The sequence below is a fragment of the Malus domestica genome, chromosome 14 (genome assembly GCF_042453785.1).
Source record: "Malus domestica chromosome 14, GDT2T_hap1".
NCBI lineage: Eukaryota > Viridiplantae > Streptophyta > Magnoliopsida > Rosales > Rosaceae > Malus > Malus domestica.
In genome coordinates, this window is record NC_091674.1 from 31,332,472 (window position 1) to 31,401,362 (window position 68,891).

The 68,891-nt window shown below is 37.1% G+C and overlaps 9 protein-coding genes and 1 long non-coding RNA gene across 13 annotated transcripts in view; 7 read left to right on the forward strand and 3 right to left on the reverse strand.

The window, feature by feature from the left end:
- Positions 1-729, reverse strand: part of LOC114821129 (NAC domain-containing protein 54-like) — a 2,855-nt gene extending 2,126 nt beyond the window's left edge. Inside the window, exons 1-2 of one of the 2 annotated variants that reach the window (XM_029093032.2) lie at positions 425-729; positions 1-229 (exon numbers count right to left, since the gene is read on the reverse strand). The exon at positions 1-229 is cut by the window's left edge and continues 79 nt beyond it. In XM_029093032.2, the coding sequence (XP_028948865.1) occupies positions 1-229; positions 425-581 (386 nt within the window). In that variant the 5' untranslated portion in view covers positions 582-729. The remainder of the gene's footprint in view (positions 230-424) is intronic. The other variant, XM_070812447.1, reaches the window with a different exon arrangement.
- A 1,344-nt stretch (positions 730-2,073) lies between these two features.
- LOC103455687 (pentatricopeptide repeat-containing protein At3g16610) lies at positions 2,074-6,326 on the forward strand. Its single transcript, XM_029093020.2, has one exon. The coding sequence runs from the start codon at positions 3,543-3,545 to the stop codon at positions 6,000-6,002; it is 2,460 nt and encodes an 819-aa protein (XP_028948853.1). The 5' UTR covers positions 2,074-3,542; the 3' UTR covers positions 6,003-6,326.
- Positions 6,327-8,792: 2,466 nt separating this feature from the next.
- On the forward strand, positions 8,793-16,098 carry LOC103455688 (protein argonaute 1). The gene is made up of 22 exons (XM_008395268.4): positions 8,793-9,013; positions 9,873-10,600; positions 10,680-10,888; positions 10,981-11,130; positions 11,220-11,353; positions 11,504-11,613; positions 11,960-12,066; positions 12,206-12,344; positions 12,419-12,535; positions 12,785-12,892; positions 12,967-13,038; positions 13,403-13,525; positions 13,629-13,794; positions 13,916-14,175; positions 14,280-14,422; positions 14,529-14,591; positions 14,683-14,746; positions 14,860-14,995; positions 15,085-15,158; positions 15,252-15,346; positions 15,455-15,486; positions 15,573-16,098. The coding sequence occupies exons 2-22, from the start codon at positions 9,881-9,883 to the stop codon at positions 15,779-15,781; spliced, it is 3,231 nt and encodes a 1,076-aa protein (XP_008393490.2). The 5' UTR covers positions 8,793-9,013; positions 9,873-9,880; the 3' UTR covers positions 15,782-16,098.
- On the reverse strand, positions 15,897-16,180 carry LOC139191555 (uncharacterized). Its single transcript, XR_011575607.1, has 2 exons — positions 16,045-16,180; positions 15,897-15,971 (listed from the first exon to the last, which is right to left on the reverse strand). It is a non-coding gene; the product is annotated as an uncharacterized lncRNA (long non-coding RNA).
- Positions 16,181-17,144: 964 nt separating this feature from the next.
- Positions 17,145-21,419, forward strand: LOC103455689 (sucrose synthase 6-like). The gene is made up of 13 exons (XM_008395269.4): positions 17,145-17,349; positions 17,463-17,747; positions 17,851-18,052; positions 18,163-18,281; positions 18,380-18,692; positions 18,807-18,980; positions 19,124-19,240; positions 19,342-19,508; positions 19,601-19,825; positions 19,919-20,485; positions 20,731-20,869; positions 20,945-21,096; positions 21,189-21,419. Exons 1-13 carry the CDS (start codon positions 17,246-17,248, stop codon positions 21,319-21,321), a joined length of 2,697 nt encoding a protein of 898 aa, XP_008393491.2. The 5' UTR covers positions 17,145-17,245; the 3' UTR covers positions 21,322-21,419.
- A 3,755-nt stretch (positions 21,420-25,174) lies between these two features.
- LOC103455690 (uncharacterized protein At4g15970-like) lies at positions 25,175-28,303 on the forward strand. The gene is made up of 5 exons (XM_008395270.4): positions 25,175-25,687; positions 26,516-26,881; positions 26,995-27,476; positions 27,846-27,951; positions 28,150-28,303. Exons 1-4 carry the CDS (start codon positions 25,379-25,381, stop codon positions 27,877-27,879), a joined length of 1,191 nt encoding a protein of 396 aa, XP_008393492.1. The 5' UTR covers positions 25,175-25,378; the 3' UTR covers positions 27,880-27,951; positions 28,150-28,303.
- Positions 28,304-28,731: 428 nt separating this feature from the next.
- Positions 28,732-31,145, forward strand: LOC103455691 (uncharacterized protein At4g15970-like). Of its 2 annotated transcripts, XM_008395272.4 has the most exons (6): positions 28,732-28,863; positions 29,018-29,256; positions 29,406-29,780; positions 29,885-30,369; positions 30,573-30,675; positions 30,793-31,145. In XM_008395272.4, exons 2-5 carry the CDS (start codon positions 29,065-29,067, stop codon positions 30,619-30,621), a joined length of 1,101 nt encoding a protein of 366 aa, XP_008393494.2. In that variant the 5' UTR covers positions 28,732-28,863; positions 29,018-29,064; the 3' UTR covers positions 30,622-30,675; positions 30,793-31,145. The 2 variants fall into 2 exon arrangements, with proteins under 2 accessions (XP_008393494.2, XP_070668244.1); XM_070812143.1 differs by lacking the exon at positions 28,732-28,863 and having other exon boundaries at positions 28,915-29,256.
- Positions 31,146-44,533: 13,388 nt separating this feature from the next.
- LOC103455693 (uncharacterized) lies at positions 44,534-46,584 on the forward strand. The gene is made up of 2 exons (XM_008395275.4): positions 44,534-45,090; positions 46,344-46,584. The coding sequence occupies exon 1, from the start codon at positions 44,653-44,655 to the stop codon at positions 45,028-45,030; it is 378 nt and encodes a 125-aa protein (XP_008393497.1). The 5' UTR covers positions 44,534-44,652; the 3' UTR covers positions 45,031-45,090; positions 46,344-46,584.
- A 44-nt stretch (positions 46,585-46,628) lies between these two features.
- Positions 46,629-49,766, reverse strand: LOC103455694 (rhodanese-like domain-containing protein 8, chloroplastic). Its single transcript, XM_008395276.4, has 7 exons — positions 49,228-49,766; positions 48,906-49,055; positions 48,670-48,832; positions 48,249-48,340; positions 47,784-47,887; positions 47,345-47,617; positions 46,629-47,221 (listed from the first exon to the last, which is right to left on the reverse strand). Exons 1-7 carry the CDS (start codon positions 49,657-49,659, stop codon positions 47,068-47,070), a joined length of 1,368 nt encoding a protein of 455 aa, XP_008393498.2. The 5' UTR covers positions 49,660-49,766; the 3' UTR covers positions 46,629-47,067.
- A 164-nt stretch (positions 49,767-49,930) lies between these two features.
- On the forward strand, positions 49,931-57,432 carry LOC103455692 (uncharacterized). 2 transcript variants are annotated; one of them, XM_008395273.4, is made up of 17 exons: positions 49,931-50,182; positions 50,281-50,412; positions 50,537-50,674; positions 50,869-50,919; positions 51,476-51,565; positions 51,649-51,795; positions 51,931-52,038; positions 52,679-52,735; positions 53,163-53,900; positions 54,159-54,326; positions 54,595-54,757; positions 55,088-55,233; positions 55,637-55,915; positions 56,015-56,149; positions 56,239-56,420; positions 57,073-57,184; positions 57,266-57,432. In XM_008395273.4, exons 1-16 carry the CDS (start codon positions 50,090-50,092, stop codon positions 57,137-57,139), a joined length of 2,694 nt encoding a protein of 897 aa, XP_008393495.2. In that variant the 5' UTR covers positions 49,931-50,089; the 3' UTR covers positions 57,140-57,184; positions 57,266-57,432. The 2 variants fall into 2 exon arrangements, with proteins under 2 accessions (XP_008393495.2, XP_008393496.2); XM_008395274.4 differs by lacking the exon at positions 52,679-52,735 and having other exon boundaries at positions 49,934-50,182.
- The last annotated feature ends 11,459 nt before the right edge of the window (positions 57,433-68,891 follow it).

Sequence of the window (68,891 nt, forward strand, 5' to 3'; positions counted from 1 at the left end):
TGCATGACCCAGTCAGTCCGAATGCCCTGAGGGGCTCGGCCTCTGTAGTAAACCAGCGTCTTCTTCATTCCGATTGCTCGATTCTGGCACGTCACTCTCCTGTCTTTCCCAGTCGACTTCCAATATCCTGCTCTCGTTGCTCTGTTTGTTCTGAATCCATTAGGGTATTTTCGATCCCGGGGTCCAAAGAAGTACCACTCGGGGTCTCTACTTGGCAAAAACGATTTTTCTGCATTGATGCACCAATCAAATATGTAACTGTATACAACTATACATTTAAATATAGATGACATAATTTGCATTATACATATGCTAAGATAACGCTCAAACGCTAATCAGTAAGTTAACTATCATGAATGGTATACTGCTTGAATAATAATGATGTTGATACAGTAAAAGTACTCAATGATGATCGATGAAGGACCTGCTAATTCCCAAGGCTCGCATTTGTAGAGATCAACTTCAGGAATGATGTCGAGCTCAATCTCTTGGCCGTTGATTTTCCTCTTGAGATAATAATTCACCAGCTCCTCGTCCGTTGGATGGAACCTAAAACCGGGAGGTAATCCCACTGGCGCCATATAATTGATATCAAAGCACGGCGCAAGCTAGTTAGTTTTGTTGTTACTGATTGTTTCCTTGGCGATCGATCGATCGATCGCCCTTCTCTCCTCCTAGCCAGCTAGCTAATGATTTATGGCATCATGATCATGTTATATATCTACACGTATAAAAAGGACTGAAAGTCCCTTGTATTAAGGTCTTTCCCCACTCCTCATCAGGACCTCACTTTTCCTTTTCCAGATTCTCAGACAAAACCTTCTTCCTATTGACACTTCTCGGCCTTACTGAATGTTTTTAAATTTTTCCTATCTTTCAATTTTGCTTATTTGTTTTTACCAAGGAAAATTTTTATTTGTAAGCAAAAATCATATAAATATGCGTGTGTTCGTACATATTACATACATTCTCATGTTAGGATTTATCATCAAAATACGTTGTTGTTAGACTGTGAATTTCAATCGCACATTCAACATTCATCACAATATAGTATAGCATGTGTCACTTGCTCTTGCAACACATCATATATTTTGTTAATTAATTTGGTAGCTTAATTTCACTTTTGTTTTTTCAAGGCTCAATCCCCTTATCCCTTTCTGGCTGAACGTTTCTTAATAAATTTACAGTTACAGTGTATCTTATCATATTTTGACAACGAGTTGAGTTACTAAATTATCTAAAGTTATACTGTACTACTGGACCAAAACTCAAAACAAGGCTGTCATCTTCGTTCACCTTTACAAACTATTTTATTGTCTTTCATTGTTTCTCTTCTACTTTTACCAGCTATTAGTCACTACAAAATCCACATCAAGCTTTAGATGTAGATCGTGTGATGTCAATAACGTGATGTCACGTACCGGGATGAAGCTGAAGAAGGGTCAGGGGCCATGGCCCCTCTCCCTCTCTCTCTCTTTTTGAAATGATAAAATTACACGTAAATTATAAAATATCTAGCCATTTATCTGAAACATATGAGTTTCTAAACAACACACATTCCTCTAGACTGTAATTGTTTCTTTATATCTTGTAGCCTTGAATTAATGTGCATGTTTTATGTATAGTTGATGGCTGGTCAAGTGCATGCTCTTTTGTTGCTGAAATTACATGCATATGTATATGGGGTTACTGGTTAGTAGTTACCTCTCTATATGGAAACATAAGGATTATTTGCATGGCTGGCTCCTCATTGAGATTTTGAGAATATATAGTAGGTCTTGTACTATCTATTTTCATCTACTAAAATAGCATCAGAATTTCATTATGAATGAAATCGAAATTACTATTTTTAAATTGATCACAACTATATCTTATGGAATCATATTAAATATTTGACCACATAGTTCGTACTTTACTACGAAACCAATCTTTCTTTAACAACAAAAAATCTTATTGACACACAATCTGTGCCAAAATTTATTTCATCATTCCTCATGCATGCTGAATCAAATAATCAATGACGCATCCTTAATCTTTCTCTCCCTCTCTTTTTTTGTGTGGAAAGTACTCTCTATCTCTCCTCTCTCTCTCTCTCTCTCTCTCTCTCTCTCTCTCTCTCTCTCTCTCTCTCAATTGGAATGCTGCTTCGTCCATGGCTTCTTCAATTGGAAAGCTTCTACTTCAATGGCTTTACATAGTTTCAATCAACATGATATTTGTACCATACAATTACATAGTTTCAATTTGCTTGGGCAACATTAAGTAGATTAAAGCTAACCCTCTCTACCTCGATTATCCTGAACTTGACGACTCAACTTATGGGGAATTCTTGAAGTTACTTCAGAAGTTGTTGGCGGGATCTAATCTTGTTGAATTTGAAATTCCAATACTCCGTGAAGAAATCACGGTGCAGGACTTCAAAGGCTACATCTTAGTTGACTTGTATGCCGAATATCAACAGAAGAACACGTTGGTGCTCAGTGTGATCAACTTCTACGTGGAAGACTATTGCAACAGAGAAATACTTTACAATTTTTCAGACATTGCAACGGAGAAATATTGCAATGAAATGAAAGTGAGCCCCCCTGCACATGGACTGGCGTGGTTGCCGAAAGGGCAGAGTAATTATTCTTCGCCCTTCAACGCAACTATCTGGTGTTATTCGGGATGGAATTTAATTTCTAACACCTAAGGCATCTAAAACCGATGGCCTTTAGAATGAATAGATTAACCGGCACTGTACCGGCAGATTTGTCAGCCCGCCTGATGATGGAGAACTTGTATATTCAAGGTAAAACCTGCACCGAACAAATACCAAATTGCAGTCATAGCATGCACAGTCTAAGATTTAATAGCCAAAGCCAATTGCACCCTTCTTCAGCAAAACGAATTCACAGGTAGAATTCCGGACCTCAAGCTTCACTTTTGGGATCAGATGAACTTGTCATTCAACTTACTGAACGACTCCCTTCCGAAATCATTGCAACAATATCCTCCTACACCGTTTATGTGAAATTTATTGTGGTGGCCGGCTTTGGATCCATGACCACGTGCTGGTAAACATAACTTCTCTTGGAAATCGCCATGGATTGCTCTAGGTGTTATTTTTGCTGCTACGGCGATTGTACTTCTTGGAGCTGAGCTCCGACGGAGCGTAGACGAGTAGGAAGTGGAGAAGAGGTACAAGGACGAGTAGGCTTTCCGACGGAGCGTAATGTCTTGATCAATTTGTGTGGGTAATTCGTAGCCATCTAGCATTATCCTTTAATAAAAAATATAATTATTGAGTGGCCTAAACTTAATAATAAATTACAAAATTAGACTTATATCAAAATTTAATGTATAAAATATTGTGAGAATTTAATGTATAAAATATTGAGTGTTTGATTATCTGTTAATTTTTATTTTTTAATTATATAATTTTTATTTACTTTTGGTTGAAACCTTATTTCTAAATTTGTGCAAAAGTCTGTTTAACTCGTGTTTACAGTTTGAGAGTCGTCGTGATTAGGCGAAAGTAGAGAGAACAAGGAGGGAGGGAGATGTTATGTTTTGGAAGGCGATCACTCTCTCGGAGTCGGAGTCAATGCTATCATACCACTCAGCAAGCCGTAGTGATATTAACCCACAACTTTTCGACAAACACCCTCACTCGTCTCGACTTTGATTACAAACACCTTCTCGAAGCCTGCATTCGATCAAAATCCCTCCCTCAAGGCAAGAAAATCCATCAGCTCCTCCTGAAAAACACTACCCACCTCAAAGACAGCTCCTTTTTGCTTGAAAAAGTAGCCCATTTGTACATAACCTGCAATCAACTCCAGCTTGCGTGCCGCGTGTTCGATAAAATTCCCCAACCAAGTGTTATTCTTTGGAACCTTTTGATAAGAGGATACGCTTGGAACGGACCCTTTGAAAAAGCCATCGACTTGTACTATGGCATGCTCAAATCCGGCGTCCAACCCACCAACTATACTTACCCTTTTGTTCTCAAGGCGTGCTCCGGTTTACAAGCACTAGAAGTTGGCCGAGAGATCCATGAGCATGCCAGAGGACTTGGGCTTCACTCTGATGTCTACGTTTGCACTGCTTTGATCGACCTGTACGCCAAATGTGGGGACTTGGTGGAGGCTCAGAGCGTGTTCCATGGCATGCTGTACAAAGACATTGTGGCGTGGAATGCAATGATTGCTGGGTTTTCACTGCACGGTCTTTATGATGACACTGTACAGTTGCTTGTTCAAATGCAGAGAGCGGGAACAAGCCCAAACTCTTCCACCATTGTTTCGGTTCTTCCCACAGTTGCACAAGCTAATGCATTGAGGCAGGGGAAGGCAATGCATGGTTACTCCCTAAGAAGGGGCTTTAGTGGTGAGGTGGTGCTTGGTACTGGGCTTTTGGATATGTATTCTAAAAGCCAGTGCATAGCTTATGCGAGGAGAATCTTTGATGCTATGAATTTCAAGAACGAGGTTTGTTGGAGTGCTATGATAGGTGCATATGTTATCTGTGACTCTATGACAGAGGCAATAACATTGTTTCATGAAATGGTTATACGGGAGGAAATAAATCCAACAGCAGTAACTCTCGGGAGCATTCTACGAGCTTGCGCAAAGCTAACTGATCTGAGTAGAGGGAGACGGGTTCATTGCTATGCAATTAAAGCTGGGTTTGATTTAGATAAAATGGTGGGTAACACAATGCTATCTGTGTATGCGAAGTGTGGGATTATAGATGATGCAGTCAGATTCTTTGATACAATGAACTCCAAAGATACAGTTTCTTATGGTGCTATCATCTCAGGCTATGTGCAGAATGGTTATGCAAAGGAAGCTTTACTTATGTTCCATAATATGCAATTGTCTGGGATCAATCCAGATGTGGCAACCATGAAGGGTGTTTTGCCGGCTTGTTCACATTTGGCCGCTCTACAGCACGGGGCCTGTGGACATGCTTATTCAATTGTTCATGGATTTTGTACAGACACCTCAATCTGTAATGCCTTAATAGACATGTACTCAAAGTGTGGGAAGATCAATATAGGAAGGAAAGTTTTTGATAAAATGGTTACGCGTGATATTATTTCATGGAACGCAATGATAGTTGGTTATGGGAATCATGGCCTTGGGATGGAAGCAATCTCACAGTTCCATCATATGCAGTCATCTGGCATTAAGCCCGATGATGTGACTTTCATTGGCCTCTTATCTGCTTGCAGCCATTCGGGGCTTGTAACTGAAGGCAAACACTGGTTTAGTAAAATGAGTCAGGAGTTCAACATAAACCCGAGGATGGAACATTACATATGCATGGTGGATATTCTCGCCCGGGCAGGACATTTGGATGAGGCACACAGTTTCATCCAAAGAATGCCATTTGAGGCTGATGTTCGTGTGTGGAGTGCACTGCTTGCTGCATGCAGAGTCCATAATAATATGGAACTCGGGGAAGAAGTATCCAAGAAAATTCAAGGGAAAGGACTTGAAGGTACTGGGAATTTGGTCCTTTTATCTAACTTATACAGTGCTGTTGGGAGGTGGGATGATGCAGCCGATGTCAGAATCAAGCAGAAGGACCAAGGCCTTAAGAAGAGCCCAGGATGCAGTTGGGTTGAGATCGATGGCGTTATCCATGGATTTGTCGGTGGAGATCAGTCCCATCCTCAGTCAGCTCAGATACATGAAAAACTAGAAGAACTACTAGTAGATATGAAACAGCTGGGATATCGTGTGGAAAATAGATTTGTTCTCCAAGATGTTGAGGAAGAGGAGAAAGAAAGAATCCTCCTTTACCACAGTGAGAAACTAGCCATTGCCTATGCAATTCTTTGTCTGAGCCCGGGCAAACCCATCTTAGTTACCAAGAATTTGCGGGTTTGTGGTGATTGCCATGCTGCCATAAAGTTCATCACTCTTGTTACAAAGAGAGAAATAACTGTAAGAGATGTGAGTCGGTTTCATCATTTCAAGGATGGAATTTGCAGTTGTGCAGACTTCTGGTGAAGCAGATGGATTCAGGGGTGCATTGTTCAACCTTCCCCTTGTCTCTTTGGCTATATAATTGCTGCATTTTTAGCAGGTTAGTTTCATTTACGATTAACGGAGCACTTCCATTACATTGACAAGTTCACAAGTTGTAGTTGTTGCAGATGTAGGCCATACTATAGTTTCTTTACATTGTATAATTAGGTTTTGCCTTCCTGGGAGATTAAACAAAAGGAAGAAAGTTAAAAGATTCCTCAAATCTTTTGTAATGTGAGTTTGGGTTTATAGAACGGATGCTTTTTCTTAAAATAATATGAGGAAGTCCTTTGTGAAGGTGCAAAAGCCCTCCGAATCCACTGGATGGAGTCTCTTTATCTTCTCTGACCTGTACTTCAAATGAGGGAGGTCTCCATTTGCTGGGACATTTCACATTTGCAGAAAAATCCATCATCTTAACATATAATAATAGTAATAATTAAGGTTTACCTTTGATAATGTAGAGAGAGAGAGACGCGCACCAGATAGCAAAGCCTCAAAGCTTCAGCTTAACTCCTAGAGTTGTTGAAGATCCGATTATTCCTTTCTTTTCATAGACCGAAAAAAGTAGCATCCAAACACAACTTCTTTACCCTAGGAACTAAGTAACTTCTTTTTCAATGAGAAGCCACCCAATCTAAGAATAAAGGCCTTAGAGGATTTAACCGAGGCACGTCACAAGCAACCAAAACGGAGCACCAAATCGTTATACTAATGGTGCGTTTACGTAATCGTAATGAAAATAGAAGGAATTGAATTGAGAAGGAGTTGGAATGAGAAGTCAGAATCAGATTTCTATTAAAGCTGTTTACTTAAATGTTTTGGAATCGGAATAGAAATGACACTAATTCCATAAAACTGTTTGCTAATTCAGCAAAATCAGAATATAAACCAGGATGATTACTAAAATGCCCTTGTTCCAAATCAAATATTTTATATACTTTTTTTAATAGAATTTGATATAATATATAATAGTAAGAAAAAAATGAAATTGCTTTTTTATTTCATAGACACACTAAAATGCTTTTGTTTATTTATTTTTATATAAATTTACATATTTACCTTAATATTTAAATTTTATCGCTCAAATTGTAGCTTCTTCTCTTCATCATATGCATGGAGTTGTAAATAATACGAATGAGGGCATAACTGGAAGAAAAAATGCATTCTTGATTCATTCACCCTCCTGAAATTCAAATACCTCATCTATCTAGGGAATCCCACTCCTTTAATTTCAAGAATTGCATTCCTTGTTTAGGGTGGGGTCCATCACACTATTATTGATTCCTAGTAATTAGTAACCGAAGTAATCCGTAATCAAAATTCAATTTCGTTTTTTTATTCTCGTTATCTTTACGTAAATGCGCTCTAAAAGACACTAAAAAAAAGATGAGCATGAGATTCAATCCAACTCCCAAGCGTAGATAGCTTGCCCTTCATAGCTAGCTATAAAATGAAGCTGCCTCTGCGAATACATTGACCGTGCCAAACCAAACTAGATGAAGCAGAGGCACTAGTAAAATTTCCAGATGCCATAGGCAACGGTTGCACTAAATCCTTCCTTGAAGACGAAAACTGAAAAGGCTTGGCTATTGACCCTTGGATTGGATTGGATAGGATAATAGAGCAGTGGTACTTTGGTAACTTAATAAGCAGCCTCACGGAAAAAATTACATGAAACGAATATTCATTCGACGCCATGTCACTATCCAGCAAGAAAAGAGATGTGTTTCTGTTACCCAAGCTGGCATTTGACGCCATGTCACCATCCAGGCAGCCATTCATGCATAACATTAATTTATTTCCCCATCCCTTTCAGGTAGATATCAACATGGATGGTACTATTCATATATTTATTTTTACCTCTTACATATTTTTATTAAACATTGTTTATTAATTTTCTTCAATTTATTCGATCCGATAGTCGGAAATTAAATAAAGTATATGAGAGGTAAAAATTAGTGTGTTGATAACACCACTCATCATTATTTGTCTATTTACTATTTCTCTTCGCATTCACAGTAACAACCTCATCTGATTTTATGGATTAACTTATTTTTAATACAACGATATATTTATATTAAAGATATGAGTGAATAAATTGATATCAAATTTATAACCAACAAAATTTATACCAAAATCAATTGGTAATAGGGTGGGTGACTGACTCCTTAAAGGCCTAAGCCCATATTCTTAGAGACCCTTTGCAATGTTTTTGAACTTTCTTACGTGGGACATTTCTTCACACTCGTATGCCCACTTGTGTGTGGTCGAGTCAAGCACATGGGCAAGTTAACTAGTGAATTGAGAAATTTTTTCACACCCTCATATGCCCGCTTTGTTTTAGGTTGGAACATCAACCCCTTGACATGCTTGAATAGATCTGAAAATGAGTAATTAGACTTTTGTTAACGTGTAAAAATGAGTATAGAGTGTTGACACGGCACAACCCATAAAGTAACGGATCTATTCGTTTTCAATATGATTAGATAAGCTCGAATTTGAGCACGTTGTTTTCATGCAACGTGTCGTGTACGACTCTCCTAGAAACTCTAAAAAGTAATCGTTACACTTTTTGTTTTTATTTTAATGCGATTAATACACTATTAAATATCACTTTACAATGAATTTTATTTAAATGAGTAATAGATGACTATTTTAAAGTATCAATAACAAATTTTATTTTCTTGATTTTAGAAAGAAATCTAGCCTTCACAACATAAAAAAGAAATTAATATTATTTGATGAAGAAGGGGTAGGAAGAAGGACTGAGTGGTCATTTCGAATGACCTACCGCTGCGTAGTATAAAAGCACATTGTGGGAAGCGTTGTTGGGTTGGGATTTTTTATTTATAAAATTATTTAGAATCTTCAACCGAGAGAGGGGGAGAGCGAGTACGCAGGCAAGCCCCTTTTCGCTTTCATCGTTCTCGCCCTCTGAAGCAACCGCTGCCGCGGCGTTGTACGACGGTCATTGGGACTCTGATTTCACGGTAACCACTCGAAACGACTCGTTTTAGGGTTTGGTACTCCCATTTGTACCCGTTGCTGTTTTTCTTCTCGCTCTCACTTTTCTATTTGCTAATTTGTGGTATGGATCTGCATATTTTGCTATAAAATTGGTGTTAGGCTCCAGTTTCTCTCACTAAGGTCTATTTACGTTTTAATTTATTTTTAATTTTTTCTGAAAGGCTTTATCGTCGCTTGAGTTTTTTGTTGCGTTTTTTTTTGGTAGATCGTTAGATCTCGTGCGTTTTTTGCAATGCCGGGAAGCATGTGTGGTTGTTTGGGATTCTAAGAAGGTGATCTTTTAGGTTTATAGTTGGTATAGTGATTTATTTAGTCTGGGTTTGTACTTTGGTGCCAGAGTTGTTGGGCGTGCTTGTATCAAAGTAATTGATGATAGCCATTTTATCTTCTGTTTTTATAATTTTTCTCGTATTTTTTTTTATTTAAAAAAAAAAACTGAATTTTACATGAAATTCCTGGTACATTTTACCAAATTCCAGGAACGCACATAGGATTTTCAAAATTATCGCACTGGAAAATTCTGGGTAACCTTCATTCGTTCTGATTGAAGTATTTTCTGTTATTTTAGTGTTTGCTTGTTATTTATTCGGGCCACTGTATATGATGTGGTTCTGGGTATGTATCTCTCAGCCTTTTGAAAACCCTTGGATATATGTTTGTATTCTGGAAAACCCTAGCTCATGAGTGGATTCTGTAGCTTGTTGGTGTACATTGTGCATTTACTTTTATTGTATATATTCTTTAATACATTGTTTTCAGTCTATGGCCTTTGATTTCTTTGCAAATGGTTCCTTTGATGTAATGCTGATTCTCTTTGTACAGACATCATCATGGTGAGGAAGAGGAGAACTGAACTCCCTAGTGGGGAAAGCTCTGAGTCTCATGAACCTGCTGGGGGTAGTGGTCGTGGTTCCCAGCGTGCTCCTGAAAGGACTCCGCCACAACAACAGGGTGGAGGAAACTACCAAGGTGGTCGTGGACCGGCCCCCCAGGGAGGTCGTGGAGGCTATGGAGGGGGTCGTGGTGGCCGTGGAGTGCCACAACAGCAGCAATATGGCGGGCCCCAAGAATACCAACAACAGCAGTATGGTGGGCCACAGGAATATCAAGGTAGAGGCAGGGGAGGACCGACTCAGCAAGGAGGTCGTGGAGGTTATGGAGGTGGCCGTGGTGACATTGGCCGTGGAGGACCACCTTCTCCTGGTGGTCCAGCCAGACCTCAATTCCCCGAGCTGCACCAAGCAACCCCAGTTCCTTACCAAGAGGCCACCCCCCAAGTTCCTTATCAAGGGGTCACCTCTCCGCCTGTATATGGTGGAAGTTCATCGTCATCCCAGCCACCTGAGCCTTCAGAAGTGGCGGAGCAGCTTGCTGACCTTACTGTCCGGCAAGAGAGTGCACCTAGCCAGGCTATTCAACCTGTGGCGCCCTCAAGTAAGTCAGTCAGGTTCCCTCTTCGCCCAGGGAAGGGTAGCACTGGCAGAAGGTGTACAGTCAAGGCAAACCATTTCTTTGCAGAATTACCTGACAAAGACCTCCACCAGTATGATGTAAGCTCTCTTGCCATCTGTGTCTATCTTTTGATATTGTACTACTATTGATAATGTATCTTTTCATTATATGTAATAGGTTACTATTACACCAGAGGTCACATCAAGGGGTGTGAATCGTGCTGTGATGGAGCAGCTGGTGAAACAGTACAGGGAATCCCATCTTGGAAAACGTCTACCAGCTTATGATGGACGAAAGAGCCTGTATACTGCCGGCCCACTTCCTTTCCTTTCAAAGGAGTTTAAAATCACTCTTATTGATGATGATGATGGATCAGGTGGACAAAGGTGCGTACTCACAGCTCTTTATTTTTAGTACATTTTTTTCTGTGCACTCTTATTTTGTATGTATTTGATCATGGCTTTCTTCTTGATGGCAGGAGAGAGAGGGAATTTAGGGTTGTCATAAAATTTGCAGCACGCGCTGACCTACACCATTTAGGTCTCTTTTTGCAAGGGAGGCAAGCTGATGCACCTCAAGAGGCACTTCAGGTTTTGGACATTGTTCTGCGCGAATTGCCTACTTCTAGGTAAACAGTGTTTCTTCCGCCTGGTGATGACATAATGACACATTTCTGTTTTATATGTTTGATAGCTAATTTCTCCTGTTCGGTTGTAGGTACTGTCCTGTGGGCCGTTCATTTTATTCCCCTGATTTGGGTAGAAGACAGTCACTTGGTGATGGTTTGGAAAGTTGGCGTGGTTTTTATCAGAGTATTCGTCCAACTCAGATGGGGCTGTCTCTGAATATTGGTACTTAATTTTATGCTATCCCTACATGCATCATTTCTGTGAATAACAGATTATCTACTCTTATCAATTTAATTGTTGTAATAGTGATGTATTACACTGCATGGTTATTCTGCTGACTGGTGCTTTGTTTACAAAACATGTGCTATCCAGACATGTCCTCTACTGCTTTTATTGAGCCATTGCCAGTTATTGAGTTCGTAACACAGCTACTGAATCGGGATGTTACACATAGGCCACTTTCTGATTCTGATCGTGTAAAGGTTAGGTTTCCCTAATTTTTTCTGTTTTGGTGATTTAATTGTTTCTCTTGAGTGTTTGTTTCAAAGTTTGACAATTATTGTGGTGCACTGGTGTTGGTACTTTTAATCTGTTTCGTGTTTCCTTGTGTATATCTGTTTGTTAAAATTAACTTGCATACGTCAAAACTCATTGACTAGGGTTAGTGTTTGTATAGTTCTTTTGGAGGTAATCCTTGATCCTTGTCACTTAAAACTATATGTTTATAGATCTGATGGTGTATATGGAGTGTGTATCACGATTAGTGTACAGTTATATTTGCCATAATTTTTATATTAGCTATCATAGTAACTTTTTACTTGTGAACAGATTAAAAAGGCTCTTCGCGGAGTCAAGGTTGAGGTCACACACCGAGGAAATATGCGCAGAAAGTACCGTATTTCTGGTTTAACGTCGCAGGCAACAAGGGAACTGACGTGAGTACTTCTTAACTCATATATTTGTATATTTCTTATGCCTTCATATGCTTGTATATTTATTAACGTGGTATTTGTTTTAAGAGCACATTGAGGTGTGTGAAACTTGTTTCCCTGAGATTGTATTTTGTCTGTTCAGTTTCCCTGTTGATGAAAGAAGAACTATGAAATCTGTTGTTGAGTACTTCTATGAAACTTATGGTTTCGTCATTCAGCATACACAATGGCCTTGCCTTCAAGTTGGAAATCAACAGCGGCCAAATTATTTGCCCATGGAGGTGAGTTGTTTCTATCATTTCTACCTTGTAATACTATGGTGATATGGATGTTAATGAGCAGTAACTGGATTCAGGTTTGTAAAATTGTCGAAGGTCAAAGGTATTCCAAGAGATTGAACGAGAAACAGATTACTGCTTTGCTTAAGGTCACCTGTCAGCGCCCTCATGACAGGGAGCAAGATATTATTCGGGTGTGTTATCTTTTGGTTATTGTATTTTATCATGATATGGTTTTCATTGCAGTTGATGCCATGAGTCCTTTGCTTACTGCTTTGTTATTTGATAATACTGTCACCTTGTTGTCCTTAACTTTATCTTCTGTGTCATAATTTAAATGCTCACTTCATTTGAGGTTTTATGGTAGAAGGCATCTTTTATCCAGAAATGTAGTTCATGGTGATATGTTAAATCCCATTTTAATATTTTTGTACATGTTACAGACGGTTCGTCACAATGCTTACCACAACGATCCTTATGCCAAGGAGTTTGGAATCAAAATTAGCGAGAATCTGGCTCAGGTTGAAGCTCGTATTCTTCCTGCACCCTGGGTAAGATATGTAATTGCGTTTAGTCCCAAAAGGTACTTTGATAGTATACCTGTATTGATTTTTGTTTTGCGCAGCTAAAATATCATGATACTGGAAGGGAAAAGGATTGCCTGCCCCAAGTTGGTCAGTGGAATATGATGAATAAGGTAATATTCTGGCACCCCTCTAAACCCTTGTTCACCTTGACTTAAGTGTGGTCAGTGTGATCGGTCTTTCGACCCCAAGAAAGTCCTCTTCTATTATTTATGCATTAATGTTTCTTTAATGCCTTTTATGAAAGTTATTTATTGTCTTCAGTCACATATGAAATTGTATATCTGGGATATTTGTATGATTGATTGTTTCTAACTGTTTACCCACTTTACTGTGTGATTATTCATGCAGTAGTTTGCATGTTTACATGGTTAATAAATACTTATATGGACTTATGGTTGTTTCTGTAGACAAATGAATGTCCTGTGTCTTGCTGAATTATTACAGACCTTTTGAATTACTATGATATTTTTGCAGAAAATGGTCAATGGAGGAAGAGTAAACAATTGGATTTGCATTAACTTTTCACGAAATGTTCAAGACAATGTGGCCCGTTCCTTCTGTAATGAACTTGCTCAAATGTGTTACATTTCTGGCATGGTATGGAAATTTTCTTTAATCTTTATGGTTTCCACTGGTTTTAATTGCATTGTTTGATTTCTATATTTGGATTTCTCTGATGCTGAAGTGTTTATTATATTAGGCGTTTAATCCAGAATCGGTACTTCCACCAACCAGTGCTCGACCTGATCAGGCAGAGAAGGCCTTAAAAACTAGGTACCATGATGCAATGACCAAGCTCCGGCCCCAGAACAAGGAGCTTGACCTGCTTGTCGTTATTTTACCAGATAATAATGGCAATCTTTATGGTATGCATTTGAAACCATTTGGCTCCATTATCTCATTCCGCTTTTTATCTCTCTATAATATTGTCTCAATTTTGTGTTTTCCTGAAGTTCTAGATTCTTGTATATACTGATATCCATCCAGGTGACTTGAAACGAATTTGTGAGACGGATCTTGGCCTGGTATCCCAGTGCTGTTTGACGAAACATGTTTTCAGAATGAGTAAACAATACTTGGCAAATGTTGCTTTGAAGATAAATGTGAAGGTTGGCGGAAGGAACACAGTGCTTGTTGATGCACTGTCAAGACGTATTCCTTTAGTCAGTGACCGTCCTACTATAATTTTTGGTGCTGATGTTACCCATCCTCATCCTGGGGAGGATTCAAGCCCCTCAATTGCAGCTGTATGTTGGCGATGATATCTATGGGCTTTAGCTAGTGCGTACATATTTGTCTTGAATTCACCTAGGGAGTTACAATTTAATTGTTCACATGTCCTTTATGACAGGTTGTGGCCTCACAAGACTGGCCAGAAATCACCAAGTACGCTGGCCTGGTCTGTGCGCAAGCTCATCGCCAGGAGCTTATCCAAGATCTCTTCAAAACTTGGCAGGATCCTCAGAGGGGCACTGTAACTGGTGGAATGATTAAGTCTCTCTCTCCAACTCTCTATCTCTCTCAATAATTATATTAATTCTCTACTTACTGGGGATTGTTAGGAAGTGCAGAACTGAGTTGAATTTGTTTGTTAATGTAGGGAACTGCTAATTTCGTTCCGTAGAGCAACAGGACAGAAGCCACAGCGCATCATATTTTACAGGCATTTAACGCTCCTTTGCCATTGTTTGTGTCCTATGTACTTCTCCTATGTCTAATGGTGTGTATGTATACACCCACCTTTGTTTTTTCAGGGACGGTGTCAGCGAGGGGCAGTTCTACCAAGTTCTACTATACGAGCTTGATGCGATTCGTAAGGTAAACTTGCATTTTTGGGATTATTCTAAAGTTAGTATGGTTTGTGCATATTGTTCTGTGTTATTGATTATATTAACATCTTTTTGCTTCTTGTCATTTTTCTTCTTCTTCAGGCTTGTGCTTCCTTGGAGCCAAACTATCAGCCACCTGTGACTTTTGTTGTGGTTCAGAAACGTCACCACACAAGGCTGTTTGCCAACAATCATAGTGACCGTAATGCAGTTGACAGGAGTGGAAATATCTTACCTGGTAATTAATTTTACCGTATGAAATGTTGGGATGATGTAGGTCAGTTTTCATGCTTGTTATGCGAAATTTTTACCCAATTATTTCTGCAGGCACGGTTGTGGACTCCAAAATCTGTCATCCAACAGAGTTTGACTTCTACCTCTGCAGCCATGCTGGAATTCAGGCAATGATTTTTCCTTGTGTTTTGTGTGGGGGTGTGTGTGTGGTTGTTTGTGAGGCAGAATGTTTATAAATCTGTATACACCATGTTTTGCAGGGTACAAGCCGTCCGGCTCATTACCACGTGCTGTGGGATGAAAACAAGTTTACAGCTGATGAACTGCAGTCACTCACAAACAATCTTTGCTATACGTAAGTGGGCTGATTTAGCGTTTTCAGTCACTGAATTTATTTATTTATTTATAGTTTTGAATCCTTAAACTCCAGTGCTAAATGGTTGGACCTCTTGAACTCTTGCAGGTACGCAAGATGCACGCGTTCGGTTTCCATTGGTAAGCTCTCACTCTGGTGCTTTTTCATTATTTTCCTTGCTTATTCTTTAAATAGATAGTGTTCTGATTTGGCCTTAAAATTGCAGTTCCTCCGGCGTACTATGCCCATCTGGCTGCATTCCGAGCTCGGTTTTACTTGGAACCAGAGACATCAGACAGCGGATCAATGACCAGTGGTGCTCCTGGACGCGGGGGCATGGGTCCGCGGAGCACAAGAGCACCAGGTCCAAATGCTGCAGTGAGGCCCTTGCCTGCGCTCAAAGAGAATGTCAAAAGGGTTATGTTCTACTGTTAGAGAGAGGGATTGCGAAGAGATGTCGCCCATAAGAATATAGCAAGATTATGCAATGTAATGGTGTCGTTTTGAAGTCTGCCAAGTGCCAAGGGTGTCTATACCCTTCGCTGCACTCTTGTTTTAGATGTTTGCCGCCGTTAAGTGTCTGAAATTTCCCGTTGCAACTGACTGGTATGCGGTTGTTACTGCACTGCAGCCCAGTCGATTGTTCTTGGGAAGTTAGTTTAGTTATCTTATGATGTAGTTTGAGATGGAACTCGGACAACTATTTGCTGCTTTCGGTTAATTTATAAGGCCTTGTCCAACTTTCAACCTTATTTCGGTTTTTTTTTAGTACATTGTTATTTTTATACTAAAGGAGTGAGAATGTGTCAATCAGATAAATCAACCAATGAATGGGACCCAATGGTTGTTATGAAATGAAATTTTATCCTATTTGATTTCATAAAAACATATCAACGAATGAGATTGATGCAAAAGCGCTTAAGTGATGAAATTTAACTTTGTCAGAATTTGAATTTTTTTAGGTTAAAAATTTTATAAATTAAAATTTAAGATAACACTCCAAAAATCAAGTTAAGATAAAAATAAATTTACCGTGTAATTAAATTACCACAAAATAAAATATATAGCTCTATATAGAGCCAGAAAGATATATAGCCCCTTATTGGGACAAATTATTTTTTTTTAGATTCTCAAAGATTCCTCGGAACTCTAAATTGGACTATATCCATCACCTTTCTAGCTCCATATAGAGCCCCTCATTGGGAATGCTCTTGTACTGCATTCTTTCCTACTTCAAATTGTTTTGCTAATTAGTTTTTTGCTCGTCTAGTACATCTTGCAGATGACATGGTTAATATGTCAAAGATCTAAGTATAATATTAATAAATAAATTTGTAATAGTATGAGTGTGTATTGGTGATGTTACTAATTAATGTATTATTCTATGCAGAAAGAATTAATATTTCATAAACCTTGGTATAGCATTAACAAAAAATTTCACATAACATGAATGACTGTGTTGGTAACATTTCGTGACAGTGTGTCGTGCTGGTGAAGAACTTGTGCACAATTTGACATGAAACACGTCGTAAACTTGAGATTGGAATAAGTATAAAAAAATGTACGTTTACAAAGACCAAGTACGAATTCCTTGAGATTCTTTCCCTCCATTTTTAAAACAAATATACACCACTATGAAAGCCAAATCTGGTAGATTTGCTTCAACCCATGTAAAAATTCCTTTCTTGCTTTCATCTTTCCTTTCCTGCAAAAGGCATAAAAGAATAAAGGATGTTCTTTCTCCTCCCACGGCATTTTCAGCCATATGTAACCTAACCACTCTTCTCCCTGCATTTTTAAGTTCCCTATAAATTCACCAATAAACAAAACTAACGTTCATAAAACTAAATCAACTTCGAAGATCGCTTGTTGATCGATTGTTCTAATTAGTTGATTGAAATGGCTTCCACCTCACCGCCTTCAAAGAGATCTGATACGATTGCAGAAACCATGCCAGAAGCACTCAGAGAGAGCCGCTTTCATATGAAGAAATGTTTTGCCAGGTTTTTTTTTTTTTTTTTTCCGTACAATATTTGTATGTACTATATGTTTGTGAAATTGGAATGTTGATGTTCTTGTTTAACTAATTAACAAATTTAAACATGCATGCAAAAAGTTTTGGAACGGGGAAAAGGCTAATGAAGCCGCAGCATATAATGGAGGAGCTGGAAAAATCGATAGAAGATAGGCATGAAAGAAGCAAGGTCTTGGAGGGTTTACTTGGTTACATCCTCAGTCGCACTCAGGAGGCAGCTGTTGTTCCACCCTATGTTGCTTTTGCAGTGAGACCGAATCCCGGTTTCTCAGAATTTGTTAAGGTGAACGCAGATGATCTAACAGTGGATGGCATTTCTGCTACCGAATACTTGAAGTTCAAGGAAATGATCTTTGACGAGAGCTGGTACGTTTTATACGCATACGTATGTAGCTACGTGTATATATATATATATATATATATGCATGACTAATGTCAAATTAATTTGAGTGATGCATGCATGCAACAGGGCGAACGATGAAAATGCCTTGGAATTAGATTTTGGTGCCATCGACTTCTCTACTCCTCGAATGACGCTTCCTTCTTCAATCGGAAATGGACTTAACTTCGTCTTAAAGTCAATCTCATCAAGGCTCAGTACTCATGCCAGCTGCTCCGATTATGCTAAATCCCTTCTTGACTACTTATTACGGCTTAATTATCACGGAGAGGTTGAAATCATATATGTTAATTTTGTTTGAGATCAATTGATTAATTACTTGATCTTTTGCGGCCTCTCTATTAATTTTTCTTAATTAAAGTACAATATATGTATATGCAGAATCTTATGATCAATGAAAGTCTAGATACCGTTGCAAAACTTCAAACTGCATTGATCCAAGCAGAAGTACTCGTCTCCACACTTCCAAAAACCACACCATTTCCGAGTTTTGAGCAAAGGTAATCTTTCATGAACCTTAACTAAAGAATGTATGTGTTATATGCTGCAGATCTTGATCGTTTATATACGAACACATGTTGTATTCAATCTTGAGCAGGTTAAAAGTGTTGGGTTTTGAGAAAGGATGGGGAGATACAGCAGAAAGAGTTGGAGAGACAATGAGGCTGCTGTCAGAAGTATTCCAAGCGCCAGACTCGGTGATGTTGGAGTCGTTGTTTAGCAGACTTCCCAACACATTCAACATCGTTATCTTCTCTCCTCACGGCTACTTTGGCCAGTCGGATGTCCTTGGATTGCCCGACACGGGTGGACAGGTGGTTTATATTCTTGATCAAGTGAGAGCTTTGGAGGAAGAGTTGCTCCTCAGAATTAAACAACAAGGCCTTGCTGTGAAGCCTCAGATTCTTGTGGTGAGCTGGACTACGTATACATAAACAAAAGAATACTGAATAATGCTGTACACGTTGCAATTCTAATTTGTACTTTGTATGTACAATGTTTGTACGTATGTGTCATGTACACAGGTGACACGACTGATACCAGACGCTCGAGGAACAAAGTGCAACCAGGAGTTGGAAGCTATCATCGACACTAAGCACTCCCACATCCTTAGGGTTCCATTCAGGACAGACAAAGGCGTTCTCCACCAATGGGTTTCTCGTTTCGATATCTACCCTTATCTCGAGACATTTGCACAGGCATTCATCTTCTCACTCTAGCTATCATGTATATGATCAATTTATTCTTCTGATCTCATTTCTCCGGTACTAATTTATGTGAGTTTTTGGAAAGAAAAATAGACGATTTACATATTTATTCTGTTCTCATCGTTGTTTATTAGGATGCAACTTCAAAGATCTTACAACACATGGAATGCAAACCGGACCTCATAATTGGGAACTACAGTGATGGAAACTTGGTGGCCTCTTTGATTGCTTCTAAACTTGGAATCACTCAGGTCTAAGTCGACACATAACCACCTCCTTCGATTCATAAATGCTGGTTAAAAACTTGAATCTCAACTTAATTAACCTGTTCCAAGTAATTAACTTTCTGCAGGGAACGATTGCGCATGCGCTAGAAAAGACCAAGTACGAAGATTCTGATGCCAAATGGAAGGAATTTGATCCTAAATACCACTTCTCTTGTCAGTTCACAGCTGACATAATCTCTATGAATTGTGCTGATTTTGTCATAACAAGCACATTTCAAGAAATTGCCGGAGGGTTAGTAGCCTTTCATGCCAAAACCAAAATTAACATACAAGGTTGATATGATCTTCTCCTTATTCGATCAATGTGTTGTTTTCGTGTTGCAGCAAGGACCGACCTGGACAGTACGAAAGCCATACAGCATTTACAATGCCAGGACTCTATCGAGTTGTGTCAGGCATTGATGTGTTTGATCCAAAGTTCAACATTGCTGCCCCTGGAGCTGACCAATCCGTCTACTTTCCCTACTCCGAGAAACAAAGACGATTTACCAAGTTTCAACCTGCCATCGAAGAACTCCTCTACACGAAAGAGGAAAACGATGAGCACATGTAATTAATTCTTACACATTTATAAATTCTTGCACATTTGTTGTGTCAATTTCTTAATGAAAACTCTTAAAACAATAAACATGCTTGGAACAGAGGATTTTTGGCAGACAAGAAGAAACCTATCATATTCTCAATGGCAAGGCTGGACACAGTGAAGAACCTCACAGGACTCGTTGAGTGGTTCGGAAAGAACAAGAGGCTGAGGAATTCTGTCAATCTTGTAATTGTCGGGGGATTCTTCGATCCATCTAAATCCAAAGACAGGGAAGAAATTGCTGAAATCAAGAAACTTCATGCCTTGGTGCAAGCATATCAACTTAGCGGTCAGTTCAGATGGATAGCGGCTCAGACTGATAGATACCGAAATGGGGAGCTGTATCGGTGCATTGCAGACACAAAGGGAGCTTTCGTGCAGCCTGCGCTGTATGAAGCTTTCGGTCTCACAGTCATTGAGGCCATGAACTGTGGGTTGCCTACATTTGCAACCAACCAAGGCGGCCCTGCGGAAATCATTGTGGATGGCGTCTCAGGGTTCCATATTGATCCCAATAATGGTGATGAATCCAGCAACAAGATTGCTGACTTCTTTGAGAAATGCAAGACAGATGGCGAATACTGGAAGAAGATGTCAGCTGCCGGACTGCAGCGTATAAACGAATGGTAATTACTCACAAATAGTTAAATGGCTATGACTGCATGCCTATTTGAGACTGTTTTTGGAATAACTGAAGTGTTTTATGATAACGAAAAGTGTTTCTGACTACGTTTTAAACCTTAAAAACACTTTCTGTCCATTAAGTACTAGAGTTTTTTTATAAAAATTTCGACATGTTTATAGTAAACGAACTTGTAGTAAAAGTGTTTGCCATTGTGCATGATCTTATTAATTTATGGTTTTCTTGCAGCTATACATGGAAGATATATGCAAACAAAATGCTGAACATGGGATCAACTTATGGATTTTGGAGGCAGTTGAGAGATGACCAAAAGCTTGCCAAGGAAACCTACATTCATATGTTTTACAATCTCCTCTTTAGGAAATTGGTACGTCTCGTGATTCTGACCCTGCCATAATCACTCTTAAACAGACTGTAAAATACACGTTGTGTGTTAATGCAGGCAAAGAATGTAGCTGTTCCAAGTGTTGGATACGAAAAACCGGCGCCAAGGGCTGTAACTGCAGCTGTCGACCAACCAACAACGGCGGCAGCATCCAAACCTCCGCAGCCGCCAGCAGCACCAACCTCAGCAGTCCCTCAGCTGACACCAAGGTACGTATATAATTAGTACGTAACGTAGGGAGCTTGCTTAATGAAATCCTGAATTAGTGATTGATAAATAGATGGATTAATTCATTTGGCAGGGTGAGGGATGAAGGTAGGGAGCTTAGTCAACCTCGAAGCCGCAGCAGAGCACGATGCCTATGGAATTGCTGCTGCGTCATCCTTGGTTTTCTCATCATTCTTTATTACAAGATTCGGAATATGTACAATTAATTGTATAAATTAAAATTAAATTTAAAGTGAGATCAACTCACAATGATCATGTAAATTCTCTCCAACTTCCAATGGAATAATAAAGATGAATTACAGTATTATGTATTCTTTTTACACATTACAAATCATGTGATGTTTCACTAATAAAAATAAGCACGTTAATCAATACTTAAAGTAATAATACAATTATTAACAAAAATATCATATGATTTAATAAATAGCCTCTCTAGCATTACTCTATTATATATATATATATATATATATATATATTACATTTATTAATTTGATAGTGATTTTAAGGGCCTCCTCATCAACTTGTGAAATCCTCCAGCAATGTTCTTAATTTTTCCAATTTGTACATACATGAAAATTCAATTTACAATTATATTTGTGAAGAGTGAAATCCAAGAGAAAGATGAGCAGTGGGTGCTGCTGTGCTGGCAGTGGAAGGCACCAGGTAGTACCACCCTCGGTCACGATGGACCGCTTTGTTTTATAACGTGGCAAATTACGCTTTGGAAGTGATAAAGAAAGATTGATCGATCGATGATTAAGGAGGTAAACGACGACCATGCCAGCGCACGTGCATTTGCATTTGCAGCTCAATATACGGCACATGCATTTGCATTGCCACTACCTTTTCTTTATTTTTTTATTTTTTTCATTTTTTTCTCAAACATAAGCTTCATTGATAAAAAAATAAAAACGCTACTAGAAATAAAACTGAAAAAAAAAGCTACAAGTAGGTCAAGTGAACATAAAAAGCCAAAGATAAGCTTATTGATCCATTCATACCAACCATTTGCACAACCTAGTTCTAGTGACTTAACAAATGCGCAATTCTCAATTCTAAAAACATTAAGTATTTGTTTGAAATATTTTTAAAAATTGTGACAAATTGTTATGCAATTATTTGTAAGTAATTAACACAAGTTTGTAGATATGAGTTTAACTAAATTGACTAGAATAATATACCTTCTCATCTGAATCAAAATTTGGCTCTTACAAAATCTTCGGTTGTAAAAAAATAAAAATAAAAATAAAAAGACAAACACAAAACCGCGAAATCTTCAAGACTCCAATTCTAAATTGAGGACTGTTGTGAATCATGTTAGAATAGTGACCAACACCCATCACCAAAACAACACACGTGTCTTGTGTGCGTATCTTTTGACTTGGCAGCTTGGCAACTTGGCAACGAAATATTAAATCCAGACGCATCTCTTCTACCAAGATTATTAGATCAAGTGATTCAGATATTTCAAATTTCATCTAACGGTTCATCTGTTTTGATTCCTTAAAAATTGTAATAATTTTTTGCCAATGGATAAAATTTGAAAGGCCCAAATCAATTGATCTGGTGACCTTGGTGGAAGAGATTCAAAGATGATCTTTTTTCTTAAATCCATTCCCCTAAATAACAAGAGATTTTTAAGTGTGACCGAAACACGGAGTGGTACATCATGTGTTACTGTACAAATAGTATGATATATGTGTTAAAAAATTAATAACTTAAAAAAATAAATTTTCTCACCACTTATATTAGAACACGTGGTATGTTATCTGTGTTCTAATCACAATAAAAAATAAGGAAAACTAATGAAAAGAGCTTGAAAACTTTGAGTTTTAATGATAAGGACAAAATAAAGGGTAAAGTGAATAGTATCAGGATTGACTTTTTAGTGTAAAAATGTGGTTTTTCGTTAAAGTGAATAGTATCAAGTGCTTTTCGTTAAAGTTTCCTGAAAAATATCTTCTAAATAAGTTCTTTTTGAAATTGTTTAAAGCTTTTGGTTGATTAATTTTGTGAAAGAACATACGTTTATTAGACATGACATGATATTAAATTTTGGATGAGGAGAGCCGCCGTCCCCACGCCTGGCGTCATTGTCCGTCCGCTATCTGCAATGACATAGTGGTCAAAATTATAATTATGTATATTCGATAATCTATAATCTATTCTATAATATATAAAGCTAGAGCCCCACTTTGAGCTCACGGTTTGACAAAAAATAATAGGATAAAATTGTCCCTCAACCAAAAAAATGCAAAAGGAGTTCAATATAATATATCAAATAATGCATGAGTAATTTGGTAATTATAAAATAAAATATAAATCTAAGTGGGAAGAGAGAAAAGAATAAAAAAATGGAAGGATGAATTAAAGTTGATGGTGCCCATGTGAAGAGGAAATAAAAATATAATAAAAAATAAGAAAAATCATGAATGTTGTGTTTAAAACATTTTAAAAGGCGTGTAATGTCGGTTATAAAAAATGTTTTCGGACGCGGATAATAATATGCATTAAATAAGTTGTCAAATGATTGGTTTTTTTTAACACACTATAGTATCTACACTAAGGGAAATTAGGTAGATTTAGTCTCACAATGGGCTAATAATAATATGATTTAATCAGTTGTTTATTAAATATTATTTTCTTTATAAAAAAAGGTATTTCGCACGCAAATATTAATGTGATTAAATTAATTGTCAAATGATTTTTTTTAAACAAACAATATTATCAACACTAAGGGTGAGGGGGTGAGTTAGCAATAATGTGATTCAATCAATTGTTTATTAAATATTATTTCTCTATTCTTAATGTAAATTGTATAGAAACCGATTTTATTATGTAAATTCAACTGCTTTAATTGGTTTATGAGGGGTTTATTCTAACATGATCTAAAATTATTCATTTACTTCAAATATTTGACTTTTATTTTGTCAATTTATGCATATAAATACATTTAAAACGTGTAAGTCGTGTGTAGCACACCATGATTCAAAAAATTGACACATGAGCGCGTGCTTGAATGCTAGTAATTAGAACTATGTATGTAAATTGTTCCAAGGGTGAACATTATTACTTTATTGTATATATCCAAGGGCGAACATTATTAATTGCAGATACATATCTAATTTGGAAAGGGATTCTCTTTGGATCTCTTCTTCCTAATCCACCAAATCAGTGGATCCATGCCATTAAAATTTGATTCAACGACTACAAACAGGAGTCCACTTTAAAAATTATAATAACTTCAGTCGTTAGATCAAATTTCAATGATACGGATCCATTGATTTGGTGGATTAGGAGAAAGGAATATGAAGATGATCCCTTTTCCATCCAAATTTATGATTAAGTGTTTGTTATTGGCCTTTGTTTTGGTTTCATTTGTACCCGTTAGTTTATTTTTGCGATGTTGTTCCTGATTGTAGTGCTCATCAATTTTGTGGTGGTTACTTTCTATCTATACGTTTTTACACAAAATATTTAGAACGATGAACTTGTCCTCTGTTTCCACTTGGATTGTTTGATGCAATAGCTGCGGTAGGTACTTTTTTTTTGGTATACACATTTAGTTGATCTATATCTTATGTTTAGAATTAGATAAGAAAAAAGCTTCGATCAATGTGTACATTTTGCTGCTTTTAGAATACATATTTTTTTTCTTATATTTTCACCCATAATGTCCACGAAATTCTTTAGCGTATGTTTTGCTACTTTTGGGGTACAAATTTTGTTCTTATGTTTTCACTTATAATGTCCACGTAGTTCTTCAATAAATACATTTATTACATTTTTTTGTTGGATACATTTTGCTAAATGAGAAAGGTTTTTATAAAAAACCTCTTGTAATTTAGAAATGTTTTTAAATTTGAAATTATGAAATAATTTTACTAAATAAATTCCTAAAAAAGGGGAAACTGATTAATGAATGAGTGTGTAATAACCCTCAAAATTAGGCATCATTGCAAAACTTACCTAAAGGGCCGGCCACCTCAATCAAATATTAAAAATCTATTCAGGTTTTAGTCAAACAATACTAGTGGTGAGGGATAGCAACCTAATATTACAATTGAAAAATAAAGTAAATATTAACAGAAGGATAATAAGGATCAAGGAGGAAACAATTAGCCAGGCAGGCAGGTTATACAGGTTGACTTCTCGCAACAGCAAAAAAATCAGGGAATTAAGAGGCGGAGGTTGCCAAATTATATCCGTCCGACTCCAAAAGAGAGAGAGAGAGAGAGAGAGAGAAAAGAGAGAGAAGTAAGAATGAGCAAATTATCGGCAGATGAAGCAGCTGGAAATTATGTTAGCGGGAATAATATGATGAAATTACTAGTATCATCATCATCATTATCATCATCATCGTCATCACCATCATCCAACGGTGGAAACGGATCATCAGGTAGCAGTAATCGAGCGTTGGTGGCGAAGAAGTTTCTAAAGGTGACGTTGCTGTTTGCGGCAGCCACTGTGTGTTGCTTTGGCTTCTACAATTCTGTCTACACTTCCGGATTTCTGCTCAGATCCTCTTATGACTACGCTTTGTCTGGCACCAGAACCGTAACTTCTCATCAGGCCAGGACTCTCTCTCTCTCTCTCTCTCTCTCTCTCTCTCTCTCTCTCGCATGTTCTATTTTGTGTTCATCCCAAGGCTTGTTATTTTAGTCATAATTAAGCCTTGTTATTTTAGTCATAATTAAGCCGGCATAATCCAACAGCAACATGTTTTTTTTATTAGTTTTTCTAAAAAACGATCAATTACCCATAAAATATCAAAGTGGTAGTAATTACTTTTAGACTCTTGAGCAAATTAAGTAAAACAATATATTCTTGTTGTATAGCTAATCCGAAATCAATATATACATAATTATGAAGGATTTGGCAGTCAGATAATTATGTTTATCGATACATGTTCCATAATCTTCCTTCATTGCCAAGAGAGAGAAAGAAAAAAGGACTTTCTGTTTTATGATCGAATCATTACCTTTCTCTCTACGTAACACATCCATGCCAATTTTTAATCCGGATTTTACTCATATTTTATAATTAGCTCTGTTTGTATATACTACTCATCTTTTTTATCCTGTAATTGTTGATGCTACATGACTCAAAAAGGGTTAATGCTTTTACACATGGAGTGGTTGTCCTTGTCGTGTGGCACCCTTTACTCCCCTCAGGGTCGGGGCCCAATGAAAAATCTTTGGTCAAATTGCCGTACCACCGGGCATGTCCGACCGTTCACAAATACACGAAAATCTCTATAATTTTATCTTGTCATCTAACTGATCTCATATGTGTGAGTTTCTCTGTACGGATAACCCTATTGAACAATCCCTAGGGCCTGGGGTTGTGATTATGCAATACCATTACATGAATCAGTTATTTTTGATCTTGATGATGCAGACCAAAGTAGAAGATCTATTGGATACAGTTCTTAAAAATGCATCTATGAAGAACAAAACCATTATCGTGACTACTCTAAATGATGCATGGGCAGAACCCAATTCAATATTCGATTCATTTTTAGAGAGTTTCGAGATCGGAAGTAACACAAAATGGCTGCTCAAGCATTTGGTGGTCATATGCTTGGACAAAAAAGCATATGCGCGTTGCTTGGCATCACACCCTCATTGCTACCAACTCTACACTCAAGGTGCCAACTTCACCAGCGAAGCTGCTTTCATGTCTTCAAAGTACCTGGACATGATGTGGAGACGAATCCAATTTTTGTCTTCTATTCTCGACAGAGGATACAACTTTGTCTTTACAGTAACTCCCTTGATCTAATACTCCTAATTTTCCATTGTCTCTCACCTACCAATTTACCTATCTATATATCCAATTTTCACTTACTTTTTTTCTTTCCAAAATTGGATGCACAGGACACTGATATAATGTGGCTACGAAATCCATTCCCACGATTCTATCCAGATGCAGATTTTCAAATTGCATGCGATTACTTCATTGGTGATTCTTATAGCATGAAGAACTTTCCAAATGGAGGGTTTACTTATGTAAAATCAAACAATCGCACGATTCAATTTTATAAGTTTTGGTACTTCTCAAGAAAGGCGTATCCAAAGATGCATGACCAAGACGTTCTCAATGAGATCAAATTTGATCCCTTCCTCACCCAAATTGGATTGAAAATGAGGTTCTTGGATACACTATACTTTGGTGGCTTCTGCCAGGCGAGTAAGGACTTTAACCAAGTTTGCACAATGCATGCCAATTGTTGTGTTGGCCTCGAAAACAAAGTCAATGATCTTAAAATTTTGCTTAAAGTTTGGAGAAAGTACATGTCCTTGCCTCCTAATGCAACTGCCACACCACAGCTTTCATGGACTGTTCCACAAAATTGCAGGTATACATATTATATTTTATCGAGTGTATTGAATTGTGACTTCTCTTATTATATTTAGGAAAGTGATTTTCACCTTTTTTTTACTTCTAACAAATTCATGTTTAATCCTAGTCATGTTGAGTTTTTTATCCCAACATTTTCTATATCTTTTTCCGCATTGGTGCAGTCATATCGTAGTGGGTTCCCGGCCATCTTATGGTTCCTACCCGATATGATGAAATTGAGGACAAATAAATTTTTATTGTTCTTTAAAAATTTTCTTCAAGAACTATGCGGTTTGTTGTATTTTTTTGTTTGTTTCTTTTAGAAGTATACGATTTGTCGTTTAATATTGAACCTTTTTCCTTCGACTTTTTTATTGGCTTGAAGCACTTCCTTCCAACGCCTTGAAAAGCACTCGTGACGGGAAGAGAAGGGAAAGGAAATTGCACAAAATTCTTACAAGCTGTAGAGCTTTTGCAAGATTTAGTTACAGGTAAATCGTATATGCATATGTGTACATACATGTATTTAATTAAATTGGCCTCGAATACATCTAATATACAAGGTTAGTCGGAAAACACTTTTACCATATTGCATTGTTTATGACGTTCCAAATAGAATATATGTAGTCATTGAAACTTGATCTAAGAAGCATGGATCTGACGTTTTGTATTTTATGTTGTTATTTCAGGTAGAAGGACGACGGAAATGGCACCTTGGTGATCAATTATCATGTCATCTTATACAAAATTGATCAATATACGAAACTGACTCAGTTTGCACTACTCTTTGATTTCCAGTTCTATATATAATGGAAACATAATGATATGCAACCCCTTCCTCCCGTAGCCATGCATAAGCACCAAGGCCACACAAGTAAACATATCATAAACATTATAAAAATTGAAAAGAAAAAAAATCAGAGGTACTTGGTAACCATTTAGTTTTTTTTTTTTTTTTAGATCTCACTTTTTGTGTTAATGATAGAGAAAAAATAAGAGGGACAAAGAAGAATGAATGAATGATGGTGGGAAAGAGATGTACGAAATTTATAACAACAAACACACAAAATAAAAACCAACAAAATTGATAACCAAAAACAATTTAAGTTATCACTTTCAAAATGTTGTTTCAGTTATTATTCTGTATTTCTTTCCCTCTCTTTTTCATTACCATTTTTCATCAATTCATTTCCTCATAATCTCAAGCACAAACAGCTAAACCAAACCTAAAAACAAATTGCCACTACCATAATGGGACTTGCGTAATGCCTACAACTTCGAACCTGCAACTTGAAATGTAAAAAAATCAGAGTTCCTGTATATATATACATATATATCCGAAAGTCCAATGCCGCAATTGTCTACCAATTCAATCCCGGACTTCGACGCTATAATATACTATTGTGCGTAATGACTACTACTCTAGTTAGCTTTCCTGCTTTTCGCAGCAAGCTAACACATGTTTCTTGATTTAGAAAAAATCTCTCTAAGATCTATACATTTAAATTTACAATACTTTATATATAGCCAAGTCTAACGCAGTTTGGCATATTACAGCCCAATATTCAAGAAGAAAAAGGGTGTAAGTTGAAAAAGCATCAAGAATGAGAAACTCGGCGATTCTTGATATTACTGGGAAGAGGATTAATGTGCGGACGACGCTGGTGTTTATGGCGGCAGCAGCCGTCGCCGGTTGCTTTATTGTCTACAATTTCGTGTACCCTACTGGATTTCGTTATGATGGCTTGGCACCATACCTCCCCTCCTGCAAAACCACAACCCCTCCACTTAAGCAGGCGAGTACACTAGTCCTCTTAAATTCGTTAGTTATCTCTCACTAATTAATCCCTTTCACTTTCTACTCCACAAATATATGAATTATTTTAGCATGTAATTATGTACGTACATATATATAACATGCATGCATGGTTATCGGTGCATGCAGGGCAACCAGCTGGAGGATATAGATCCATTAGATAAAGTTCTGAAAAATGCATGCATGATGAACAAAACGGTTATAATAACTACGTTAAATGATGCATGGGCAGAACCCAATTCAATATTTGATCTCTTTCTTGAGAGCTTTAACATCGGAAGTAACACGAAATGGCTGCTCAAGCATTTACTAGTCATCTGCGTGGACCAAACAGCATATGCTCGTTGCTTAGCATCACACCCTCATTGTTACTTACTTTACACTCCAGGTGCCAACTTTACCGGTGAGGTATTTTATCTGACTCCCGATTACTTACAGATGATGTGGAGAAGAACCCAGATTTTGTCTTCCATTCTCGACAAAGGCTACAACTTTGTCTTTACGGTATGTATATTATATACATGTCACTCCCCTTTCTTAGTCCTTAATTTCTTCCAATTTTTGCTTACTTTTCCATGTATGAACTATTTAGTGAAATTAATGAACAGGATACCGATATAATGTGGCTTCGAGATCCATTCCCACACTTCTATCCAGATGCAGATTTTCAAATTGCAACAGATAAATTTCTAGGAGATTCTTATAGTTTTAAAAATCCTCCCAATTGTGGATTTGTCAATGTAAAATCCAATGATCGGACTATTGGGTTTTACAAATTTTGGTACCTCTCCAAAAACACATATCCAAAGACGAATGAGCAAGATGTTCTTAATAGGATAAAATTTGATCCTTTCATTGCGAAGATTGGATTGAAAGTGAGATTCTTGGATACAAAATACTTTAGTGGATTCTGTGACCCAAGTAAGGATGTTAACCAAGTTTGCACAATGCATGCTAATTGTTGTATTGGTCTTGAAAACAAAGTCAACGACCTTAAAGCTTTGCTGCAAGTTTGGAAAAAATACATGTCATCGCCTCGTAACGCCACTGGCACCTCACAAGCTTTATGGACCGTCCCACAAAAATATTGCAGGTATATTTTATCCATCAGTTATGAATCTTCTTCTGTTAAGCCTATTTCTAATTTCATTTGGAACTTAATCATACGGACTGTTGGTTTACATATATATATATATGTATGTGTGTATGTATGTATGTATGTATGTATGTATATATATGTGTATGTATATATATATATATATATATTGACCCTTTGACTATCTAATTGACTTGAAGCACTTCCTTCGAACGCCGTTGGAAGCATAATAACCGGAGAAGGGAGTGAAACTATTAACAATATTATTCCAATCTGTGGAGCTCTTGAAACATTTACTTACAGGTAAATCTTATACAATGTTACGTTATCAAATATCTTTGAAACTTAATTTGAGAACCATGCATGCATGCATGAATCTGACGTTATAGTTCTACTTTATCATGTATGTTGTTACTTCAGGTAGAAGGAAAAGAGGGTTAAGTTCAACGATGAAAATTGCTCCTTGGCGATCAAATATATGTCATCTTGCTCATGATTATTACAAAATTTATTTTGCAGCCATTTTTGTTTTTGCAATGGTATCAGAAGTGAATTAGTGAAAAAGGATATGCCCTCCATTTATGAATTATGACAACGGGAATAAACGAAAAGCCTTAAGTGTGAGATTTATAATGTGTAATTAGTATGTATTAATATGTAAGATACACAAACACCTTTGCGTAATGTCTATTTCAACTTCAAATCGTATGCAACTTTGAGATGTACAAATCAGAAGGGATAGATACGTAATGTAAAATTTCAATTTCTATTTATTCACATGTATCATCCGCTAACATTTGCAGAAGCGTAGTTTAGATTAATAAATTAACCATAGAAGGCACATGCACTTAACTCTATGGCATGCAACTCGGTTTAAATCACCCCAATCACCCATAGGCTCTGCACCTATCACATCTAGCATAAGCAGCTGTTTTAGTCCACATGTGTTCCCCTTGGTCCATTTATCAGAACAAAACCAACTCCCACCTAAATTTCAGCAGGAGTTAATTTCTTGATGGGTAAGGCACCAGCACGAGGAACAGTGTGGGAATTAGGAACATTAGTTTGAGGCTTAATAGTGAGGGGTGGCCTAGGGAAATTAGATTTCAACTCGGAGATCTTAGTATCTAATTGCACATCAATGGCAATTACATCATGGCTAGTTGCAAGCTTAGGTAGCTTGCAATCAAATTTCAATTCAAGTTTGAGACTCCCTAAGAAGCAACTCTTAAGCAAAATAGGTCCTAACCCAGTGGTACGATTAGCTAGTCTCCCGAATTCAGCAATGTAATTACGAAGTGTGACTGTTTGGCGAAATTTAAACAATGCTTCAGCGTTATCATCAAACTCTGATGGTCCAATCTCTCTGCAAAATGCCTCAGTGAAGTCCTCCCAACGACGAGTGGAATAGCTATAGGCCTGACATTTTTGACCCAAACCGTTAACCATGATCCGACCCAACCCGTTAATATTTGTATTTGGATGGATGTTTAACGGTTCGGGTCGCGAACGGATGAACCCGTTAACAACCTGTTAAATAACGGGTCACTTTGGGTCAACCCGTTAGACCCGTTAGACCCGTTACGACCTGTTAACACCCGTTAGTTGAGGATATTTTAGTAATTTTAGTAAAGTCTTAATAACAAAAAATAAACTTTATGCAAAAAATAATAATTATTATTATTAACGGGTGAAACGGGTGACCCGTTAGCTTAACGGGTCGGGTTCGATGACCCGTTAGCTTAACGGGTTGATTTCAGATAATCCGTTAACTTAACAGATCGGGTTGAACCCGACCCAAACTCAATAACCCCGACCCGTTTAGGTCTAGAGTGGAATGGATGCAATATATCCATTTAAACCATTGTAGATATTCACCATCAAGGTGAAAAGAAGCTGATTCTCTACTGTGTTATAGAAGGAAAAAAATTGTTTGGCCTTATAGATCTAGGCCAAGGGGTCTTCACAATCAGAGAAATGAGGGAAATCAACCCTTGGAGTCCATGGTTGATGAGGAGGTGGACCTCCTCTAGTCCAATTTGGACTGCGAAGTAGTTGGATGATTCATTCTTTATGAGGTGGATGATCGGCACTCGATAGAGCTTAAGAGCTCTCACCCTCTCCCCGAATAGTGATTTCACGGCGGAACTGCACGAAGTACACCGGAAGGCGAGCTTCTAAATTTGCCAGAATTTTGGTATCGAAGGGGTTGGAGACCGCAACGTTGACAGAGGAATTCACCGCCTCAGCGATGATAGTAGGGAGGGAAGCAAAAGAGGGTTCCAGAGAGGAGACACGAGCGTCCATGGCAGTAGAGCAAGTGGCAGCGGCACGACGGATCATGCACGATAGGGAACTATGTTCAATTGGGTGATAATGTTAGCACCAATGATTGGCTCAACCTTGATCTGCAATGACGGATGGTAAAGAGAGAGAGGGAGAGCAATTGAACCAATTTTATTTTTCATATTATCGTTGCTACCACAATAGTGAAGTTATAACAACTAGCCAGCTCACCAAGTGTGTGAGTGCCAACTCAGCAATACAAGACAAAGACCTATTAAAATGACCCCATACTTAAGAGTTAAGGCTATTACAATTAAACCCCCAAATTCCTTTGTGATCAAGACAATCACACAAATGGGATCATAACAGTCACACAGCTGGCGACGAGGCTGGCGGTTCTAGCGCTGGGTTCTTCTGCTCACATGATTTCTTATGTTTTTTCTCCTCTTAACTTAAAGCTTTGGTGCCAAGAAGAGAATGCTTTGGAATAGTATTGAGTTTTACATTGATACGGAAAGGAATTACATAATATACAGTTGATATGATCAAGTAGCTCATTGTAAATTAAAATTGACCTCCGAACTAGGCAAATACATAAAAGGTAAATATTCAACAAATTAGGGATATTTGTTCCTATTGATTCAAGGAGGGAGAGAGAAGACAGAAGCGGGTTGATTTTCAATTTTTTTTTAGGATGAACTATTGATTTAGTCGTTAAATTATCAGCTCAGTAAAATTTAGATCCTTAAATTATTTTTTTTTTGGTAAAATAAGTCCCTAAATTCATAAAAAAAAAATTGTTAATTTCATCCCTAATATTATATTGAAAACTATTTTATTTTATATTTCGTCAATTTAAGTCACATGACATATTTTAGAGGATAATGCCATCATTTTCTTCCTTATAAGACCTTAACGTTTCATATAGGGTGTGAATCTAATGTCTAATTTACCCTTCAAAGTTAATTTCATATACTATTTCTTAGAAAAATTGATCCTTCAACTATGAAAAACTACCAAACTACTCGCTAAGTGTATCACATGCAAGCCATATGACTTAAATTGGCAAAAAATTGAATAGAATAGCTTTGAATCTAATGTTGGGGATGTAATTGGTAGATTTGGATCAGTTTAAGGACTGTTTTTTTCAAAAAAATAATAATTTAAGAATCTAATTTTCACTCTGATAATAAATTAAAATATAAATTGATAGTTTACCTTTTATTTTAATCATTTGACTAAAATCCATGGAAATGCATTGCCAAAATTATTTGGTTGGGAGAACGGAGTTGAATGTCAATAATGGCAGCTTAGGATGGGAATGCCAAAATTGACTAAAACTTTAAATTTAATAAAACTAAACGCCGATATTGACTAAAACTTCAAATTTAATAAGACTAATTTGTTATTGTGCAACTTGCTGCTAAAGGAAAATGGTCACACCCCAATCTCAATTCCATCGTAGCACGATATTGTTTGTTTTGGGTCTCAGTCACGCCCTCACGGTTTTGTTTCTGGGAACTCACACGAGAACTTCCCAATGGGTCACCCATCCTAGGAATGCTCTCCCGAACTCGCTTAAATTCGAAGTTCCGATGGAACCCAAAGTCAGTGAATTCCCAAAATGTCTTGTGCTATATGGAGGTGAGCATGTACATATAAGGCACATCACCTCCTCTCCGTTAGTCGATGTGGAATGTTACAACCCACCCCCTTAAGGGCTCGACGTCCTCGTCGTCACACTCGCACCGAACGGTAGAGTGACTCTGATACCATTCTGTCACATTCCAGTCTCGACTCCGCCGTAGCACGATATTGTCCACTTTGGGCCTCGACCACGTCCTCACGGTTTTATTTCTGGGAACTCAGACGAGAACTTCCTAGTGGGTCACCCATCTTAGGATTGCTCTCACCCGAGCTAGCTTAATTTTGAAGTTCCGATGGAACCCGAAGTAATGAGTTCTCAAAAGGTCTCGTGCTATATGGAGGTGGGCATGTACATATAAGGCACATCACTCCTTCTTCATTGGTCGATGTGGGATTTTACAAAAATACGTTAGCTGTCTAGAAAAAATCTACCACATCTGCTGACATGTGATGTTTGGACATTAAATCGAGTCTTTGTAAATGGGCAGAGCCAAAGTACTGTTATTTTACGACGGTAGGGACGATTGATTCCATTATTAACCAGAAAGAAACCAAATTCTCCTAAATAAGGGAAATATTATTTGTCGTCGACTCCTATCTTCGGCTTTGAAGTTGACGACAAGATTCTTGAAAATCATTCTTCGTCTATTCCCTCTCACTTTCTGTTTACTTTATTCGGTGTTGAATTATCGTCGTAAAACGTTGTAGTCACCATGTCACATCCCAACCTGGGTCAACCACATCCCGGGCACGTTCCACCACCGTAGCACGATATTGTCCGCTTTGAGCTTACCATTCTCTCACTTTATTCGGTGTTAAAGTCCCATGCTTAGACACTTTAGACGTCAAATATTGCTCGATTGACTAGTATTTTTACCATATGACAGTCTTCTTTATCAAGAAGGTTAACTAGAGGCGCATGTTTTTTATATCCATTCCAATTCAAATTTAACTTTCAACAAAATAATGTATGTATGTCTTTACCATTTTAATTTGGCAAAAGCACATAGATTATTCAGAAAATGAGATCACTTTCACTCAGCTGCAAAAATTGGAACCTTCACTTCTACCAAATCTACAAGGCTTTTGCTCAGAAAATTGCATTGTTAAACCCGTGCTTAGACACTTTAGACGTCAAGTATTGCTCGATTGACTAGTATTTTTACCATATGACACTCTTCTTTTCTTTATGACCACTTTTACAATGTAACTTTGTTTTTCTCTATATGACGAACTTATTATCCGACACAGAAAATTACTTATTCAAATTATTGAAAATTCAAATACCTAAGAAAAAAAATCACATGAAAAACATAATTTTTGTGAGTGTGTATTGTAGGTTTGTGGGCCCTATTTTTATTTTTGCCCTCCAAAATGTTTAGACGGCCCTGATTAAAATGGATTAGGAACACCTGACTTTCACACAATTTTTTCACTCACACTTTACTAAGAGCAATCCTTAAACAGGTGGAGTTGTACTATTACAATTCTTAAATGGATGAGATCACAAGAATGGGAAAATCTTGTCCTAAAGTTGTTGACGGCTTCTGTCAAGCATGGTCTGAAATGCCGATATTATTGGTGATATTTCGCCGATAATATCGGTTTTGTGAGAGAGCAATATTTTAATACTTATCCACTGAATTTTCGTCAAAATATCACGATATTTTAGGCTGGTGCGAATCGGAGAAGAACGCCGAAGCTTCTACAGCTCCGGGCGACTGTAAAAGAGCACCTTAGACTTTGATCTAGGTATCAAAATGAAATACAAGAGGAGAGGAATGTTTTTATAACTTCCATTTGCCGTGAAACGGTCGGAGCTGACTCAGACCACCTCCTCCATCAGAACCTTGAAGGGGAACTACAGATCGGCGGTGACTCGGGATCTCCACCCATTAAGAAACATACCCAGAACTCCGAATCCCGAAACCGACGACGACGAAGACGAGTTGTCGGAGTTCCCATCTCCGCCCCGGCTCCATCCCCCTCTGTTTCCTCCCATTCCTGTGCCGCCACCGCCGCTGTTCCCATCTCTACCTCGGCTCCATCCCCCGTTGTTTTTGTTTCAAAGAAAAAAGAAGGTAAAGCCTAGATCTGAGAAGAGTGAGAGAGAGGTAGGGATAGATGAACATATGATTTTGTTTGGCTGAGAAAGATAGTGATGTGGGCAAGAGAGAGAGAGGCACGGGTGGATGATAGAAATTTGTGTGGTGTGGGTGCGTTTAGGGAAGAGAGAAGATGGGTGTGGGTGCGTTTAGGGAAGAGAGAAGATGAGTGTGGATGTCGGCATAAGTCTTTGAGAAAGTAATAAAATACTAATATAATTGTGTTTTTTTTTTGGAAACTAATATAATTATGTCTTTAAAACACCAAGGGGATTCGAACCCCTCCCATTTTACTCCTTCAACACCTTGACCACCATATCACTTATGTTTTTGTGAAAATATGCTAAAATACACTTACTCTACACATAAAGATGATGAAGATAGTGAAAATTTTGAACCTCATAGGAATTCTATGTGGTATTAAGTCACTCATGTATCTTATCATGCAATGTATAAAGTGTAAAATATTGTACTAATTCATTATATATAAATGATTATGGTGTGTTTAAACTTCTTTCATTAATTACTACATATTTTTTACACTCACAATGTTTGCTAGCTCGCTATATAATCAACTTAAATCAGTTAAATTCATCATGCAATGCATTTCCTTCCAATTTTTTTTTATAAACTAATAGATATTTGACTAAATAAACATCATGCAAAGTTTCAATAAAAGTTTCCAAGTTTTTCTTACAATTTCCATGGTTTTTATTCAATTTTTATCGATATCGATAATATCCGGATATTTCCATCAAAATATCCGTGTTTTTGGACTACTGATATTTCCGATATCATTGATATTTTATACCTTGCTGTCAAGCAATCGAATATCTATACTAGAAAGGAGTACCTCTGCCCACCCATGATAATGGACCTCCGAAGGCTTGTGAAGAAAGGTGAAGGTAGGGGTTTTTATACCATAACTGAAAGCATCGACTGTAAGCATTGGCAATAGAAAAATTGCAAAAGTTATTGGCAAGAAGATTACAAAGATAGAAAAGGTACAAAGAAATATCATTTGGAGGCGATGATGTCCTTTGATACAAAAAAAGCCTATAGTAAGTTGTTTTCGAAGACCCTCCAAACTTCGGTAAAAATTCATGGATAAATTAGGTGTTGTTCATTTGAAGGTTTGAGTTGGCCTTCATACATGTTCTCCAACTGTTTGATAAAATGACTCAAAAAAGTGTTGCTCTTCTTATTATTTCTTTTTAAGATATTACCTAGCCAAAACGATGTGCTATAATTTTTAAAAAGAGAAGACTCGCACTTGCAGGCCACAGCTAGCACCAAAAACCTAGTGCCCAAACTCAATTCCTAATGCCCAAACTCCTACCACCCTACTTCGGCGATTGTTTCGACAACCACCTAAAATTCATCTTTCAAATTTCAAAGTAAGTTCTTCATAGCTAATTCAAATTAAATTTATTTTATGAATAATTAGATTTGAATATTGTGAAAAGTCCATTAAACCGAATAATTAGATTTAAATTTCTTTTATGGTCAATAATTAGGTTTAAATTTCTTTGGTTCTATCGATTACTACTATTTTAGTGGAGAGAGGTTTTTCCGCTATGAATATTGTGAAAAGTCCATTGGATAAATGAATGAGAGATCAATGGTTTGTTAACTATGATCAATCTTACACAATAAGGAAGAATAAGAATGTAACAGACTTAGAGAGAGAGAGAGAGAGAGAGAAAGAGGAACTTAGAGAGAAGATGAATATTTCTGAACTGTTTTCTTAACCTCTAAGTAATACAGTGTTGAGGTATTTATAGTTTTACACTTACACAGCTAACTTCCTTAACTAACTTCTTCTCTAATCTAATTACAAGTGTCAACATCTTAAACACCAATATCTCTATCCTATCATCCCCCCGCAAACACATGATTCGATGCTCGAATCATGAGATTGGTACAATGAGTACGAAACAGAGGAGAACTCAACCCTTTAGTCAAAATATCAGCAAACTGCTCTTTAGATGACACAAACTGAACAGAAAGTTGTTTCTTGGCAACACGTTCTCGCACAAAATGAACATCAACCTCGATGTGCTTAGTGCGTTGATGTTAAACCGGATTAAAAGCCAAAGCAATGGCGGACAAATTATCACAAAACAAAACCGGAGGTGAGGACAGAGGAACCTGCAGAAAGACCAACAGTTGCTGAATCCAGTCTAATTCAGCGGAAGTAAAGGACAAGGCTCGATATTCCGCCTCTGTGGATGAGCGAGAAACTGTTAATTGTTTCTTTGAGGACCAAGAGATAGGATTGTTGCCTAAAAACACAGCCATGCCAGTGGTAGAACGCCTATCATTCGGGTCACCTGCCCAATCAGCATCACTGAATGCTTTCAATTGCAGTGGGCCGTGGGAATAACAGAGACCATGATGAATGGTACCCTTGAGATACCGCAAAATGCGTTTGACAGCAGTGAAATGAGCAATCATAAGCTGTTGCATGAATTGACATACTTGATGGACATAAAATGCTATATCCGGCCTTGTAAATGTAAGGTACTGCAGTGCACCTACTACACTCCTGTACAACGTTGGATTGTTATAAGGAGCACCATCATCTTTGAGAAGCCGGTTATAGGGCAAACAAGGAGTTTCACATGACTTGGACTCAAGCATCTCAGTTTTAGTAAGAAGATCCAAAATATATTTGGATTGAGACAAACATAAGCCCTGTGCAGTGCGAGAGATTTGAATGCCCAGAAAGAAATTCAGATCCCCCAGATCCTTGATATCAAATTCCTTGGTTAAAGCACTAATAACCTGTTGCATAGCTGCAGCTGCATTCCCTGTGATAATGATATCGTCCACATAAAGCAGCAAAATGACAATACCAGATTCAACTGTCTTGACAAACAGGGAGGAGTCAGAATAAGTATGTTTAAAACCCAAAAGAGGCAAGAACTTGGTAAATCTGTCATTCCAAGCTCGAGGGGCTTGCTTAAGTCCATAAAGGGACTTGTGCAACTTGCAAACAAGATGAGAAGTAGCACCATCAACAAAACCAGGAGGTTGGGTCATATACACCTCTTCATCCAAAATAGGAACTGAAGAAGATTGATATGAGACTTTAGAGTGAACCAACAAAGATGTGTAAGGAAATTGATCCTCATCAAACACAACATGTCTTGAAATATAAACTCGCTGTTTGGAAACCTCATAACATATATACCCTTTATATTTGGTAGCATACCCCAGAAAAATACACTTGGTGGTCTTGGCTTGTAGTTTAGTAGCATTATAAGGCTTTAACAAAGGATAGCATGCACAACCGAATATCCGGAGATGAGAGAGTACAGGAAGATGACCAAACAAAAGTTCAAAAGGAGATTTAAGTCCTAGCACAGAAGAAGGCATTCGATTAATAAGATAGACAGCTGTTTGACAGGCATATGACCAAAAACAAGCAGGTAACCTAGCTGTTTGTAATAGAGTCACAGTGGTTTCAATAATATGCCTATGCTTTCGCTCGGCTAGACCATTTTGCTTGGGTGTATGTGGGCAAGAAAGATGATGAGCAATGCCCTTTTCAAGAAGAAAGGACTGAAAAACCTTACTGACATACTCACCCCCTCCATCACTCTGTAAGGTTTGTATAGCAGTTGCAAACTGAGTAAGAACAAATGAATAGAAGGCAACAAAAGTAGCAAAGACATCAGATTTGTTGATTAATGGAAACAGCCAACAATGTCTTGTATATTCATCGATAAAGGTCACATAATATCGATAACCATCAATGGAAATAGAAGGAGCGGGACCCCAAAGATCACTATGAATAACAGCAAAAGGTTTTACAGACTTATTGGTACTTAGGGAAAATGGAAGTTTACAAAACTTGCCCTCCAAACAGCTAGAGCACATTACAGGTAAGGAAGACTTGGAACAAGGAATATTAGCTTGCTTTAGCATCAAAGAACCAATGTTATTAGATGGGTGACCTAGTCGATTATGCCAGGTTGTAGAATGAACATGCTGACCAAGGAAAGCTTTAGCTTGAAATTGAGTTGAATGTGTAGAATGAGATGTGGCAGAAAGACAAGGGACGGGATAGAGACCATTACTGCATTGTCCTTTGTAAATGATCCTCCCTGTGGCCTTGTCCTGAATCCAGAAGTAGAAAGCATCAAAGATTAGCCAGCAGTTATTATCTAAACAGATTCGGTGCACAGATAACAAGTTTTGAGTCAACTTCGGAACATAAAGCACAGAATTGAGCTTAATCGGATGCACAGAATTCAGTTTAGAAACATTAAGAACTGTGCTACCAATATGAGACACAGGCAAACCTTCACCATTGGCAGTTTGAATGGTCTCAGATGTAGGATATGGTGATGCCAAAGATAGGTTACTGAGATCGGCAGTCATGTGATTAGTAGCGCCAGAGTCAGTAATCCACACTTGAGGATTAGAATAAGAAGTAGATGGTGATGATGGTGACTGAGGCATCACAGTATGCAGTGCTTGAGGAGATTGTTGAGGAGCATGAAAAGGCTGAGGTTGCATTGATGAATGCTGAAATGGAGCAGGATAGTTTGAAGCACCATATGGGGATGATTGCACTTGAGAAGGATAGAACTGTCGGGTAGGACCACCAAAATTAGGACCCTTGTCATTGAAAAAACAGTACCATGTGCTGTGATTATGCTTGCCACATATTTGACAAGAAGCTCGATCAGGAGGTTTAGACTGACAATATGGAGCAGTGTGTCCTTCAACATTACACGTTTGACAAGTAGGCAGCAATGGTGCACTTGGATGACCAAAATATGGTACTGGTGATTGACCAAGAATGCCCGGACTTGGTGTAGGAAGCACATGGGTTTGAGTATACTGTTTGGGTGAATAGAACCGAGCCCCTTGATGAAACTTGCCTTTCCCTTTGTTTTTATTCCCATTAAACTGCTTATATCCTCCAGAAAAGAATTGAGACTGCCCTGATGCAGGATTAGGTGAGTGATGCTTGCCAGAATGAGGGACAGTATTAGCAACCATGGCAGTAATAAAAGGTGCAGTTGTGGAAGTGTCAACAATGACCTCTTCAGCAAGCAACTGAGACCGAAACTCCTTAAGAGAGATTACATTCTCACGACCCCGAATAACACAGCGAAAAGTGTTATATTCAGAGGGTAACCCATTGAGAGCAAGAATAACTATGTCCTCATCTGCAAAATAAACCCCAGCAGCAGATAAGTAATCTCTAGCCTCTTTAATTCTGTGAAGATACTGAGACACCGAATCAGACCCTTTCTTTATCGTCTGAAGATTGGACTTCATTTGGAAAATGCTGGTCTTAGACACCGTAGAGAACTGTTCTTTCAGACGAATCCAAAGATCCTGAGAACTCTTACTGCCAATAGCACAAGACAATGCAACCGGAGACAGAGTGGCTGTGATCAATTGCATTATAGCACGATCATGCATTTTCCATACCACAAATGCATCGGATTCAGCAGAAGTACAAGAGCCAGATTCAGGAGGAGAAACTGCAAATTGAAGTGGACAAGGGTGCGAGCCATCAACAAACCCCATAATACCATTGCTTTCCAACAAAAGTTGTATCTGAAAATTCCAATTGAGATAATTGGAATCATCCAATTTGACATTAACCGAAGTCGAAATTGTGGAGATTAAAGCAGTAATCGGAGATTGCACAATTTGAAGTTGAGTTGCAGTCACCATGGAAATTTCTTCGGAAAAACTCTCTGAGGAATTATAGCAAACAGTTGATATGCAAGACGGAAGGAAGCAGAAAAGATGATCGACGAAAAATCACGACCACCCAAGAAACCCTAGAAATCCAAATCAGAAGAAGACGAAGAAACGCAGAGAACAACCAGACACAAATCAAGAAGAACGAATACACCTTCAATCGGAATCGGAGCGGAAGCAGAGGATCGAAGATTATGCGCAGGCAACAATGGCGATTGATACCATGTTAACTATGATCAATCTTACACAATAAGGAAGAATAAGAATGTAACAGACTTAGAGAGAGAGAGAGAGAGAGAGAGAAAGAGGAACTTAGAGAGAAGATGAATATTTCTGAACTGTTTTCTTAACCTCTAAGTAATACAGTGTTGAGGTATTTATAGTTTTACACTTACACAGCTAACTTCCTTAACTAACTTCTTCTCTAATCTAATTACAAGTGTCAACATCTTAAACACCAATATCTCTATCCTATCATGGTTGAGTGATAGCATGAGGTTTTATATTGAGAGCAATGGTTTTTTCTTCCATTGATAATGAAGCTATATAGTGTTTTCAAAATATGAAGCCGCATCGTGGACAATTGTAACTTGTATTGATATTTGTCTTATAAGTTATGAATGATGGAACTATGGTTTAAATTTTAAGGTTATTATATATCTAAGAAATGTTTGTGGACTTTTATATGTGACCCTCATGAATAGTTTTTTCTGAATCCACCACTCGTCGTTTTCACTTTCAAAATTTTGTTTTCATTAGTCCTTTTTTCTTTCCCGCTCTTCCATCCCCATTTTTCATCCATTCTTTCCCTCATATATACACTCTTCTCATATATAAACATCAACAGTGAAACCAAACTAAAAAGTAAAAACAAATTGACACTATCAAAATGGGACTTGCGTAATGCCTACTTCGACTTCGAACCATCAGCCTGAATTGCATAAGTTAGAGTTCCTATCGGGAAATCAATGCCGCAATTGTCTATTAAATCTCGCACTTTGGACGCAACCCACTAAAACCAAAAGTCGTTGCTTCAGTCTTGGTTACATTTCGCAGCTGTCGTCGGTTGCTTTACTGTCTACAATTGTGTGTATCCTCCGGGATCTCGTTCGTTATGATGCCTTGGCAGTGGCACCACACCTCCCGTCCTGTAGAGCCACAACTTCCTCCCAGCAGGTGAGTACAGTAGTCCACTTAATTAATTACTATTTAGTTATCTCTCACTGATTCATCCCTTTTACTGTGTACTCCACAAACAATTAGTTACGTTAGTACGTAAGTACGTGCGTACATATAACACATGCATGCATGGTTATCGGTGCATGCAGGCCAACGAGCTAGAGGATATGGATCCATTGGATAAAGCTCTGAAATACATGCATGAAGAACAAAACGGGCAGAATAACTACGTTGAATGATGCATGGGCAGAACCCAATTCAATATTCGATCTGTTTCTGGAGAGTTTTGAGATCGTAAGTAACATGAAATGGATGCTTAAGCATTTGGTAGTCATCTGCTTGGACGAAAAAGCATATGCTCGCCAAGTGTCGCACCCTCATTATTACCGACTCAACACTCAAGGTGCCAACTTTACTCGCGAGGCAGTTTTTATGTCTTCCAACCACTTACATATAACTTGGAGAAAAATCCAGTTTTTATCTTTTATTCTCGAGAAAGGCTACAGCTTGTCATTACGGTACGTAATTTTCCTTCCAATTTTTGTTTACTTTTCCAAATTAAAATTCGAAAATTAAAAAAAGCTAGTATGGTGATTTGTTTTAATTGTTGTTAGATTTTGCTGCATGCATTGCATATCGGAATGCACAGGATAATGATATAATGTGGCTTTGAGATGCATTTTTACAATTCTTTCCAAATGTAGATATTCAATTTTCATGTGATTACTTCATAGGTGATCCTTACACTATAAATATTTTTCCCAACACGGGACTTTTCTATGTAAAATCCAATGATCGAACTGTCCTATTCTATAAGTTTTGGTCTCCAGAAATACGTATCCAAAAAAACCGCAAACAAGATGTACTTAATGAGATAAATCTGATCTCTTTGTTGCTCAGATTGTATTGAAAATGAGGGTTTCTGATACACTATACTTTGGTGGCTTCTGTCAACCAGTAAGGATTTTAATCAAGTTTGCACGATCCATGCTGATTGTTGTATTGGTCTCGAAAACAAAGTCAATGATCATACAATTTTGCTGCCAGTTTGGAGAAAATACATGTCATCGTCACGTAAACCCAAATGGTACAGCACCCGGAGTGGGTTCATCTGATCCGTTGGGTTTGTGATGGGCCGCCTGGGTTGTATTTTGTTTGGGCCTGACCCAGTGCGAAGTGCAAAATAAAGGCTGTACTATATTTACAGGAGGAGAAGGCTAGAAGGCGGTGGTGGAATTTTTGATTGGGGATTGCGTTCCGAAGAGTTTTGAGGGAGAAAGAGTTGGGGGAAACAGAATCCAAATCAAAATTTGCAAGGGTTAGGGGGAATATGTCGGATCCATTCGAGAGAGCGAAAGGAGGCAGATTGACCTTCAAAGACGGAACTCTCGCCACTCGCAGCAAAGCCATCGACAAGAAGAAGAAGAAAAAGAAGAAGCAGCAGCTTCAGGAGCAGCATATGAACCCTAACGACGATTCCCAAGTGGTGGCTGAGGACGGAAGCGCCGAAGCAGCAGCAGCTGTAGAAGGAACTGGAGGAGGAACGGAGACTTACACCATCGACGCAGCGAAGCGGATGAAGTACGAGCAGCTGTTCCCGGTTGAGGCCAAGAAGTTCGGCTACGATCCCAAATCCGTTGAACGGAAGACCGTCGAGGACGTTCTTGACGACCGCGTCAAGAAGAAAGCCGACCGCTACTGTAAATAACTATCAGTTCTATTTTACACCTGTCCGATTCCTCTTCCTTGTTCTTCTTCAATCTTTCAGGTCCGTCCCCTTCTTCTTTTTCTCCGTACAAATTAATCGTAATGTGTTTCTTTGTTGTTCTTAATTTGTTGGGTGTCATTTGAATTATTGTAACACTAAATCGTAATGTGCATCCGTTTTGTTCCGAATTTGTTGTGTGTCACTTCAATTACCTTGAATTTGAAATGAATAATCACTTTCTTATCATGATATTAGTTGTTACGATACTAGTTATTACGATTACGATTATGTACACTGAAACAAACTATACCGATTGCATCACGAAGTTTGTATAGAGCCCCCTTCTGAGTTGTGCAGATTTGGCACTTGAATAAATAACCATTTTTCTGTTTGGTGTTCATGACTTGAATACCATGTCTACTATCTTTTTTGTATAATAGAGTTGCCATGATATGAATGTGTGTTCACAGTTACAAACACATTGTGAGGCCTATAATTTTGTCATTTCCTCCATCTATTAAGGAAGTAGACATGGTATTCAAGTCACGGTATTCTGAGTTGTGCAGATTTGGCACTTGAATAAATGAATACCAGGTCTACTATCTTTTTTGTATAATACAATCGCCATGATATGAATGTGTGTTCACAATGACAAACACACTGTGAGGCCTATAATTTTGTCATTTCCTCCGTCTATTTTTTCTGTTCAGAGGTCTCATCTTTTGACCCTTTTGATTTGTTATTACGGCTATAGAATTATTATCAATCACGCCCCACCACAACTCTTTTCTATTTTCTACATAGTCTGATATAAAAGTTTAGCATCTAGCATGAGCAGAACCTGATTAAGAGTTAAGAGTTGTGTTGCTAGGCTCGTTGAAAAGGTCTATATGTTACCTGACCTGTTTTAGGAGTTACCCTACATCATGATCATCCTGCATCCTATTCATTCGATCAAATGCTATGCAGCCTACTAGCCAGGTGAAGTGGCCTGATTTTCGTTGTACTGCTTTATGGCACAGTGTTTGCTTTTGTTTGTGTTGCAAGTTTTTGTGGGGCTCGAACCCTCTCTTTGTTGCCTTCTGGATGAGTGTGGCATGGCATGCGTGAGCACATATAAATTGTTTCCTTACAGTTTACTATGCTAAGCTGCTCATTTTTTCTGTCATTGTTATCAGCCTCTCCATAAATGGGGGAAAGGCTAGCCAACATTCACCTCTCCCAGACCCTGCGTAAAGTGGGAGCCTTGTGCACTGGGTACGACCTTTTTTGTTATCAGCCAGTCTAACATATCTTTGTTTAATTCTTGGCAGGAACGGCACGGTGGAGTTGTTGCGTTTGCACGAGCCTTTGATTAGAGACTGTCATTGATTAAACTCACTTTGTTCTGTGTACTGTAGTTTTAATTCATAGATTGCTCTATGCTTATTGTACCCTTTAGTATGTTTTAGGGCCCTATGTTTTATTAGCGGGATAAGCTGCATCCAGTATGTAAAACAGGAACCGAGCATTTGTGCTCTATTTTATGTACCCGTATCTAATCGCGTGTTTTTACTTTCTACTTTGTCATAATTTACATTCAGATAAACAATTGAACATTAACAATGAGCCATTCATGGCAGATCTTGGGCATCTGGACATGTAAATATGTCTCGTGTATGAGATAATGTTGCACTCCAGTGTTGACATTACAATATTTAGGGAACAAAAAAATTATAAATATGCGACCAACTAGCTTCAAAATTATTGTTGTGGCTAGATGATTCAGTTCCTCGTTTCTGCTACATTTGTTGCTGCCGCTTGTTTCCCGTAGCAGAAGAGATAGGCCGATGTAGATTCCGGAGACTGAAGGCTGCAAGCTAACTTTTGATGACCACGGACACCAAACTCGCCTTTCTCCATTGTTAGAAAAGAAAAGGGAAATTCGTCCCGCTCCACCATGCGTTGCAACAATCCAACAGGAAGACGAGCATGATGCCCGACAGATGCTTTGGTTTAGATTAAGTGATGAACCGTCCCGAGGATTTACGAGTCTGATCAAGCCGTCAACCGGCTGTGTGGTATCGAATCTCGATACGTGTGCCACTTCTTGTATCTCTGGAACCCTGGAAGAACAGTTCTAAGTCGAGCAGCAGTTGTGCAGTTGGAACAGCAACATCCTCTTAAATCCTTCACACAGTTCATACAGCATCTGAAATAGAAATCCTTACGTAATTCAGATGGTAAAATGATACTTAGGCAGTGACGCTTCAACTTGTAGGAGGGAGGGATGGATGGATGGATGAAGAGGGAATAGATAACAAAAGGAACTTACAGATACAGCAGATTGCAGTCGAGATTTGCACAGTTTCTATGCCTTAACTCACAGACTTGTGAACCGCATATATAGCATCTAGCGAACGTATTATTATCTGAATCTTCATGCGTGCTTGCTTTAGTCGCGGCTTCAGGCTTGTAGGCAGGCGGTGGGAGAGAGAGACGAGAGTCAAATACGAACAAATTACCAATCCACCGAACAGGACCTTCATTCTCCAGATAATGAGAAACACCTCCCCTTAATGTGTATAAATTTTGAAAGCCCTGTTGTCTGGCAGATGAAATTAACTTACAACTAAATGACCAAAATAAGAAAGGCGAGAGAAGAAAGATAAAGAATTGCTTCCAACATCACAGCACAATCCGTTCCATCACAGATTTTCCCATTAATAATGCAATACAATCATCAACATACATCGCAACAGATGGAGGGTTACCTTAGGATTGTGGAATATACATCACAACGGATACCTCCAGTGCAATACATCATTATATCTGTCTTTTCTTTGTCAACATTTTCTAAAGGATCTGCGGCAATGACCTGCATAAGCATGAACAGAGACAGAAAGTAGTATGTTCACATCCGTCACCAGAAAATGAAGTTTCTACTGCCTTCAGAACATATTATTGCATAAATTCTCGTATATCAAAAAGTATAGGCTGCAACCTTCACTATATAATACCACAGAAGTGCGGTTTAACCACAAACTAAGGGAACCTCCTAATTGCTAATGTGCCTGATCTTAATCTCCATAGCTAGGAAAAAACCTTCACAGCAGAACTTGATTTCAAACCATTACACATCAATATCCTTACGGCTATGGGACTTCTACACAGCTTTTTTGTTTTGCCCAAACAACACTAGTTCATGTTAACATGTCATTGAACTAAAAGTCACGTACCTCTGGTTGCGATAACCCAAACGAAGTGCTCCTAAAGCAGTCCACATCAGGTCGCCGAGCCCCTTCAAAATGACCAATATCCCACTCATAACCTGATTACAAGCAGTGACAAAATCTTCAAACTTCTGTGGCTGAAATTATGAACACGATTAATATGACTGACGTAGAGGCTACAGAAATAACAATAACTGCATGCACAATTGTACATTAGAAACATGACCAAGGGCAACATGTCAAACACAAAAGAAGAAACGACACTGTTAAACATATCTAGCTATCAAAACCGTTCAATGTACAGTTATGAACAAATCTGTATGATACACTCAAATTGTGCCACCATCAATACACAATTGAAGGGAATTGCCGGATTAACGATAAGAGGAAAAATCATTTGAAATTATAAGGCTGGGAAGTAAAATACCATTTCTCACATCCAATAAAATCTGGTTTCTTTTAAGATTGTCATTTGATGCATCACTAGTTGTTTTCAATGATTCCAATCTCTTTCTCCATTCAGATGGCGATAGAGGCGTTGCTCGCATTGAAGGGTCCAGCAAAGGAAGATGTGAAATACCTCCTTCTAACTGCAAGCGGGGGAGATATGACATTAGCTACAAGGAGTAGAAGAAAAAGAAGAAGTTGGCTTTTGGGGCTTGCCTGAACCAGTGAGGGCTTATACCGCAACTTGAGTTTTGGAAAGGCGTGCCCATTTGTTGCTGCAGAAATCTGCACTAGGATGCCAGAAAATCTCTCGTCCCCCCTTAACCATTCAACATATGCAAGTGCATCTCTCAACGGCCCACTGTACTGTACATACGCACAACACAGGATATCAAACACACTCCTTACCGTTTTGTCTTGCAGTAATATGTATGGTTCACGAATTCAGTTCAGTCATACATACAATCCGGCTATGGAACGAACGTCGTCCACAGAGAATTTCTGCTCGTACACATTACAAAAAGAAAGCAATAAGTACCTGTGCATTTATCCCTTGTTCATTCAGATATATCCGTCCGCGTATGTCGAGGTCCTCAACGAAAAAGAGATGCTTGGCTACCTCCGCCTCTGCGTCTTTGATCATCACGAAATGGTAGAAATTCACCACCACCCATTCGTTATCCTCTCCTCCGCTTTCGTAGTTGCACTTGCATTGCGAGCCAATGCCCGCACGACGTCCTCCTTTCCATTTGCTTCTCCCTGGTAACCAAAGGCATTGTCTTCGACTCTGTCTTTGCCTCTGCTGGTTATGCTCGTCGTGAATTGAGAAGGAAAAGCGAGCTGTTTGGGAGGAGGAGCAGACCGGGAATTCAAACGAATCTTTCTTTCTTCTGCCCACCAAAGAAATTTGAGTAATTGTGAAGCTCACCGCACCGGATATAACCGCCGGCGCCGGAAAACTCCCTCTCATCTTTTCTCTCTCCTCTTATCTGTTCAGTCTGTGGGTAGTGAGTGAGTACTGTGCTGTGTTGATGAGTGCAGAGACCGGAGACTCAGTGACAGTGCATTCCATTTGACACGGCGTCATGCTACGGTTGGTTTTATTTGTCCAGCCCAAAGACTAGAGGCCCAATTCAGACGAGTCAAAGCCCAATTCAGACGAGTCAAAGCCCAATTCAGACGGCATCGTATTGGCTTAAAATAACCAAGAAAATATAAATAAGAATACGGTTTAACTCTACTCCGACAAATAAAGCGACTCATTACCCTTCTAAAAATTAGGTGGATAGATTTGGTCGTCTAAATTTGTTCAGTTCGAGCGCAATCGGGAAAACAAAGCAATAAAAAACCCTAACCCTAGCGGGGTTGCAATCAGATCGTCCGGTTGGGGGAATTAGAGGATGGGGGCAAGTCGGAAGCTCCAGGGCGAGATCGACCGCGTTCTCAAGAAGGTCCAGGAAGGCGTCGATGTCTTCGATAGCATTTGGAACAAGGTTTGTAGCTTCTTCTACCTTCCTCGTTTGCTTGCTTACAGAAACGCAAATTCCAACTGATAAAACGACGGATGCGTGTTTCTGTGCAATGCGGTTAGGTTTACGATACGGACAATGCGAACCAGAAGGAGAAGTTTGAGGCCGACCTGAAGAAGGAGATTAAGAAGCTCCAGAGGTACAGGGACCAAATCAAGACTTGGATTCAGTCCAGTGAAATCAAGGATAAGAAGGTCTTTCTCTTTTTACTTCTCTCAACTGTTTTCGATTTGCAAATTATAAGTTTTTCTACCTTGGTTTGTACTCGATGGTTTTGGACATGACAATTAATTCATTTTTCGATGCATGTTGACGTAGGTGAGTGCCTCTTATGAGCAGGCTCTGGTGGATGCTCGCAAACTCATTGAGCGCGAAATGGAAAGGTTTAAGATTTGTGAAAAGGAGACAAAAACAAAAGCATTTTCTAAAGAAGGATTGGGCCAACAACCTAAAACCGTAACTACTAATGCATCCCGTTTCATTTTGTTCGCACCTCGTTTTTAATCAATTCAGGAATTTTGTTTTTGGGTAATGCTGTTGTGGCAATGCTTATTTCTCCACCTTGAACACGGATTTAGCTCTTTTATCCTTATGATAATCCATTTAGTAGTGAATCAACTTACCAACTGTGTAATTCCTTTTTATGATAGGATCCGAGGGAGAAGGCCAAATCAGAGACAAGGGATTGGATAAACAACGTGGTATGTGAAACAAAAGATTTTTCTTGAAGTCTGTTATTACCTACTGCTGCTGCCTTAGAAGCCTGTGAGGCTTGACTATATCTGTTATTACCTACTGCTGCTGCCTTAGAAGCCTGTGAGGCTTGACTATATAAAACAGTATGGTTTAAGATGTCTGCTGCGTTTGTAGTTTAAATTATGTCTGCATCATGTTTCATTCATTGCATGATCCATGTTTTATTTGTGTATAAGTTTTGGCTTGTGTGTTCTCGTGTCCGATATATATTTAATTATACGTATAGTGCCAGTGGATGGTTGTGAAAGGTGGAGTTCTTTAATTGATTGATGGCTGTCATTGGTGCTTGGTGCCGCTGATTGTTTTTATTGAAGTTTTATATGTTTGTGGTTCTTTTTTTTGTTCAGTTCTGCTTTAGATTGCAAATTTTTGTTATAATGACATAGCTTGTCAATAATGGTTGTTCAATCATATCTGATGAGATCGGTTTTACAATTTCTGTATTTGAAACTATCCATTATCATTCGGTGAGTATTTTTGGTGTTTCATTGTGTTGAGAAGGTTGGGGAGTTGGAATCGCAGATTGACAGCTTTGAAGCTGAGATTGAAGGGCTAACTTTCAAGAAAGGGAAGGGCAGGCCGCCCAGACTGGTAAGAGAAAAAACTTGCATTCTTAGGAAACATGTGGTTTCTGCATTCTTTGACAATTTATTTATTTTTATTTTGTCTTGCAGACCCATCTAGAGACTTCAATTACTCGGCATAAGGCACATATAATGAAGTTAGAACTGATCTTGAGGCTCTTGGATAATGACGAGCTGAGTCCTGAGCAGGTCAATGATGTTAAAGACTTTTTGGAGGACTATGTGGAACGCAATCAGGTTTATTGTGCTTTGAAATTTATCTTTGTTTTTTCTGCCTTTATAAATCAGCATATAGAACATTCTCAATCGAGGTCATGATTGCTTTTCGATTACCTATATCAGACTTTTTTATTTTGTTATGTTATTTTTCAGGAGGATTTTGATGAATTTAGTGAAGTTGATGAGCTTTACAACACCTTACCATTGGACAAGGTGGAGTCCCTTGAAGATCTGGCCATTATTCCTCCTGGTCTTATCAAGGTACTTTTTTTTTTTCGTCTTTTGTTTTGCTGAATGCAATTTCTATTTAAGGTTCTTATATTCAGTTGGAGGTGTAGTTTATTTAATTTTTCATTACATTAGAAACATATATTGTCAGTTGAGATAGACATGTAAAAAAAAGAAATGATTAAAAAATCCTTTTAAACCATAGTCCGTTTTTTACGAAGTAAATATTTGCTTATGCGTTTGTTAATCCTTTATTGACTATATAACTGCAAGATACTAGTTAGTATGTTTTTTTTTAAAGAATCTCAACTTAACTGTCCATTATATACAAGTTATCCTGCTACCATAGGAGGAATGGATGAAAAATTGGAAAGTAGATGGCTTTTATGGCCTTCCTTATGCCACACCAGTAGAGATGCGCATTCAACATTATATTTAGATGCCAGGTTGTCTCATCTCTGTTAACTGAGTTTTTAGTTAGGACATGTGGTTGACTCATCTAAACCTATTCCTAGTTGTTTCTTTAAGTTTACAAATCAATTGTTTGCTTATCAATTTTGTTGTTTTTGTTATTTGGATTCCATTACCTTTCATGGCATCAGGTATCATATATATTTTAGTATTTTAATGACTACGTCAAAACCCAGTTTGATTTTTTATTTTTGGGGGGCAGGGTGTACCGATGCTTTGCTTGAAGACTTCTTTGGCACCACTCGCATCTCCAATGCCTGTATGTCTCAAAATCTTGAGTCAATGGTACTTCAATGAGTAGGTTGTTGTATAGTTGAAGCGTATGGGTTCTGTTAAGGAAATTGAAGTTTGCATCTTTAGTTTTTGATATAAACAATTGCATCCATAATTGGTGTGATGCTGCAGAATGCTGTTAAGATGTGTTTGTGGTAAACATTTTCTGATATATAACATATCTATTGGTCAATCATTTTTAATTCTTTTTAGTAGATTTTAAATCAAAATTGGTAAGCAATTGAATGAACCTTTGGTTTAAAGGAAGTTTAAATTGAATAAGAAAGTCTTTCCCCCCTCCTGTTTCTCTATTAGAATATTTTAGAACTTGAAGATATGTTGATGACGTCTGCTTCCTTTCTGTAAGATGCTGTCTGATGTTGCTGTACTAAAGGTTAATCTTTCTTTTCCAGCCCGCTGTTACTTCTACTAATCAGCAGAGTGTTTCTGTACAAGAGCCAGTTGAAGATATAGTTTCCCAGGACAGTAATGCTGATAACATTCCTAGAACTCCACCTCCTAAAAGTGGTGCGCTTTCTTCTTCTCCTGCATCAACGCCAACTGGGAGTCATGCAACTCCTGTCTCTGCAAGTGTTTCAACTCAGAATCTGCCCAGTGTGCCAAGTGTTTTGGCCATTCCAGGTTTGAATGCTGTTCGGGGTGTCACAGAGAATGCAGGGGCTGCTAATTCTTCATCTCCTGTAAGCTTGTCTCCTTCTGTGAAGGAAGACGAATTAGCAAGCTTCCCTGGCCGTAGACCATCACCATCTCTTTCTGATGCTGGACTTGTAAGGGGCATCGGTCGAGGTGGCTTCTCTGCACCAATTCCATCTAGTATCCCTGTTAGCTCTAGCAATGTGGCTCCTAGTAATAGTGCCCTTGGTGCAGTTCCTTCAGTTTCTGATGTGACCAAGAGAAATATATTGGGAGCTGATGAGAGAATTGGGAGTAGTGGCGTGGTGCAGCCGCTTGTTTCCCCCATAACTAACAGACTGATCTTGCCTCAAGCTGCCAAGGCTAGTGACGTAAGTGCACCAGTTGATTCTAGCAATGCTAGTGAGGCTGGTATACCTGGCAGAGCATTTTCTCCGTCTATGGTCTCTGGCATGCAGTGGAGGCCTGGAAGTTCCTTCCAAAACCAAAATGAAGCAGTATGTAACTTTTCACTAATAAGGATTTCTTCAATCTTTCTCTCTCTATCTCTCATACACTTTGTTAATTTCCAGTTTTATACATAGGTTGCATGGCCTAATGCAACCTCGAATGTATACCATTTGTAGAATTGAAAATATGCTTGTGTTTTGCGGCTTTGCCATTATATTTATTCTTTATCTCATTGCATTCTTGGATTCAAATTTTATGGACTAGATAAAGTTTGTGATATTTAAAGTCAGTTAACCAATTTTCAGGGGATGTTTCGAGGAAGAACTGAAATTGCACCTGATCAGAGGGAGAAGTTTTTGCAGCGGCTCCAACAAGTGCAGCAACAAGGTCATAGTACCATTCTTGGCATGCCTCCTCTTACAAGTGGAAATCATAAGCAATTTTCTGCACAGCAAAACCCACTTTTGCAACAGGTACTGTACTTTTTGTAGAATCAGCTGTTTGTGTTCCTTCTGATTCAGTGAAATGTGGACAAATGTAATTCATATCAAACTTTCATGGAAACGGATTGATATTTTTTTTCCCACAATAATCTCTGTGGCTGCACTTTGTTGATCATCCAATTCTTTGCACATTGCTTTAGTTAATGTCATGAATAATCATATCCATCATTTATTACTGAATAAGGTATGCTTATTTGGTGCAAGAGTTATTATAGATGACATTCGATTATATGTGCAGTTTAATTCGCAAAACTCATCAGTGTCTTCTCAAGCTGGCCCTGGACTAGGAGTACAGCCCCCAGTTCTTGGTACTGTTCCACCTACCACCTTACAGCAGCAGCTAAATTCTATCCATCAACAATCTAATCAACAGGCATTGATGTCGAGTGGACCAAAAGAAGGTGGTAATCTTCATCCTAATTCAGTTTGCGATATTGTTCTAATGTTTTCTATTTTCCTTTTCTTTATTTGTGCTATCTTAGCTTGACTCTTTTATTTATTGTTTCCACAAAGAAGTGAAAAGACTGAATTGAATACAGAAAACTAAAATACGTAGGAATTGTTTTGTAATGAAAAAATTCACGATCAATAAAGAGTGGCAGTTTCTTGTCTAGACCCACACTACACCAAACACTTGGGATCAAATTTAAAGTGGCGGACTGTACTGATCAGCCCTGTGTAACATGGATGCATTATCATCGAAACTGAATGATCTGTTTTATTTGATGCAGATGTAAGTCATCCAAAAGTTGAGGACCAGCAACAACAACAGAATATACCTGATGATTCTACTGCAGACTCTACTCCTAATTCTGGACTCGTAAAGAATCTAATGAATGAAGATGACTTGAGCGCCTCATATGCAATTGATTCTCTGGTATGAATATTTTCTTGATTACTATATATTATGATTTGTTGCCAATATTCTTTATCTTCTTCTATTCGATTTTTAACTGGTTCTTAGGGAAAAATTGTTTTAGTGTAGAGCGGTTAGTAAATCTTTAGCATTGTAGTTGTATTATTTTTTTCAAAAAATGTAAAGGCAGAGCAAGATGAACAGATTGGCTCTGTACTGCCTGCCCAAGTGGAATACAGAAAAGGATAGGCATACAAAAGTTGTGTCAAACTTCCTTTATTCCAAAACGCTCTCAATTTCACATAGCATTCTGACCACTTGACATTTAGCAGTAAAAAACTTATTTGGACTCTTGTTAATTTATTTGTGGAACAATGGATGTGGAATGTGGCTTGATTTTTGTTACTGAACTTATTTTTTGAAGGCCGGAGTTTCTGGCTCTTCCACAGAGCCTGCTCAAGTACCACGAGATATTGATCTCTCTCATGGGCAACCTTTACAGTCCAATCAACCTTCTGCTAGCCTTGGTGTTATTGGCAGAAGAAGTGTTTCTGATCTCGGTGCAATTGGTGATAACCTTTCTGGATCAACTGCTAATTCTGGGGGAATGCATGATCAGTTGTATAACTTTCAGATGCTTGAGGCTGCTTACTACAAGCTTCCACAACCCAAAGACTCAGAACGTGCAAGGAGCTATAGTCCAGTATGACCCGATTATATTTATCATTTGATCTGCCTTTTACTGTGAATAAGAGTCGTGCTTTTGTTTAATACTCGTCTTCATTCCTTTTATCATCAACAGAGGCACCCTGCAATAACACCTCTTAGCTACCCTCAAGCACAAGCACCTATTGTTAACAATCCTGCCTTCTGGGAACGGTTAGGTCTTGAACCATATGGCACTGATACACTGTTCTTTGCATTTTACTATCAGCAGGTACTTTTTATAAATTGAATCACATTCAACGGTGTATGATAAATCACTATAAAGTATAAACTTGTGCTCAATTCCACTATTGCCTGCAGAACACTTATCAGCAATATTTGGCTGCAAAAGAATTGAAGAAGCAATCTTGGAGATACCACAGGAAATATAACACTTGGTTTCAACGACATGAGGAGCCAAAAGTTGCCACGGATGAATATGAACAAGGGACGTATGTGTACTTTGACTTTCATATTGCAAATGATGATCTACAACATGGATGGTATGTTTTACTTATCCTTTAGTTTCACGTTCAAGTTTCTTTGTGTCGTCGTACTTGGTGTTGCGGAGTCTAAGTAGTCAGAATTGAGCTCCCACCCCCCACCCGGGCAGCCTTGAGAATTTGGGGGCCCTAGGCGAGCCTTTGAATTGGGGCCCTAGAGTTCTTTGACTACCGACCCTTTGTACATTGGTATGTGTAAAAAAAAAAAATTCGGTAAATACATGAACAAGTTTATTTTAACATCAAATATCATTAAAAATTAATATCAAAAGAAGAAAGACATACAAACATTACTTAAATATTACGCATCTCAGGTTTTAGATGCATATGTACAAATTAAGTTTACATAACCTAAATTTTCAACCAATTCTTTTTCAATTGCCTGTGATTTTATTTTTTGATATTTTTATTGAATCTAAATTGTAAAAAGTTAAATATGTATATATATTTTCTCGGGTTTGCTTCCCATTTGTGTTAAATTATTTAGATTTGTGGCTTGTTTGTGACAACACACGTACAATCACACTTGTTATAGAAAAACTGGTATCGTTATCGAAAAACAATCAGTTAATGTGCTTGACATTTTTGTTTTCATTGATGATATAATGGATTTAACTATGATTACGTTTTGTTGTGGTACGTTACGGTACAGGTGCCAAAGGATCAAAACAGAGTTCACTTTTGAATATAACTATCTTGAAGATGAACTTATTGTATAGAAGATGTTGAGAGGTTGCTACAGCGTTGATCCTGAACCCGTCATGGTATTCGACATAGTTCAATTGGGGGAAGATGTGATGTGATGTGACCTTTTATTAAATTGTTTGGCCGTTTGTTCTGTGCAGGTCAGGTTGTATAGTAAGAATGGGGCTGGAAATTCTTACTTTGGGGCTCTCCTTCTTGACCGAGTACAGCTTACTTAATAGGCTTAATGTTATTGGTCGTATCGAGTGTTTTAATCTTTCAACTGTAATGAAATACAACAAATGCACTGCTTGCTGTTTCTTCAAAACTCCTCTTAGTCGAGTTGCCGAGTTGGTAGTGCGCGGTATATCATGGTGGTTGTGTCTGCTCTTGCAATATGACGTGGTGTGCAAAATTGATGATGGGTTACACAAGGTACGTGTATATTGAGACTATTTAGTTTAACCCTACTTCCTTTCCCAGGCTTATAACTTGAAGTAGCACCGTAGCACTAGCGTGGAAAATCATTATTAACACAAATTATTGAGAATCTTATTGATTGACAAAAATGACATGAAAGTAGGCTTGAGTTCGATACTTTAGAAAATAAGAAAATCGATCTCAAATTGTGATTTATTGCTCACAGTTTTTATGAACAATTAAAATTTTGAACATTTGCAAATTTTTTGGTTTACCCGTTAAAGAAAGTTTTATAAGTTCTTTAGAAGCAGTTCAACTATTTATTGATAACACATTTTTCATGTGTTTGAGTAGAAATATAAATAAATGTTGGCAGGGAGTGAAAGTGATAGCCGAGTTTGAAAAATTACTAAATACTATACAAATTATTGAGAAGCTTATTGATTGACACAAAAGTAGGCTTATGTTCGTTACTCTATAAATTAGCAAAATTGATAAAGCGTGATTTATAATTCAGTTTATATGAAAATTTTAAATTTAGAACATTTGCAAATTTTTTGGTTTATGCATTAAAGAAAGTTTTATAAGTTCTTTATAAGCAGTTGGACATTTATTGATGCACATAAGCATTTTTTATGTGTCAAGTAGAAATATAAATAAAACACTAGCTTCAGTCAAAGTGATAGCCGACCGTGAAAAATCGCTAAATGTCCTATAGATATTATTGAGATGCTTATCGATCGATGAAAATGGTACGAAAATAGGCATAAGTTCGTTACTTTGGAAATTAGCATAATCGATCTCAAATCGTTACTTATAGCTCGTAATTTTTGTGAATAATACAAATTTTGAACATTTGCAAATTTTTTTGTAGATTCTTTAGAATTAGTTGGACAATATATTGATATACATAAGCATTTTTTATGTGTTGAATAATATAAATAAACAGTGGCAGAGAGTGAAAATCATAGCCAAGTTTTAAACATCACTAAATGCTTTTCACAAATTATTGAGAAGCTTACGGTGGACGAATATGACATGAGACTTAAGGCTTATGTTCGTTACTTTAGAAATTAATAAAATTGATCTCAAATTGTGACTTATAGCCCATATTTTCTGTGAAAAATACAAGTTTTATACATTTGCAAATTTTTTTGGTATGCGCAATAAAGTTTTGTAAGTTCTTTAGAAACAGTTGGACAAATTTATTGATACACGAGCATTTATTATGTGTCGAATAAAAATATAAATAAACAGTGGCAGAGAGTGAAAATCATAGTTAAGTTAAGTTCGTTACTTCAGAAATTAGCAAAATCGATCTCAAATCATGACTTATAGTTCATAGTTTTTGTGAAAAGTACAAATTTTGAGCAAAGATTTTGGTTTGTGCATTAAAGAAAGTTTATAAGCTCTTTAAAAGCAATTAGAATATTTATTAACACACCTAAGTAATTTTCACAAATTTTTTATGTGTAAAGTAGAAAAATAAATAGACACTCGCAGAGAGCGAAAGTGATATTCGAGTTTTGAAAAGTCACTAAAAACCCTACACAAATTCTTGCAAAGCTTATCGATAGACGAAAATGGCACGAAAATAGGCTTAAGTTTGTTATTTAGAAATTAGCAAAATTGATCCCAAATCATGATTTATAGATCACGTTTTTATGATAAATATAAATTTTGAACATTTGCAAATTTTTGGTTTACACATTAAAAAAAGTTTTTTAAGTTCTTAAGTAGTTGGTCAATTTATTGATGCACAGGAGTATATTGGTTGGATTTTTATGAGTCAAAAAGAAATATAAATAAACATTGGCGGAGAATCAAAGTGATAGATGGGTTTGAAAAATCACTAAAAGCGCTACAAAAATTGTTGACAAGCTTATTGATCGATGAAAATGATACAAATGTAGGCTTAAGTTCGTTACTTTAGAAATTAGTAAAATAGATCTCAAATCGTGACTTATAGCTCATAGTTTTTGTGAAAAAACTGAAATTTTGAACATTTACGGATTTTTTTTATTTACGCATTAAATAAAGTTTGATAAGTTCTTTAGAAGCAGTTGAACAATTTATTGATACATAGAAGTATTTTTTACGGATTTTTTTATGTGTCAAGTAGAAATATAAATAAACATTGGTAGAGAGAAAGTGATAGCCGAATTTGAAAAATCACAAAATGCCCTATGCAAATTATTGAGAAGCTTAAGATCAACGAAAAGAACACGAAAGTAGGCTTAAGTTCATTACTTTAAAAATTAACAAAATCGATCTAAAATCGTGACTTATAGCTCACAGTTTTTGTGAAAACATTCAAATTTTGAACATTTGTAAATTTTTCGGTTTACGCATTGAAAAAAGTTTTATAAGCTCGTTAGAAGCAGTTGGACAATTTATTGATACACACAAGTATTTTTTGTGGATTTTTTATGTGTCAAGTAGAAATATAAATAAATTATTGGCGGAGAGTGAAGGGGATAGTCGAGTTCAAAAAAGCACTAAAAGCCCTACACAAATTATGGAGAAGGTTATCGATCGAAGAAAATGACACGAAAGTAGGCTTCAATTCATTACTTTAGAAATAAGCAAAATCGATCTCAAATCGTGACTTATAGCTTACCATTTTTGTGAAAATTTCAAATTTTAAACATTTGCAAATTATTTGCTTTACGCATTAAAGAAATTTTATAAGTCCTTTAGAAACAATTAAACAATTTATTGATACACATAAGTATTTTTTATAGATTTCTTATGTGTCAAGTAGAAATATAAATAAACATTGGTGGACAGTGAATGTGATAGCCGAGTTTGAAAAATCACTAAAATCCCTACACAACTTATTGAGAAACTTATCGATCGAAGAAAATGACACGAAAGTAGGCTTAAGTTCGTTACTTTAGAAATTAACAAAATCGATCTCAAATCGTGACTTATAACTCACAGTTTTTGTGAAAAATTCAAATTTTGAACATTTGCAAATTTTTTGGTTTATGCATTAAAGAAAGTTTTGTAAGTTCTTTAGAAGTAATTGGACAATTTATTGATACACATAAGTATTTCTTATGGATTTCTTATGTGTCAAGTGGAAATATAAATAAACATTGGGGGACAGTGAAAGTGATAGCCGAGTTTTAAAAATCACTAAATGCCCTACACACATTATTGAGAAGTTTATCGATCGACGAAAATGACATGAAAATAGGCTTAAGTTCGTTACTTTAGAAATTAGCAAAATCAATCTCAAATTGCGACTTATAGCTCATAGTTTTTGTGAAAAATACAAATTTTGAACATTTGCAATTTTTTTTAGTATTGCACTATATAGAAAGTTTTGTAGGTTTTTTAGAAACATTTGGACAATTTATTGATACACATGAGTATTTTTTTATGTATTTTTTATGTGTCGAATAAAAATATAAATAAACAGTGGCAGAGAGTGAAAATCATAGCCAAGTTTTAAAGATCACTAAATGCTTTTCACAAATTATTGAGAAGCTTATGGTCGACGAATATGACACAAGACTAGGCTTAAGTTCGTTACTTTAAAAATTAGCAAAATCGATCTCAAATCGTGACTTATAGCGCATAGTTTTTGTGAAAAATACAAATTTTGAACATTTGCAAATTTTTTTGGTATGTGCAATAAAGAAAGTTTTGTAAGTTTTTTAGAAGTAGTTGGACAATTTATTGATACACATAAGTTTTTTTTTTATGGATTTTTTATGAGTCAAATAGAAATTAAAAAAAAACCTGGGCGAAGAGTGAAAGTGGTAGCCGAGATTGAAAAATCACTAAAATTCCTACACAAATTATCGAGAAACTTATCGATCGAAAAAAATGACATGGAAGTAGGCTTAACTTCGTTACTTTATAACTCACAGTTTTTGTGGAAAATTCAAATTCTGAACATTTGCAAATTTTTTGGTTTACGCATTAAAGAAAGTATTGTAAGTTCTTTAGAAGTAGTTGGACAATTTATTGATACACAAAAGTATTTTTTATGGATTTTCATGTGCCAAGTAGAAATATAAATAAACATTGGCATAGAGTGAAAGTGATAGCCGAGTTAGAAAAATCATTAAATGCCCTACACAAATTATTGAGAAGCTTATCGATAGACGAAAATGACACGAAAATAGGCTTAAGTTCGTTACTTTAGAAATTAGCAAAGTCAATCTCAAATCGTAACTTATAGCTCATAGTTTTTGTGGAAAAATACAAATTTTGAACATTTGTATATTTTTTTGGTATGCGCAATAAAGAAAGTTTTGTAGGTTCTTTAGAAGAAGTTGGACAATTTATTGAAACACATAAGTATTTTTTTTCATGGATTTTGTGTCGAATAAAATATAAATAAACAGTGGAAGAGAGTGAAAATCATAGCCAAGCTTTAAAGATCACTAAATGCTTTTCACAAATTAATTAGAAGCTTACGGTCGACGAATATGACATGAGACTAGGCTTAAGTTCGTTACTTTAGAAATTAGCAAAATCGATATCAAATCATGACTTATATCTCATAGTTTTTGTGAAAAATACAAATTTAGAATATTTGCAAATTTTTTTGGTATGCGCAATAAAGAAAGTTTGGTAAGTTCTTTAGGAGCAGTTGGACAATTTATTGATACACATAAGTATTTTTTATGGATTTTTTATGTGTTGAATAAAAATATAAATAAACAATGGCAGAGAGTAAAAATCATAGTCAAGTTTTAAATATCACTAAATGCTTTTCACGAATTATTGAGAAGCTTACGGTCAACGAATATGACACGAGACTAGGCTTAAGTTCATTACTTTAGAAATTAGCAAAATAGATCTCAAATTGTGACTTATAGCTCACAGTTTTTGTGAAAAATTCAAATTTTGAACATTTGCAAATATTTTGGCTTATGCTTTAAAGAAAGTTTACGAGCTCTTTAGATGCAATTAGAATATTTATTAACACATCTAAGTAATTTTCGCAAATTTTTTTATGTGTAAAATAGAAAAATAAATAGACATTGGCAGAGAACAAAAGTGATATCCGAGTTTTGAAAAGTCACTAAATGCCCTGCAAAAATTCTTGCGAAGCTTATCGATAGACAAAAATGGCACAAAAGTAGGCTTATGTTCGTTATTTAGAAATTTGCAAAATTGATGCCAAATCGTGACTTATAGCCCACAGTTTTTGTGAAAAATATAAATTTTGAACATTTCCAAATCTTTTGGTTTACGCACTAAAAAAAGTTTTATAAGTTTTTAAGAAACAGCTGGACAATTTATTGATGCACGGAAGTAATTTTTTTGAATTTTTATGTGTCAAAAAGAAATATAAATCAATATTGGTGGAGAGTCAAAGTAATAGATGAGTTTGAAAAATCACTAAAAGCCCTACAAAAATTGTTGAGAAGCTTATCGATCGATGAAAATGATATGAATGTAGGCTTAAGTTCGTTACTTTAGAAATTAGTAAAATAGATCTCAAATCGTGACTTATAGCTCACAATTTTTGTGAAAATTTGAAATTTTGAATATTTACGAATTTTTTGGTTTACGCATTAAATAAAGTTTTATAAGTTCTTTAGAAGCAGTTGCACAATTTATTGATACACAAAAGTATTTTTTACGGAATTTTTATGTGTCAAGTAGAAATATAAATAAACAGTGGCAGATAGTGAAAGTGATAGCCAATTTTGAAAAATCACGAAATGCTCTATGCAAATTATCGAGAAGTTTATAGATCGACGAAAATGACACGAAAGTAGGCTTAAGTTTGTTACTTTAGAAATTAACAAAATCAATCTTAAATCGTGACTTATATAGTTCACAGTTTTTGTGAAACATTCAAATTTTGAATGACACACCCCGATCCAGAGAATCAAGGCGTGCTGGTCGTCACGTGGGCGTGACGTAGCCAAAAGTGCGACACGGAAGCAAGATATAACAGAAATATGAAGGAATTTAAAGCAATCACTAGCAGTAACAACCTAGAGGTCGCACTTGGTGCGATGGCAAGTGCCTTCGCCCATGAGCGGTAGGTCTCGGGTTCGAGACTTGGGAGCAGCCTCTCCATAAATGGGGGTAAGGCTAGCCGACATTTACCTCTCCCAGACCCTGCGTAAAGCGGGAGCCTTGTGCACTGGGTACGACATTTTACTAGCAGTAACAACCTACTAGTATAAAAGGATGAGTTATAAGGTAAAACACACGAATTCAGAGCGTAGGTATAAGTGCAGTCAAGTAGGACCATAATTAAAGTATAACACCCGCAGGTGAGTCCTACATGTAGAACGTCTGCAGAATGCCGAAAAAGACCTCGTGAGCCACCAACTGCTAACTAGAACCTGGAGGGGCGCAAAACAAAGATGAGTGGGTCAGTAAAACCAAAATTTTCCAAAACATTTCATTTAAAACATTTCTAACCCCTCACCGTAAAACCTGTATACTTTCCCAGAAAAATAGTATATAAACATATATATATATATATATACATATATCATCAAAACTCAGCTTACCATCTGTCAACATAACATCTCAGAAAGAATATGCCATGCCATGCCATGCCAAAATATAATATGAATGCATCAATATAACTCAGGTGAAATAATAAATCAACCGGAGACCCTACAGTGGTCATGTACGGCTGATTTTATAGCTCAATATCCCATCCAGCCGGAGTCACCAACTGTGACCTGTACGGCCGTGCCGGAGTCACCAACTATGACTTGTACGACACTACACTGCACATAAGTCGGAACTACCTATAGTAGTCTGTACGAATAAGATGGTGAAATAATACGGTCTAGTGCTTCTCTCATCAATCATCTGTGCACATAATCTAAAGTCACCCACCAGTCGGAACCCCTCTAATGGTCTATACGACTGGCATGTCGAAACCACCTCTAGTGGTCTGTACGACATCCACCTACTTGGATCCAAGGCGAGCGTGCGGTGTGGTGAATACTATAAGCACTAATACCAAAGGTGCAGTTTATGAGCTCACAACGCAATCACATCATCATTCATTCATATAAACCATATAAACTCACATGATACTCACCTGTGCATCCACGGCACCAATTCACACATATATATGCATCAATTATCAATTCATAACTCATAATATGCGTGCATGGCATTTTAGAAATATAATTTCATTTAATTTCGATTTATGGGAAAAATAGATAGCATATAGGTAAATACAGAAAAATACTGCCCACTCACTGGTAAGTCGATGGGTCGTAACCCCCGTGACGTCCCTGGATGCACTCATCCTCGGGATAGGTGTCACCTATATGCGAAACAACTATAAAAACGTTAATTTAAACACATAACCAACAATTCGAAATAACTTCTCATACGGTGCTCAATTTGGGTATATGAATATACCACATCGACCTACTCGACGTCACGGACGTCGAGGAATTTTTAGAAAAACTTTTAGGCTTGCCACGCGCCCCCACGCGCCGTGGGTGGCATGGGTCCACGCGCCCCCACGCGCATCGCCTTCCTCAGCTAGTCGCCGGACTTGTTTTTCTGGCGGCCGGTTTCCAGCGAGTTTTGAATTTGCTTGTTCTCCTTCGTTTCTCAACCATTTTCTTCGTATTTTATATCAAAATGAAGCCCCAAACATGTAGATTACGATATACTACTTTAAAGCTCTAAAAACAACTAAATCTCACCGGGAAAATCCAAGAAAAACCGGCCAAACTCGAACCTAGTGATCCCGATGTCCAAAACCTTCAAACGAAGCACTCCGAGCTTCCCTGGGACCTCACTAAGCTCACTATAAGCTTAGAATTCCCTAAAATGCAACATTTCACGTGTGCATGAACAGTGCACATTTTCGGGGTTAGGGTTTCACGACGATTCCGAGGGTTTCACTTCCTAAAACTAGTACCAATCGACTCAGAACATCACAAGGATGAAGAATCATACCTTATTTTCTTCGATCCATGGAGTTTTAGAGGGTTTTGGTGATGTCCGTACGTTTATGGGTGAGAAAGAGTGAGAAAGTCGTGAGGGAGGAGAAAGAGAGAGGCACGGGGAAGAGAGGGAGAAAGGAAGTGTGTGTGGTCCAACACCAAATCCTCACCATCCATTTAATCCCTAACCACACAATATTTTACAAACCAATAATTTTAATCCAAAACTTATATAAAGTTAATCCAAATAACGTCACACACACATACCTTAATACCCGCTAAGGGTAAATCCGTCATTTCACGTCCCCAAATATAAAATCCCGGGACGGGCTGTGACATTGAACATTTGTAAAATTTCGGTTTACGCATTTAAAAAAGTTATATAACCTCTTTAGCAGCAGTTGGACAATTTAATTATATACACAAGTATTTTTTGTGGATTTTTTTATGTGTAAAGTAGAATTATAAATAAATATTGAGAGAGAGTGAATGGGATAGTCGAGTTTGAAAAATCACTAAAAGCCCTACACAAATTATTGAGAAGGTTATCGATTGAAGAAAATGATACGAAAGTAGGCTTCAGTTCGTTACATTAGAAATAAGCAAAATCAATCTCAAATGGTGACTTATAGCCTATAGTTTTTGTGAAAAATTCAAATTTTGAACATTTGCAAATTTTTTGGTTTACACATTAAAGAAATGTTATAAGTTCTTTAGAAGAAGTTAGACAATTTATTGATACACATAAGTATTTTTTATGGATTTTTATGTGTTAAGTAGAAATATAAATAAACATTGGCAAAGAATGAAAGTGATAGACGAGTTTGAAAAATCACTAAATTCCTTACACAAAATATTGAGAAGCCTATCGATCAACACAAATGACACAAAAGTAGGCTTGAATTCGTTACTTTAGAAATTAGCAAAATGGATCTCAAATCATGACTTATAGCTCACAGTTTTTGTGAAAAATTAAAATTTTGAACATTTGCAAATTTTTGGGTTTATGCATTAAATAATGTTTATAAGCTCTTTAGAAGCAATTAGAATATTTATTAACATACCTAAGTAATTTTCACAAATTTTTAATGTGTAAAAATAAAAATAAATAGGCATTGGCAGAGAGCAAAAGTGATATCTAAGGTTTGAAAAGTCACTAAATGCCCTACACACATTCTTGAAAAGCTTATCGATAGATGAAAATGGCACAAAAGTAGACTTAAGTTCGTTACTTTAGAAATTAGCAAAATCGATTCAAAATCATGACTTATATCTCACATTTTTTGGTGAAAAATACAAATTTTGAACATTTGCAAATTTTTTGGTATGGGCAATAAAGAAAGTTTTGAAAGTTCTTTAGAAGCAATGGGACAATTTATTGATACACAAAAGTATTTTTTATAGATTTTTAAGGTGTCGAATAAAAATAAAAAGAAACAGTGGCAGAGAGTGAAAATCATAGCCAAGTTTTAAAGATCACTAAATGCTTTTCATAGATTATTGAGAAGCTTATTGTCGACAAATATAACAGGAGACTAGGCTTAAGTTCGTTACTTTAGAAATTAGCAAAATCGATCTCAAATCATGACTTATAGCTCAGTTTTTGTGAAAAATACAAATTTTGAACATTTGCAAGTTTTTTTGTTATGCGCAATAAAGAAAGTTTTGTAAGTTCTTTAGAAGCAGTTGGATAATTTATTGATACACATAAGTATTTTTTATGGATTTTTAATGTGTTGAATAAAAATATAAATAAACAGTCGATGAATATGACACGAGACTAGGCTTAAGCTTGCTACTTTAGAAATTAGCAAAATCGATCACAAATCGTGACTTATAGCTCACAGTTTTTGTGAAAAATTCAAATTTTGACCATTTTCAAATTTTTTGGTTGGCGCAATAAAGAATGTTTTGTAAGTTCTTTAGAATCAATTGGACAATTTATTGATACACATAAGTATTTTTTATTGATTTTTAATGTGTCGAAAAAAAATATAAATAAACAATGACAGAGAGTGAAAGTCATAGCCAAGTTTTAAAGGTCACTAAATGCTTTTCACAAATTATTGAGAAGCTTATGGTCGACGAATATGACACGAGACTAGGCTTAAGTTCGTTACTTTAGAAATTAGGAAAATCGATCCCAAATCATGACTTATAGCTCATAGTTTTTGTGAAAAATTCAAATTTTGAACATTTGCAAATTTTTTGGTTGCGCAATAAAGAAAGTTTTGTAAGTTCTTTAGGAGTAGTTGGACAATTTACTGATACACATAAGTATTTTTTATGGATTTTTAATGTGTTGAATAAAAATATAAATAAACAATGACGGAGAGTGACAATCATAGCCAAGTTTTAAAGATCACTAAATGCTTTTCATAAATTATTGAGAAGCTTACGGTCGACGAATATGACACGAGACTAGGCTTAAGTTCGTTACTTTAGAAATTAGCAAAATCGATCCCAAATCATGACTTATAACTCACAGTTTTTGTGAAAAATTCAAATTTTGAACATTTGCAAATTTTTTGGTTTGCACAATAAAGAAAGTTTTGTAAGTTCTTTAGAAGCAATTGGAGAATTTGACACACTTGACCCTAATGTCCTCCAAACACCAGGGTAAGCACGTGCTGGCCGACACCCGAAGGTGACGAAGCCATAATAAGATGCATGAGAACAATGAAGAAATGCGAATATAAATCAAACATATAAATTTAAATATAATGAATATACAATTGAGGAACGTGTTCATAGCATACAACTAATCCGAGACACTAAAAGTAATAATATAAAATTTAATGAACAAAAGGGATGGGTCCTAAACCAAGAGGACTCGAAGATGCCGATGCGAGAGTGCCTTGATGCTGGGATTGTACGCTTCGATTCTAAGTTCTGAGGGGGCGCAAAACAAAACATGAGCGGACCAAGTTAATATATAAGTAATACTAAAACAGTTAAACTTTAACATACTAACCCCCAGGTTTAGAAAACTCGTATAGCATAATATGTAATAGGTTTTCCAAAAACCCTAGCATGCCATAAAACCTTCGTAAAACATGTATTATATATAGTGTGCTAAGTAGTGGTATTATCTCCCGCCCGAAGACATATAGAACACTTCATTCGCCCGTAGGCAGTATCATTCTCCCGTAGGCTCCTACATCACCCGACCGAAGACAATATATAAGTATCATTCGCCCGTAGGCTCCTACATCACCCGATCGAAGCCATATAATGATATCATTCGCCCATAGGCAGATCGTATGAATAACTACTAAATAAGCACATAAAAATATTAACATAATATCTCTAATATATATATATATATATATATATATATATATCTCTCAAACGGAGCTCAGTAACTAAAACGTCATATCGTAACACCACATTCATAAGTAGGTATATAGTCATCAATCATATATACCACAAAGAACGTAAAGTCGATAAAGCATGATAA

What these genes read in the sequence shown, in the direction of transcription:
- LOC103455687 (XM_029093020.2), top strand. Translation starts at nt 3,543, where the DNA reads ATGTTATGTTTTGGAAGGCGATCACTCTCTCGGAGTCGGAGTCAATGC.
- LOC103455688 (XM_008395268.4), top strand. Translation starts at nt 9,881, where the DNA reads ATGGTGAGGAAGAGGAGAACTGAACTCCCTAGTGGGGAAAGCTCTGAG. An exon ending in AGCTTGATGCGATTCGTAAG is followed by an intron (nt 14,747 to 14,859) that starts GTAAACTTGCAT and finishes CTTCTTCTTCAG; the next exon opens with GCTTGTGCTTCCTTGGAGCC. An exon ending in GCAGCCATGCTGGAATTCAG is followed by an intron (nt 15,159 to 15,251) that starts GCAATGATTTTT and finishes CATGTTTTGCAG; the next exon opens with GGTACAAGCCGTCCGGCTCA.
- LOC103455689 (XM_008395269.4), top strand. Translation starts at nt 17,246, where the DNA reads ATGGCTTCCACCTCACCGCCTTCAAAGAGATCTGATACGATTGCAGAA. An exon ending in ATGAAGAAATGTTTTGCCAG is followed by an intron (nt 17,350 to 17,462) that starts GTTTTTTTTTTT and finishes GCATGCAAAAAG; the next exon opens with TTTTGGAACGGGGAAAAGGC. An exon ending in TTTCCGAGTTTTGAGCAAAG is followed by an intron (nt 18,282 to 18,379) that starts GTAATCTTTCAT and finishes AATCTTGAGCAG; the next exon opens with GTTAAAAGTGTTGGGTTTTG.
- LOC103455690 (XM_008395270.4), top strand. Translation starts at nt 25,379, where the DNA reads ATGAGCAAATTATCGGCAGATGAAGCAGCTGGAAATTATGTTAGCGGG. An exon ending in GATACAACTTTGTCTTTACA is followed by an intron (nt 26,882 to 26,994) that starts GTAACTCCCTTG and finishes TTGGATGCACAG; the next exon opens with GACACTGATATAATGTGGCT. An exon ending in ACTGTTCCACAAAATTGCAG is followed by an intron (nt 27,477 to 27,845) that starts GTATACATATTA and finishes ATTGGCTTGAAG; the next exon opens with CACTTCCTTCCAACGCCTTG.
- LOC103455691 (XM_008395272.4), top strand. Translation starts at nt 29,065, where the DNA reads ATGAGAAACTCGGCGATTCTTGATATTACTGGGAAGAGGATTAATGTG. An exon ending in CAACCCCTCCACTTAAGCAG is followed by an intron (nt 29,257 to 29,405) that starts GCGAGTACACTA and finishes CGGTGCATGCAG; the next exon opens with GGCAACCAGCTGGAGGATAT. An exon ending in GTCCCACAAAAATATTGCAG is followed by an intron (nt 30,370 to 30,572) that starts GTATATTTTATC and finishes ATTGACTTGAAG; the next exon opens with CACTTCCTTCGAACGCCGTT.
- LOC103455693 (XM_008395275.4), top strand. Translation starts at nt 44,653, where the DNA reads ATGTCGGATCCATTCGAGAGAGCGAAAGGAGGCAGATTGACCTTCAAA.
- LOC103455694 (XM_008395276.4), bottom strand. Translation starts at nt 49,659, where the DNA reads ATGAGAGGGAGTTTTCCGGCGCCGGCGGTTATATCCGGTGCGGTGAGC. An exon ending in TTTATTGGATGTGAGAAATG is followed by an intron (nt 48,341 to 48,669) that starts GTATTTTACTTC and finishes GCTTGTAATCAG; the next exon opens with GTTATGAGTGGGATATTGGT. An exon ending in TTGGGTTATCGCAACCAGAG is followed by an intron (nt 47,888 to 48,248) that starts GTACGTGACTTT and finishes ATGCTTATGCAG; the next exon opens with GTCATTGCCGCAGATCCTTT.
- LOC103455692 (XM_008395273.4), top strand. Translation starts at nt 50,090, where the DNA reads ATGGGGGCAAGTCGGAAGCTCCAGGGCGAGATCGACCGCGTTCTCAAG. An exon ending in TGGGCCAACAACCTAAAACC is followed by an intron (nt 50,675 to 50,868) that starts GTAACTACTAAT and finishes TTTTTATGATAG; the next exon opens with GATCCGAGGGAGAAGGCCAA. An exon ending in GATGATCTACAACATGGATG is followed by an intron (nt 56,421 to 57,072) that starts GTATGTTTTACT and finishes GTTACGGTACAG; the next exon opens with GTGCCAAAGGATCAAAACAG.